Here is a 63,528-nt window from a genome sequence, read left to right on the forward strand (position 1 = left end):
CCGACTTCGTACCAGTATCGATTCTCGTTTCGTTTCTACTGCGTTGTGGTATCGGAAATGCTCTGCCGCCACGTGGCGTGAAAAGGAATTTTTAAGATTTTGACTCGCGTCTTGGGCAACGCGGTTAAGAGAAGCTTTTGCAACTGTGGCAATGGCAAAATATCGACCTGCGGACTCGTTAGATGCGGCTGTTGCTTGTCGTCACCTGTAAAATTATTAAATAACGATACATTTAGTCATGGAAATAATTTGTCTCGAAATAATCGAATCAGCCGTCTAATAATGAAACTGGCTCTACAAATTCGATACCTACCTTTTTGGTTCTCATTCTCATCCTCAACATCCGCGATTAATCTTAAACAGGGAACAGGTTTTAAAACGGGTATAGAATCGCCAGTAACCTGTTTACTCATGAGGTTGCACTGATCAACAAACAGTTCCGTAACCCTGAGCAGCTCGAGCGTGACGCCCCATATGAAGTGCGTCAAATTGTCCGACAATTCCGTGACACCTCCGAGCACCATGTTATTAGATGTCGCCGATTGGGATATGTAAGTCGGTATGATCAATAACCTTTTGATGTTTTTGCAATTAGCCAGACATTTGTCGAAACCATTCTTCACGTCAAAATTAACTAATTCCATTTGACTCAAGTTCTCCAATTTCGATACACCTTCGAGGATATCAAATGTACAACAAGAGCCTTGACCCTTTTCAAGTCTAAGGCGCTCCAATTTATTTAATTTGATTAAAACGGTAGTTCCAAACTTTTCAGGAAAATCGGAGCATTCGCCCAACTCTAACGTCTCCAAATTCGTCAACGCTTGTAGAACGTCAATTTTTTTCTTTCCAAGCTCTTTAACCGACGTCAAACTCTGTATACAAAAGAAAAGTAATACATCAAGCCATTGTCCAATATTGAGTAATCAAATAAAACAAATATCGTGATAAAAATTACATGCTCAAGGGATATAGATTCTTACCAACTGTGTTAAATGCTTCAATTCTTGCAAAGGCGTAAGATCTTGCTGTAATGACATCCCAGTTATTGCTTTGAGTCTGAGTTCTTGACATCGACTCAAGTTCCCGATCGACTCCAATGTGAGGGAGTCGCACTTGATCGACATTGCACTGAATACTTCCAACTGTGGACAGCTCTTAATGACCTCTTCCACCACCACAACGGGACATCTGCATAACTCGAGCTTCACGAGACTGGTCACTCGTGGTATGACAGTGAGGAATTTCCTCCAAATGTTGTCGGACTCGCCGGCAACTAACATTTTCCTTAAATCCAGATGCTGCGTACCACGTCTCTGTAACGTATCCGCCAAGCCGTCCCAATCGGTCACCTGACTGTTCTTCATTCGTACGGTCTTCCATAGAGATGGATGCGCAGCGAGATCACGCCACATTTTACAAACTCGCGCGGCTCGCAATAACTCTTGGACTTTAAGGTATTGGAAAATACGCAACAATGCATGATAACCGGCGCAAACTGAATTCATGAAAGTCTGCTGTTGATCTAATTCCTGCTGGTTCTGTTTCCTCCTGAAAATGTCGAAAGAAACACGCATTTTAAGAACCTGACGTCAATTACGTCTGTGGAAACACTTATCGTGTTGTATGTTCGAAAGGCAACTTATTTGTTAAAAATTGTAAAACAAAGACGAGAGTTTATTTTTTGAAAAGAGGCCTTTAAAGACGCGATGCGGTTAAAAATCATTTGTTACGTACTAGTGTCACATACTATACGCACATACTATGATTTTCGGTATAAAAAGCCTCTGATAAAAATAATCTCTGATCGAGAATTTATATGTTCCTATCAAGAAAGTAAAGATTTAACACAAAGAAATAAATATAGAAATAAAGAGGACATGTGATCGGAGGAAAAGGATTGTGAGAATTTATGGGAAAACGCACTAAGAGTTTTTGTTTCAGCTCGCACACATGTCTTTATATCTGCAAATATAAAAAGTAAAAATGAATTAGATTTTTCCCATTGAAGCACTTATCAGTAACTTTGTAATTGCAGCATGAATGTAAACATTGATATTCATACATAAATGTGCATTTTAACATCGAGTAAAACTAAACTGCTTGTAAAAATTAATTTACCTTGATACTACAATTACATAAAGTACCAACGTGATATAACCAACAGGTGCACCTCTTATTTATTTCTTACATTTGTCGTAAATTTGGCCGCATTTCTAAGAAGCTAAGGCAGTGTGCTTCGGTCGTAAGATAAAATCAAATTCATTTTTCAACGTTAGATTTTTATATTTCCAAATATAACAAGCATCAGTATATTGCATTTACAATTTACAATTGTACTTTATTTACAATATAAAATTGGTATTGAAATGTCTGTTGCCATATGTGTTGCCATATAAAATAAGACTCTAATGTATAACCTAAAATATTATACAATATAAAATCTAATGTACAGTCCAGCTTGTAAAAAATAAAAGAATATAACGTTGTCTATATAATTAGATGAAGCGTGGATTATTACAGAAAGAGTATCGTATTTATCGTACTTTGTACAAACGTGTCCGATACAGGTACACAAAGCAACTGCCAAAACCTCAAAAGAGAGTTGCCGTAACTTAAATTATTTTTAAAATAATATTCTAAATAAGAAATAAAACGAGAATGCCTATGTGTTTCAAGCATATACACTTACTTGCTAGTTTTAGTTTTTTTTACTGTACCCCCTTTACTTGGTAACGGCTGTTGCCCGTCTATCTTAATTGTCTCAGTTTCCACACTCGCTTCAACAGCACTTGTAACACTTGCTGCACATGCCGATATACATGTAGATTTACTTTCCGGCGATTTACAACTTGTATCCGACATCTTTCTCTCTGATACATAATTTACAGTGGCAGTAAAAGATTCGCTTTCTGGTATATCGTCAACAGGATTATCTCTTTTAGGAGTATTTTTACTATCCTCATCTTTATTATCGTACGTAAATGTTTCAGTCAATTCAGTGTTTATAGGAGATACAAGATCCGTCTGATGAATCGCATCTTTGGAAATTTCCTTATCAGGTGTAACGTTTATCTTTTCAGGTAAATCGGTGTTTAAAGATGGAGGTAAACACAAGTTTGTCGCAGGATTATCCGCAGTGTTCGGAATGTCGAGTAATGATCCGTCTTGAAGTATTGGCGGTTTATCGCCAATTTTGTCTGGTTTCACAGTTATTGCCGGTTGAACTGCCATCGCGTTATTTTTCGGTACTACAATGTACCTTTTGCCGCCCATTACAGCAATATTTTGCGCCGGTTTCGGCATGGTGCCATCGTGACTTTGCAGAAATTCATTCTCCGTCTGAGGAAACCAAGTGCTTTCCTTCTTGTCTACGGTTGAGGGCGAATTTGAGACCGAGGACGGTATTTTGGAAGAATTTTTCGCTTGCGCTTCCGCACCCTCGGACTTTGGAATTCTTTGCAATTTCGGAGGGGACGAATTAGTCTGATGCTTTGATTTTGCGTTTTGCGCGCCCAGCATACTAATTGGAATCAACGGAGGTGGTGTTAAAGACGGATTGTTTGGCATGTGAGATTCTTTAGTATCTGGCTGACAATTCTGCAACAGATTTATCTCATGTAATTATATATAATATTTTTTTAATGTTACAAAACTACAACATTTAAAAAACTACAATGAGATTATCGAAAGTACAGGATGAGAAAACGAGGTAACTGACTAGAATTGTTGAACCAATCTGTATTATAAGTTGTACTGTATTCTCATTCTGTACTTTCGATGATCTCATTGTAGTTCTTTTACTGAGGAAACCCGAGGAAGGGTCGAAACGTGTATGCTATTAAAGAGAAATTTTGATTCTATATTGTGAGAACCGAGTTCCGTTCATTTTGTGGCTCACATTGGCACTCTCTCCTTTCTACATATTTTCTTTTTGGGTGCCTTCACAACACTTCGGAATACGAATATATAAATAAAAAATTAACATATGAATGGATAAACATATGCAGTTACTTTCAGTGTTTTATTCATCAGTAGATTTTTACCATTTAAAATTCTACATGTGTAATTAATCCTTTGACTGCAAACCACTTGGAAATAAGACATTCGTGCACGGTCAAGCTAGTGTATAGAGCACTTTTGTGCATTACACAGATCTTTTATGCTCCATGTATAAACTCAGAAAGCCTCTAGCTTAATATTTTGCTAAGGTTGTGTATTGCTAAAATCATCTCCCAACAAAAAGAAACAAAAACAAGAGCCCGCAGGCGCCAACACAGCAGTCGAAGGATTAACAATTATTGAGATTCGAACTGTACCACACAGTAAACCTACCTTGCAGACATATTCATCATTGCCTGCAAATTCCATGCCGTCAACACATTCAGGATGATATAAACAGAGACAAACTCGACATTGTAAACTTGGTATTAATCCCATGCTGGTCGAACATCTTATGCTGCATGGCTCTTGAACTTTGGGCCTGTAAGATGTGCGTTGACGGGGAAGGGAATTCAGGAAAAAACACAAGAGTCCCATTAAGGATGTATGAAATAGGATCAAAGGGAAAAATAGTTATGAAAATTATAGACACAATAAACTCGCTCTCATCCAAAGTCAGCAACTTTTGTACATATATATAATTATATTGCATGAGTTGTAAAATTATACGCCATATAATTATCCGTGTACTTGAAAATTATGTATATGTTTGCGTATGCAATAAAATCTATGCACAAATTTTGCACTTTATGCAAAAGAAAATTTTGTTGATATACTATTATAACATTTATTAATCGTGCAAAACAATGTAAAATTTTGATATAGTGAAAAAGCTATCCAAAAAATTTATAAAATATAATATTTTTACACATGTGGACACTGCGTAATTCTATGTAAATTTCTGATCGCTTAACGTGTCAGAGTTTAATTTTGCTTTTTCTTTTATACGTAATGAAAATATTATTTCTCGTTTCAAATTAAAGAATATAACATGCCTAAAATTTTTATGTTCCATTTAATGGATATTTTGATATTCTATTTCCTTTACAAATTTCATTTTCCTAATTAAATCAATAATATCGAGTACAATGCATCAAATACCTATAATAAAAGTGTAATTAACTTGAAGTACTCACGTTAGCAATCTTTTGGTTTTGACTGGTATAATCTTCTCGGCCGCCTGTTGACTTCTTCTCGTATTTGCCGTACTCCGCTGAGGTGGAAGCATATCGCTTTCTTCGGCTGGTGTTTTTATTTCTGCTATGCAAATTTCAGAATATACTCGTGAGAATGGTGTAATAAAACTAAGAGTAAGAAAATCCGTTTAAATCATTATATCTGCTTAAAATTATAAGAGAAAGAAAGACTATAAAAATTTAATTTAGAAACTCATGTATTTCCCAATTATTAAGTATTAAGTTTCAAATTGAATAATACATATTTCTAATTTGTGTATTATACAAATTAAGAAAACTGAATCAGATGAAAAAGATGCAAAATAATATAACAAATGTAAGCGTAATATAATCAGAAATTTAATTTAGAAACTCGTATATTTTCAAATTATGTACAAGTCAAAGTGGGCCGTCGAATCAGATAGAGAACTGAAAAGAGCACAATACATATAATTAACAAACACAAGAACGTACTTATTTGTGGAGTTTTCTTTGTCGTTTTTGCTTTATATGCCGGAGACGCTGCTGCCTTTGTCGATTTAGCCGCTTTTGTCGGTACCGACACAGGCGCAGGAAGTTTTGAAGTTTCTGCAGGCGCAGGTGCAACAGTAGGTGGGTCTTGTACCAGCTGCTTCTTTGACGTACTAGGTTCCTGTAACGATTTTCTCGTTGCAGGTTCTGGTTTCTTTGCTACAGGTTCCTGTACTGTCTTTTTTATCGATACAGGTTTCTTATTATATTTCTTTGCCGAAGACCCACTCACAGATCCCTGTAATGTCCAAGATATTGAGTCTTTCTTTCAAGAATGCTTATAGGCTTAAGACTTGAAAGACAATTATTAAGTTACACACGACATTATTTTCATAATAATATTCATGGCAACGGTAAAACTTAAAGATATAAAGGCTGAAAACGTACTCGTGATCTTTTAGCGTCTCGAATGATCTCCTTTTCAGGATCGTTAAGTCCGAGAGGTTCTTTAAAGAACGTAAAATTGTCAATGGTCAACTCCTTCGAATTAACTGGAAAACAAAGATCGCAAGTTTAATATACACATCTATTACTGGCCCGATTACACTCTCTTTCTGCCCACTTACGAGATTCTGCGACTTCCCTAAAACTCCTGACTTTCTTCCCCTTTGGTGTGTAGTAGTATATATCGGCCATCTTTTTGAAGGAAGAGTCGTGACTAGCCCTAAATACTAATTCTCGCTTCCATCCATACTTAAACGGCTCCTTGTACAAAGGATTGGACATGTCAACGGGAGCCTTCTGCTTTCCCCCTGGACTGGCGCCGCCAGAAATGAGGCTACCTTTTGATCTTTGCGACGTTGCCGAGGGACTACTCGCGGCCGACGACGAATTCGCCGATCTAATGGAAGTTATATCGATTTTGTTTGGCTCGATTTCGGAATCTATGCTATTTGGTATATCAATAGAATCTGTTTCGGATTTATCCGACTCCTTCTCTTTTTTAATCTTCGTCATATCCAAATGCCCGAAACTATCGGTTTCGTAAACGTACGTTCTCATGTCATCAAAATCTTGGTTATCGTCTATCTTTTCTCTAGCATCGTAAGTCCTCGTTGAATATTTCACACGTTTCACAAGTTGCGCTTCCGCTATCTCCGCCTCGGCTGCAATAAGGTACGTCAAATTCATAATTGTCCAAGCTCTCCCGAAAGAGATCACGATTACTTTCGTACATTGAACGGATACGATTGCCACAGCAACGCGTAAAACGTAAAATACGTCCTTCCAAATTCTCTTCCAAATACTCATTGTAACGTAACAATTACATCCATTCCACTTTTGTTTCTTACTAACCGTACAATTTAACGATTTTGCAAGGCGTTGGAGATAATCGCCGTGCAATATACGGAAAAGTACACTCTAAAATTGACATTATATTAAATTCATAAATTCTGCACGTACAGATTTCAAACTTCTATCCGACTAATAAAACAACTCCTGTCTACGTCTTAATTACAGCTCTATCGCATCAAACAAAGAAATCTGGGAACAAATTAATCCTCGCTAACCATTTCGCACTCTCTCCCTCGACTTATCCAGCGGTTTCGCGAAAAAAATGTATAAATAGAAGCAACATCAGGATGCAATCGCCCCTGCTGTGGCAATAAAGAGCGTCGCGAGCGCAACAGAGCGTGTCCTACCGATGAGTTTGTTCAGTACGTGACTGCCCGGCTGCAATTCCAGTCCCTGCGGGTCGAAGCCGTTGAACTCCTCCGAGTCCTCGGAGCTCGCGTCCTCGTACTCGGAAAACTTGCGCTTGCGCCCCCTCGTCCCAGGCGCCTCCGCCGTGTCGCTCTCCATCGCGCCCGTAGAGTTGGCCTTGAACTTTCTAATCCTCCTGCGAGGCAGCGGCGTGCCGTGCTTCCTGGGCGAGCCCCTCAGCTCGCCGTTGACCTCCTGCGCGTCCGCGTTGCCGGTCGCGGCCAGCAGTTGCGCCTTCTCGCTCGAGTCCTGCGTGTCCATCGGCACGACCGCCGCACCTGAAGCAGCACCGCCGCCGCCGCCGCTTTCGAGGTTAGGATCCTCGCGCGGTACCGCGGCGTTCCCGCCATTCACGTTCGCGCCGTCCATCGCGGAATCAGAGCGGCCGCTCGATGACTCGCGAACCGCGCTACCTTCCGTGCCGATCGACGCCAGTCAAGACTCACAGCTACCGCCTCGCACCTCCGGCTCGAGCACTGTCAAATAAATCGACGATCACCGCACAAGCTCACTCTCGCTCTTCTTCCTCCTCCGCCCACCTCTCTCGCGCTCTCCCTCACTCTATCTCTCTCTCTCTCGCACCCGCGAGCGTCTCACAGCCCCCTCGCAACCCGCGCGTCTAGCTGGCGCGATCGCGCGCTCATCTGGCCCGCGGATGCGCAGCGGGCGTGCGCAGACGACCGCTACGCGCTATTTACACAACCGCGCTGCTCGTCGGACACGTCCGCGCGAGCCGAACGCGCATCACGCCGTCGCCGATGCTCCGCTCGCGGTGCTCGCGCGCGACGGGAACCGCCGGGCCCGTGGTCGCGCAACGCCCGCGGCCGACGACGCGCCAATTCCGTGCCGAAGCGGTCGGTGCTACGAGACTCGGAAACACTCGCGGAGCGTCTGTCCTGCGCGACGGGACACCGGAAATGGCCGCCGCGCCAGCGGGCTCATGCCGCGTTCTCACCGCCGCCCGCGCGCACGCGCCGCGCGCGCGGCTCGTCTCGGTGACTTTCGGAACGCGCGCCCGCGGCGGAGCGCGAGATTCGCTCCGCGAAAATCCAACCCTCTCGCGACTCCGAATTTTTTCTTTATTTCTTTCAAGCAGACCCTGATAGCACGAAATATCTTGAGAGATTCAATATACTTGTAAAGTATCTTAAAAAGATCTTTTCAATATTCTTTTCGAACTCTGTTGACAAATTTATAAAATATTTTGAAATAGCAATGTAATATTAAACTTTTTATGTTTTCACAGAAAATGTTTCATAAACATATTTTGCAACGTAGCAATATTATTTTTCTCTTGTTTCAAATGTTTTCCAACATCGCGGGAATATTTTAAGATATTCTGTTTCTGCGAAAATGTTCCAAAAATAATTTTGCAATACAACGAAAGATTTCGAAGGAAAACGTGATCGCAGTCCGCGATATGTAGAGTTTCAGAGACCGTCGCAGGACCGCGGGGGAAATAAAGTTTACACGTTTCCAACGCTACGTCCACAGGTACTCGGCGTAGGCGCCGACGGCGTTTCCTCCGCCCTGACCGCCCTCGCGGGGAGGGGGGGGACGCGTTCTCATGAAGCGACCGGCGGCGTCGCGCGCGATCCCGAATGCAAGGCGTACGCGAGCGTTCGTTTACCTCTGCGTGACGTGCGGGGCGTCGTTACGCGTTCGCGCGGACGGAAAATAGTTTAACGTTGTCCGACGCGGCCGTCGCGTCGCACGAAACGAAACGCGCCCTCCCCCCCCGACTCGGCCGCGAGCGATTTGCCCCCCCCCCCCTTCGACTCGCGGGACCGCGCTCGACAATGAGACAGTTTTGAGAGGCGCCGGGGACCCATGGACATTACTTACAAGAGGTGAGAAGGAGAGAGCGGGCAGGATGTTACGTACTCGGTGCATATACACGCACGCCGAGTTAAAGGCCCCGACGCAATCGCGATTTGTTTCGACTCCCCCTCCTCGCCGCGGCGATTGACGTATATCGCTCCGGCGATGGCACGTCCCCCCGTCGATGGGACGGGGACGCCTTTTCGGCGCCGCGTCGCACGCGCCTACTCGGCCCTCCCGTTCCGTCCCGTCCACGGCGAGGTCCGCCGTCCGCTCGGTTCCTGCCCCGAGGAATGGCACGCGCGCCCGCCGCGTCGCTCGTCCGCCCGGTCCGCCGCGGATCCGCGCCGTAGAAACGATACCTCGATCGGATGTGAACAGAGCGCAGCCTCTCGCGCTACGGAGTTCCGCGAATTCGTCGCCGCGCGATCGAGCGCGGAATGTGTGGGCCGTAGAGCCGTAGACTTTGAGAGCCGAGAGACCGCGAGTATTCGGACCCGCGTCGCCGCGCGCGGAGAGACGATATTGTGAAACGGATCGCTGGCCGGTCGCCATGTAAATCCGCGTATGCCGATACGCGCCGTCGACAGTCGCGCGGATTGTATCAATCGATGGGATCGGCCGATTAAAGTTCGCCCGTTGACGTTTTTTCTTTTGCAGCAAAAAACGCGTCCTTCAAATGGAGCGTGTTTTGAAAGCTGTACCGGCGGATTTAAGAGTAAAAATGGAGGCTCTTGTGCACGATTTGACTTTGGCACTGGAGGAGAGCAGCAATAGCGCGAATCTCAGACGCAGATGGGGCATCAGGAGGAGAGCCCGCTCCACGGGGAATATCCGTAAGCGTATGGGGTGGGGGGAAAAAAAAAAAGAGTGCGAGAGCTCGCGCGACACGACACAACCCGTTCGAAGGAAACGTAGCAGAGGACAATGGGCCATTTCTATCAATGCGGATCAGCTTTGATCTCGGCTTAACTTTCTTTTTGTCTCTTTCTAGCTCTGAGGCTCGGTTTCACCAAACGTCGTCTAACTTTAGGCCTGACGACAGAGGACAATCCGTAAAGGCATGCGTCCACGATGCTGGAACTTGGACCAGGCCTTAAGCGCTTAAGACTGTCTTTAGGGTCGTAGCCCGTGAGGCAAGGCAGAGAGAGACTTTCGCGACTTGAGTTTTCCTCTGCCTTGCCTCACGTCTACGGCTTAAGACAGTCTTAAGCCTTAGCTGGCACCGTGGGGTATCAAACGCCCCAGTTTAGCTCAAATTTAAGCCCCCTTGTAGTACAAAAATTGTACTTGTGGTGCCATATCTTGTTCCCAGTGTGCCAGCTAAGGATTAAGCGCATAAGGCCTGTGTCCGCGATGTCAGAACTTGATCCAAGCATCGTTGGGTTGGGGGGGCGGCCTGGTGTTATGCCATTCGATGATTCCGGATCGTCCCCCGCTTAACCTAGAGGTAGTACACCGCCAGGAGTTTTAGAGCAAGGGTGCAGAGTCCAACATATCCTCTTGGCCGCCCCGGGCCGAGGGGAATGCATGAGCATTTCTCCTGAGTCGTCCAAAAAAAAGTTCTAGCGTCGTAGACACAGACCTTAAGATTTGGAAAAAGATGGAGAGTAACTTAAACCGAGATTAAAGTTAAACTACATTGGTAGAAGTGGACACAACTCAAAGATTCCAATCGCACCTACGCACTGGTCAATTGCAGTTTACCCCCGCGAGGCGCACAGTTTTTCGGGGTTGCTGTCGAGATTACGTTTGTAGAGACCAGTGTCTGTGGCACAAACAAGTCACATGTTAATTGCACGACGTAATCTTGGAGAGTTAGAGTAACGCGCGACCATTCGAGTGCGCCGAATGATTAATATGCGAATGTCTTTGCAGCGGCTCTGAGCATGAACAAACATTCGGACGACAGTTCATCTTCTATCTGTGAAATTCGCATTTCGAAGACCGCCAACGTTTCCAAGTATCAGTCCGACAGCGACGACACGAATCAGACCAAGCGTTTCGCGCACTTCCCGAACTTGAATAACGTCAGTAACATCGAGAGCGACTCGGTGAACGAGAACTTTGTGCCGAGGGCGAACACCAGGCGCAAGAGGAAGTTCAAGAGAATGGCGATCGATTCTGACTCGAACGCGTCCACGTCTCAAGCGGTGGCGATCATGTCGACCTCGACGTTCGGCGGAAAGAAGCGCATCTTCCGGAGCGATTGTAAAAACAGATACGGCGCTATATGGTAAGGAGCGTTGTTTGTCTCTCGCTTTGTTTTTCGTCACCAGGAAACAACGAATGCATTTACATAATATTCCAGGTGCGGGAAACGTAAGAGATCCTGCCGAGAACGTTCGATAGACTGCGAGATGAGAGTGTCTAAACCGACGAAGAACGCCAAGCCGAAAAATCGGGACAAGATGCAAGGCGAGGACACCGTGGATTGTTCCCGTATATCCAGTTCCAGCATTTCGTCCAGCGACTCGGAGGCGGGTCTCATTACAAACGACGAGGACAGAGAAGGTGCGTCTAACTCTGATTGCAAATTCGGTTGCTTTTACTTAGTGCATACTAAACCTATTTTACAGTCAATTCTTTGAGGATCGTCCTAAGTATCTCCCGAACGAATCATTTTTCTGGCTAAACACTTGTTGAACGTTTGAGAGAGAGTTAAATACAAGAATTGACTATAAACAAGCCTCCACCAGTGCAAGCAAATTCGCTACAAGGCAACACCGAGTATTATCAAATCTGTTCTTTCTACCTGAACATGCAGCACTGGTTCAGGGAGTCAGTTTTGTATCTTACACTACAGTAAAATGCTAAAAGCTAATGGAACAGTTAGAAAGAGACAAAGCCGGTCATTTTCAGCATTTTCATTGTACTATAAGATACAGAATTGACGCCCAGAGTTTATCTTTCTCCTCCCAACGTGGAGAAAGAGAGAGATAAACTCTAGTACACCCAGTTTAGCTATAAAAAACGGACCTAAGATGTCACGCGCACGTGTTGAATCGTACAACCAATTCTCGCAGGTGACGACGAACAGTCGGATTGGATCGGAGAGTCGAGTTGGCGGGACGACGGAGAGAGCACCAGCGACGACAAGGCCACGACGGATTCGACCTTCCAGATGATACTGCACGGCGAGCACTCGGTTGCGGAGGCCAAGAAAAACTACAGACAGAGAATACAGCGCATTCGCGAGGGCCTGAGCGGCAGGGAGATCCGCGCCGGGCGGCGCCACGTCGACAACAAGCCCGGTTACTCCATCATCACGTCGGCCAACGAGAAGGTCTCGCGATTCCTGCAGGATCCCACGCAGAGCGAGCTGAAGCTCCACCCTATGCGGCAGCCCGAGCGCGAGAAGCTGCGCCGACTCGCCAATTTGTACAGTTTAAGCATGAAGGGCGACCAGGGCTGTCCGATTTTATACAAGACACGGCACACCACGCAGGCCGTGTGCGTAGACCAGGTGTCGTTGAACAGATTCTCGGACTACAAGAGGCTGCGTAAAACACCGCCGAACTCGCCCAACTCGGACTCGATGCAGACCGAGGAGCCTCAGATTTCCAGCACGAGCTTCGGCCCGCAGATCGTCAATCAGGCGCCGAGCAATCTGAGCTCCGTACAGGCGAGCGTCCAAACGTTGTCCTCGTTCGAGTGGGAGAGCGAGAGTATGGACGTTGAAGTACAAGGAAAGCCAAAGTTTTCTGATTTTGGACATTCCAAATCTAGTTAGATATACATGCATATATATATATATATATATATATATATATACATATTTATTGTTTTCTCTGACGAATGTGCATCATATATGTATATATGTATATGTGCAAGTTTTTGTATAAATTCTCATGTTATTAGAATTGGAGATGTTCGTAATATTCATAACAGTCGCACATGACGCACAGAAATTCGACAGTTGTATAAGTATTTGTACCGTAGCGTTTACCCGATTAAGCTATTATTATTATATATATATAAAGTGACGTTGTAAAAATTGTAATATTTATATGCAATGTTATGAAACTGGGATAAATTATAATGCATCTAAGACTAATGTGGTTCAGAGTCAAATTCACTCTTGTATTAATATTATTAAAAAAGATAGAAGTTTACTTATATATATATAACGTGTACATAAACTCCGTCGCTTCCATAATTTACATCGTTCAACGTTTTATATCACAATACATTATAGTACATAAGTCATTGTACAATCAATGTTTTCTAATTCCAAAATAAAACCGTTTTTAAGTCTTGGACAAACTATTAGAGATCGAGTGGATTGGACTGCCGGAGAGATACTCAAGAAGTGCTGTTTATTGCGAACTTACGCGATATCGCGATGTAACAAGCTTTGGACAGGGGCGACAAGATCATTTCGTCTACGGTTTCACTGGCGGGACTAAATTGCCTGACCTTGATTCTTGGCCGCCAGGACATTTTCATTGGCGGTTATCTGAAACTCCTGGAAACGCTGGGACACCCTCTGATTCATCTTCAGGTACTTTTCCATGCAGTTAAGGGCGCACTTGGCCTCCTTGGGCCTGACCTCTCGCGTCGTGAAGTCGGTTACGCAGTCGACGAAGCAAATCTCGGAGAGTTTGTTATACGAGGTCAAGAAGTCTCGGAACTGTGAAAGATAAATTGCGTTCGGGTTACAGTGCACGGGTTCATCTACGTCATTTCGTTCGAGGCGTAGCGGGACGCTCGCGCTTGTCGCGCGGCGAGGACGCCGCTGCAACGCCGGAAATACATACGGATTTGATCTGGTCGGCATCCACGTCGGTCGGGACCTGCATCGCCATCGCCAGGAATTAATGTTCACGCCAGGTATCTCCGTTAACTTTTACCACGCGCCTGTGAATGTCGCATCGGATCCTGACGGGGCGATCGCTAAGGTTAGGGACGAGCACGTGCGCACGATATATGTGTACAGTCGCGACTCAGGGATTTTAGGAACGCCGAAAAACCACAAAGGCCCGAACACACGAAAAAACCTTGAGCAGCAAAACTTAAGACTTAAGGGAAACGACCAATGGCTGTCGAGAACGTGAGCGGCCATTTTGAAACTTAAGCGATGCCGAAAATTCCGATTGGTTGAAATTCTTAAGTTTTAAGTCTCGCCGTTTAAAGGCCTTCACACATAAAATTCCGTAAGGACGTAAAACGTAAGCATAAGAAAATCGACCAATCACAGTCGAGAACGTAAGGCAATGACGCAAGCAGTAGCAAATCCAACCTGTTGATTTTCTTACGCTTACGTTTTACGTCCTTACGGAATTTTATGTGTGAAGGCCTCAAGTTCCTTCGTGTGTTTCCAACTTAACCCCTGGTCCACAATGTTGCTTTAAATAAGCTGTAAGCTTTAAGCCGTAAGAAATTAACCAATCACAAACATTTATTCCCCTCACTCTCACCTGTGATTGGTTTAAGCTTAAAGCAAGATTGTGGACCAGGGGCTAGGCCCGGTTTCACCAACGTCGTTCTTTTCAACTATTACTTTAGAAAGAGACAAACATAAAACAAACTAATAGCGAATTCGGCAGCTTGCCTAATGCGCACTGAGTGCACACTAATAGCGTTTTCGATTTTCTGACTCGGAGTCGGGTCGAGTCAGCAAATCGAAAATGCTATAAGGCTTGTTTACCGTCAATTCATTAAGAATCGTCTTAAACTTCTCTTGAAATATTTCGTAGCCAGTAAAATTATCTGTATCGCGTCCATACGAATCACCTTTTGGCTAAGTACTCTTTAAACGTGTATCTGAGACAAAGTTAAATAAAAATACAATAATAAAAATGAACTATAACCAGGCTTTAGTGCGCACTCACTGCGCACCGGTGCAAGCAATCGAATTCGCTGTAAAATTAAAGTTAAGCGACGTTTGGTGAAACCGGACCTAAGCGGTGTAGCCGACGGTGCAGCTAGTGTAGCACCCGATGGCGCTAGCCAGTCAGAGTTTGCACCACTGCGCCCGGGGACGGTTCCAATCTTCGAGGTTGGCTGCGCCGATCGTTTGAATAAAACGTTAAACCGCCGTCGGGACGCTCGTCCGGCAAACTGGTGCGATTCCCTCGACGTTATTCGTATGTATCGTATGTACATAATATACAGCATCGCTCCAGAATTCGGGGCTTTATAACGCGCGTACCGGAAACGCCGTCCCGTCGCGCGTTCGAGCGTCCCGTCTCTCGGACCTGCCGCTCGAAAGAGCGAGAGAGACAGAGAGGCTGCGAGGAAGCGAGAACGATACACACGGGGCAACTGGCCGCGCGCGAGTTTCGAGATCCAGCTGCCGCCGAGACGCAGCTGCATTTAAAAGGTGAGTCCGCGCGGAGAAACTTTTCGGGCGGAAACCGCGAGTACGCGCGGCGAAAGCCAAACGGGGCGCCGATCGGCGTTTCTGGGGGGAAATCGACGACGCCGGCGAGCGACGTCCCCGCGGCGAGGGGGGGGGGGCGGGGGAGCGGCGGCAGATGCGCCGTATCGACGCCCGGGATCGAGGCGCGAAAAGGGCCCCGCGTTGCGCCCGCCCCGTGTCCTTCGCGCGCCATGTTGTTCCCGAGACGACGGACGAGAGGAGAGCGAGAGAGAGTTTCGCGCCAAATGAAAAGAGACAACGTAGGCTGAGATCGACAGGGATCAATCACCCATTTCCGACATCGCTTCGACGAATCCATTTCTCACTAGATCACGTTCCAAAATCTTCCTCTCTGAGAAATACTTGACTCGACGGCCGAAACCATTTCAAACGCTTCCGGTCTTCTCTCTGTTTCTCGCGTGAAATATTTTCCTCGGAGAAATCGCTTCGGAACGAATACCCGAATCTAACTGCGCGTTCCTAAACTCATATAAAAATTAAGTGTCCCAGCCATTCTGTCCATTACTGTTGGATTCCGTTCGGAATTGTTCAATCACTTTCTAAGACTTCCGTTGTGTTTTCCAGGGGAAACGGAATAATTCCCGATAGATACCAAGGGCGACTCTCCACCCTCGATCCTTCCCGACGATCCTCGCTGCGAGATTCACGTCGATAGCGGAAAATCGGGGGCGCCGTATCGAACGCGGCCGCGCCGCTCACTTCAGCCCGCAGGATTCCCGTGGCGTTCGTTCCGCACGACCGTTTCCCCGTAAACGTCCACGTCTCCGTTACGGTAGCGCGAGCCCGGGACAGCTGACGAGCCTGACGAGCCTTCGGAACCCGCCGTGCGTACGCGCCTAAGTTTCCCGGAGTCCGTGCACGCCCGTGCAACGCCCGAGCCTCGAGCGAGCAAACGGCAAGTCGCCGCTCTCGCGGAATCCCACGCGATAATTAAACGGAGCTTCGTTCTTGTTCCCTTCTTTTTTTCCCCGAATATCGCGGCCGCGGGAGAGAGATGATGTATCGCGCGATTGTTTAGCGCGCTAATCCGCGCCGCGACGCCTAGCCGCAGATTTATAACATCTTCCCTCCTCCCTCCCCTCGTTGTTAATACGTCGCTGCTGATGCCGCGTCGCCGACATGATTGTAAGTTATGGCGACTCACCGCCGATTCGAGTTTGATTTCTTCCTTTCTTTTTAACGCGATTTTTATGTCCTTCGTCAAGGAGGCGTATCGGCATATATGTATATACACATTTCCAGCGGAAAATGACTCGTCGATCGACGCCGTCAAATTCATGTCGAATTGACATCGTTTCGACGAAATATTTCTCGCTGGGTTACACCCGGTATCATAAATGTGCGATAAGTTTTGGAAATTCATATTTGAGATTTATAACGCAATTCCGTACGATTCATCATTTCCTTAAGGCCTGTTTCCACGATGCTAGAACTTGGTCCCAGTTCTAGTTCCGAGAAATGTGCGGCCAATCAAGCTTTTATGGAACAGCTGCGAGTTGACTGGCTACACATTTCTCGAAACTAGAACTTGGACCAAGTTCTAGCATCGTGGACACAGGCCTTGACATTTCTTTTTTAACTGCTGACCGAAGGTCAGTTGATTCTCTGCCTCTTCTTAAATAATAAGATGGAAAAAGATAGGGAGTCGATTGAACCCTAGTTAACAGTTAATCCGATGTTTACTCGACAAGTAAAATCGAATTAAAACGCTTCACGGCACACGATACTATTTTGCCCATTGCATTTCTCGCAAGAGCCCAATAACGACGCAGAGTTTTAGATCAGGCTGACTTATGCTCGTTTCTACCACTGCAGATTAACTTTAATCTCGACTTGGATTACTTCTCATCTTTTTCTAATTTTTAAAACTGGGAAAAGATATAAAGCGAGTTCAACTGGGATCAAAGCTGAGTCTGCGTTGGTAGAAACGGGCATCGAGGCTAAATTCTGATTGGCTGTCGCGAGCAATCCAGTGGACAAAACAGTATTGTGTGCCGCTGGCTTTAAGCTGTTTGTCATCGCGCCGGTGCAATTACACGCCGATTTATCTCTGCCTTTCGCTTCGACTTCTCAGGGAGCTAAACACCGCGATCGTGGAAGACCCGCCGTGTCCACGAGAAACGTTTCTTCCGAGCGACGCGCCAGGCCCACGCCCGGCGGAAAAAAGCCCGTGTCCGCGGGAACGTCGCCGCGAAAGACGCGCTCGCCGAAGGACGGGGACGTAAAAAGCTGCGCGACCAAGCCGCGAGGTCCCCGCGAGCGGCGACTTCTCTCGCGGTGGAGAGACAAGATGGTGCGCGACGACGTGGGACACGACAAGGTCCGCCCGTCCGACGAGGCCGGCGTCGCCGGCGCGGGCAGCGACGATCCGATTTACATTTTACGGAAGGAGATACGCGACTGGAGGATATCCGGCCAGCTAACGGACGGACTCGAGCGCGACTCTCGCCTTACCGAGGACGAGAGGAGCTTTGCTCGAGGTAAAAGAAACTAATGACAACGAAATGTAATAACGCGTTAAAACAGCAAACCGCCAAAGTCTAATATGTATCTTTAAATTAATAAATATCCTCGTCGTTTGTCCCTAGAGTGAATGTAAAATCGTAAAACGCAACAGGGTTGTTTGAATTAAACTGTAGAAACAAAGTTAGACCAGGACCGTTGTAAATCAAACAAGAAACGAGAAGCCCGTTGGGTCCCAGTGAGACGCAGGTGGCCCAGTAATTTTAACATGCGGAGGCTTCTCGTTTCTTGTTTTAAAGAGTAGAGTTTTCTCTTAAGGACCTCAACGTTTGTCCCACGACATCGACCCTCTCGTGGCCGAATTACTTTTGTTTTAGGGCCGATTGTTCCAACGTCTTCGTAGCTAACTAGTAGTTAAATCATACAGGAAGGTTCTCTATTATGAGGTTTTCAATGTCCAACGATTACACGATCTAACAATCAATTTTTCGCTCAACAGATTTCGCGACAAGGGCAATAAGTTCATGGTGGAGCCAACAGGTGATGCCTACGAATTTAGCAGAAACTCCGCTGTCTCATATTAGGGGCCTACCTCGTAATAGGGGACTTTCCTCTACACGTGTCTTTGTTTTACCTTCAAATTAGATAAAGATAGACATACACAAAAATTTTTCGTATCTTTCATATGTTGGAGATGTTTGCATGGATCATTTAAAATGAGACACTCTGTGTAATTTAACTAGTTAATTTGCCAAAAGGTTGGAGAAACCGGCCCTTAATTTTCTTTGTTTTCACGTGTTTTCGGTGACAAGATGCACGCTAAATCGTTGGCTCTTTTTAAAAAATATCAGTGGGGCCTACGCATTTGCATTGCTCGTAACGGTTAAGGAAATCCGCGCTTAACGATAAATCTTCATGATTTTCAGAGAACCGCGATCAGACGGCCGTCAAAGACCCACCAGATGTTGCCCACGAATTGCCGAGTTCCACCGCCATCGATCATTTAACGCGGCGAACGTGAGTACATTTAACTTTCTTATCGGGGGAACGCGGTCTTCGTATCCATTGAAATTTCGCGCGCGTACGCGCTTATGCGAAGACGCGCGTTTCGCAGAAACAAACTGTCGTCCTGTATTACGTGTCGAGATAATCGTTTATTAAGGATGCGAGCGATTATACTTTGCGATACGTCGCAAGAAGTAGGAGATGGCGATCGCAGTACTCGGCTCTTGGTTGAGTAATAAGATTTTTTCGTCCCGAACGATCGACGAGTATCCGCGCGCGTCCGCCGGTATCGCCGGCGCGTAATTCAATCGGCGGTTTCATCTTGTATCCGATTTTTCTCGCGCGGCGACAGTCGCGCGGACGGCTTTTTCTCGCAGGAGCGGGCCGCGTCCGCTCGCTCGCGCGAGAGTTATCGCGGCGCGCGGGCTATTTTCTCTCGCCGTGACTTACAACGAGCGGTCTCTGCCCGGTGCGGTTCACCGGCGCGTCGTTACCCGCCAGTGATTTCTCGCCAGTGTCCTAGGTAGAGCAACGAGGCTCACGAGAGAGAAAGAGAAACGAGGTAAGTGAGCAACATTTCCGCTTGTGGTGCACGTGGCGCGATGCGCGCGACGCGCCTCCGTTTTCCTACACGCACGTTTTCCACACGCACGAATCCGCCGTCGATCGCGCGAGCCGAATCGGCCTCGAGCAGATCGAGAGAAAGAGAGAGAAAGAGACGGGGAGGCCTCGCTTCTCTCGTTACGTAAGTAACTGTAAATAAAGAATGAGAGAAGCACGGCCGTGCGTCTTCGCCCGCTGCGCTCGCACACCCGCCGAGAGCAGGACTACGTCATTCTGGAATTTTCGAAAGTTTCGTCCAACCGGTTTCCGCGATCGCGCGCGCGCGTGCGCGCACCCAGGGGGACCCGTTCGTGACTCGCCGCCGATATGCCCCCGCTGCGGTAGGATGCACACCGCGTACCGTTCGCTGGAAGCCCGATCCGTCGTCGTTCGCCGATCTCCCGGCGTTCCCGCGCGAGCGAGAAATCTTCCGTGATCGCGCGTACCCGCGCGGAATTCTCGCCTTTTATTCGCGTTTACGTCGACGCCGAGTACCAACGTTTCGTCTCGCTGACTGACTAAAATTGCTCGTCTCAGGTCCTCGACGTACACCGCGGCGGAGGCCGCGGGAGGGCAAGGGAAGTCATTTGCCACCGCTGGTTAATGAGCAAAAAATTAAACATTCGCACTTCCTTTGACAAAGAGAAGATATTTGTATACCAAAAGGTGCACGGAGAGAAGTTTCTTTCAAAATGTACCCTGGAAATCGTATAATCGTGGGACAACATGGCATTTTCAACAACTTTATGAGTTTTTTTATGACTTAGTCCCAGTCTACAATAGACGATTTAAGCCCCGAGCTTTAAGAAATTGACCACGGTCAAGTATGGGTAGAATACGCGACTGCGATTAGTCAGCTTCTTAAGGCTTAGGGTTTAAATCTCTATTGTAGATGGGCACTTACTGTCCCAAGTACTGGGCCGCAAAATCCTGTATGGGTATTTTAACTTTGGAAATATGATCTATGTCCCCCCTCCCTGGAAAGACTCCTGCAGATTGGGGGACCCTGTAATCAGAGACTGGCCATAAGAGTTCGTCAAACTCCTGCGAGTGAGATAGCCTATGTTTCCCCTCTCACTCGCAGGAATTTGACGAACTCTTAAGCCCGTATCAGACTACGGATTGAGATTGGGATTAGATTGAAATTTGACCAATCGCAGTAAAGTTTACTAATCTTACGTTTAGTGACCTTCACTCTAATTGGTCAAATTTCAATCTAATCTCACACTCAATCCGTAGTCTGATACGGGCTTTATGGCCAGTCTCTGATTACAGGGTCACGACTGCAGATGCGTTGCGTGTGTCGCGCGTAATGCGGGATTCACACCGAGTTGGTTCCCCATTGGATCTAAAAGTATAAACCAATCGTATTGGATGTCGGACGTCGGATATCGGATCCAGTGTGAATCCTGCGTAAGGCGATTATTTACATTCGCGAGGATCGCCGTCGGACGCGACGGACACGTGCGAGGAACGACGCGGACCAGGGCGCGCGACGAGAATCAAGAATTCTCGCGTCGCGAGCGGCGACTCCGCTCGCCACGGTCGAGGACGAATTCGGCGATTCCACGGCGCGCGCTCTCTCTCGTCATTCGAGACACGACACGCGGCGCCCGAAAATATATTTTTACTACGCGAGAGCACGCGAGCCGCATGCGTGCCGGCTCATTAAGCACGCGCGCTGGCTATTGTTCTCACTAACCTACAGCACTGCGCGTCTCATTATCGTCTTTCATTCGTGACGCCACTGTTAAAGAGCCGGAGGTGGCCGAGGCACCCTGTTCTCTTGTCCTCTCGCGAAAACCGCTCCCGTCCAACGGGACGAGTTGAAGCTGGAAACGCACGAGAAAATTCAAGCGGCAAGACCCGAGACTTAAGAATCTCAACCAATCGAAATTAATTTCGGCGTCGCTTAAGTTTCAAGCTGACTTCTTACGTTCTCGGCAGTCAAGGCCCGAACACACGAAAAAACTCAAGACTTAAGGGAAATGACCAATGACTGTCGAGAACGTAAGCAGCCATCTTGAAACTTAAGAAATGCTGAAAATTCCGATTGGTTGAAATTCTTAAGTCGTAAGTTTTACCGCTTAAGTTTTTTGTGTGTTCGAGCCTTCACAGCCTCTACCAGTTCAGGATTGTTTTTCGGAAACTTCTTCCTCCTCTCTCCATCCCGATTTGATAACGCGAAGTCACTGCCGGTAGCGCGCGAGGCTCCTCGCGATTGAATCAGTCTAGACGATCGCGATACATTTTGTCGAGGCTTCGAACCCTCATGCTTATTCGCTAGAAATGTCGCCGGTAACCGCGAAAGTATCGAGCCGACGTTTTAATGAATGATTTAACTTAATCGAGGTGGGCCGGGAAGGTCGTAGGTCGGACGTGTAAGACTTGAAAGATTAAATTCGATAATAGACTTCCTGCAAAAAAAAAGCAGAAGGGAAAAATTAAGTCCCCGGTAGCCGAAAGGACTTGATTTCAATTCCGCGCGTCGAATCCCGCATCGCCGTTCCTTTCAATTTACATTTTCGTTTTTCCCTTTCACGAGCCAACGCGAAAGCGTTCTCAAGCTTAATCTACAATGGACGCAAGACGCTAGGCCGCAACGCAAGAAATCGACCAATCACAGTCAAATATGGGAAGAATGATCGGCTTAAGGCCAGTTTCACCAAACGTCGCTTAACTTCAATCTTTAGTTTAATCATAGTATAACTAGTACGCCCACACTCTCCATCGGTCCTTTGATCTTTTCGGTTTCGATCACGCGGTATTCCGTCATGGTTTTGGTATAAAGTTCTGTCACACTGATTTCACCATTGACATAATATATCTAGACCGAGCGTTTGCCTTTATTTGAGCAGTGGGGGTAGAGGAGGTTCACGTAGAACTCCGTTTTGTGCTATTTCGTTCTCTTTTGTTCACATACGAACGAGAGAGAACGAGAGAGAACAGAGTTTGTCCTTTTCTACCCGCACTGCTCAATGTTCGGCCTAGATATGTTACGTCTATGGATTTCGCACTACCACATATAAAACATCCGTCTCATTGGCTCTACCAAAATAATGGCGGATGCGTAGAAAGGATCGACGCAAAACGAAACAAATGACAGAGTGGGCGTACTAGCTATACTATTTAATTCGCGTTTGTCTCTTTCTAAAGTAACAGCTGGAAAGAGACAAAGGCCGAAATAAGCTAAGCTTAAAGTTAAACAACGTTGGCGAAACCGGACCCTGGCGTCTTGCGTTTCGCGCGCGTCCATTGTGGAATAAAAGCTTCACGAAAATGCAGCCTCGCGGGCGCGTTACTTTCGCAGTCGCTCCTATCGATTTTCGCCGCGATAAATATTCACGCGCTCGCCAATTTAAAATCGTATACCCGGCGACAAAGTGAACGCGAATTCGCAAACAATGCAGGCGGGGTTTAAAATTAGATCGCGCCGGGCGCGATTTCCGAGGCTCGAGAGCCGCTGGATCCTTCCCTCGAATATTCCGCCCGCGTGTCAGCGCTAAAGAGACAGTTTCGCGGGGCTCGGCTCGGCTCGGCTCGGCCCGGCTCGGCTCTACTCGGAGCGCGGTCAGCCTCTCGTCCGGATAATGATGTAGGTTAGGTTCCCAAGCGGTATATATCGCAAAAATCAACATTCTTCGCGGAGGCCGCCGCGCGAGGCTCGCAAAAAGCGTAAACCGGTTTGCCGTCGTAAATGGCACACGGGCGTGCGAACGGGAGACACGGCGACGCGCGCGCGCGCGCGCACACGCGGCGCATAAAGGAGCACGGAGGAGATGGCTCCGGGTGCACCTTCGTGCTTTTCTCGGATCTCAGCCGCTTTCGCGCGAGCGTCCGCGTAAATCACGCCGGCCGGCGACGATTTCCTCGTGGCGCGGGTCGCGGGGGAAGGGAAGCGCTCGCAGTCTCGTTTAATCTCCGTTTCGCGCGATGAGGATGAGCCCGAACGTCTCCCCCAGTGAGAAATGATTCGTCGATCGACGGGTCATTTCTCGCTGGGTCTCGGTTGCCGGACGCTCTCGGAGCCGCGCGTCGCGTCCGAACGCTCGTCGGCCCCGCCTGAGACTCGCTCCCGCGAGTGAACGTCGAAACGGGGCCGGAGAGCGGGTCCCGTTTCGAAAAAAATCTCGCAGCCTTGGCGCGGATTCAAGAGACCCTCGCCGGACTTCGGACGCGCGCGCGCGCGCGCGCCGGAATTCTTTCGGCAAAAGGATCGTTACTCTATTTATATTCGGAACCGGTTTGTCATTTGCCCCAGTTTGCACCGGTACACTTAGCTCGCGTCCACGGCGGAGGATCGTAGGCTCGATTTTCCCGATCTCGTATCTCCGTCACGCTTCCGCGGGATAACGCTCTTTATTTTCATTAATTGCTCGCGGGGGAGGTGGAGGGGGCAAGCACGAATGTAGACTCAATCAGCCGCGACGAGAGTTCTCTCCCTTCTCCTCTCGTACCCCCAGAGGAAACGCAAAAACCCCCCGTGCGATCCGAACCGCGTCCGAGCGCGTCCTGTTAGCCCGGTTTTACGGCCCGATAAGACCGATAATGCCGGGGCCCGTGTGGTCTCCGTAAAGGCCCGAGCGCATGAAAATACTTAAGCAGTGAACCTTAAGACTACTGTCGAGAACGTGAGCAGCCATTTTGACACCTGAGCAATGCTGAAAATTCCGATTGGTTGAAATTCTTGAGTTTTAAGTCTCACCGCTTAAGTTTCTTCGTGTGTTTCCAGTTTTTTAAGTTGAGTTTAACTTCGTCTTCAATACACGGTGAAAAAGTATTAACTAAAAAAAACAATTATCCGTACGAATGCTTTACAGATCATTTTACTGGCTGAGAAATGTTTCAAGAGATATCGAAGACGAGCCTTTAATATAAGAATTGATTGTAAACAAGCCTTAATGTGCACTCAGTGCGCCCTAGTGCAAGCAACCGAATTCGCTACAAGTTTCTTCGTGTGTTCGGGCCTTCAAGCTGATTCTGCAATGGACGCGAAACGCAAGACGCTACGCCGCAGCGCAAGAAATCGGCCAATGGCAGTCGATCATTCCCCTCATATTTGACTGTGATTGGTCGATTTCTTGCGTTACGGCCGAACGAAAACGCGGCGGAAAAGAAACGGGGGAGACGAAGGAGGGGGAGGGAGAAACGAGAACTCTCCTAGGCCGGTATTCATAGATTCTTATTTTAAAATCATCCTAAGTGTTGTCTTAAGAAGCTAATGCTCTGTGATTGGTTGAAAACACATTGAAAGTATACTTAAGATGATCTTAAATATAAGAACGGACTATGAATACCCGGCCCTAGAGCCCCGGTTCTCTCTCGCGACTCGCGGCAGACGACGAATTTCCGGTTTCGTCGTACGTTGACCCTGCCGCGCTCCAGGGACCGTTCTATGTAGGTTATGTTTGTCTATGCTTTCTCTCCGACGTCGAGAGAACTCACGTCCGCCGACAAAACCGACCGAACGACCGGCGGCTGACGTCACGGAGTCTCGCTCGCGCGCGCGCGCGCAACGTCGTCGTTGCGAAAAGAAGAGAAAAAGGGAGCGAGAAAAGGAAAAAATATCGCGGCTGACCACCGCCGTCGCCGTCGCCGCTGCCTCCCCGTAGAGACCGCCATTCGCACGGCGCATTTAGCGCTCTAAATATGGCTATCCGATTCTCAGCCGCGTGTTTACGCTACACGCGCCTTCTTTTTTTTTCCTTTTTTCGCGCTACGCAGTTAAGCGAGGCGGGCGACGCTAAACAAAGACCGCGAGAAGGGATCTCCGGAGCTTAACGCCGCGTCTCGCGTTTACCGCTAATCGCGGCCATCCGATCGTCGCGATAACGTCGTACGTGATCTACGCGCCGGAGCGAGTCAACCTTGGTGTCGCCCGACGGTACATTTGACGCCGAACGCGGAGTGGAATTGCGAGACCGCCGGGTATCGGGTACGGCGACTTCGCCCCGACTGAGAGCGGAATTTAAAGACCGGCGAGAAATGGCGCGCGGGGCATATTCGCCGGGGACGTCTCCCGTTATCGAGAGGCTGACATAATATCGGCCGCGGAGGAGCGCGACGCGGCCGCGTAAGAATGCCGCTTATGCGAACGCGTGCGCGTCGCCGCGCGACGCCACGCTACGCTACGCAACGCGACGCAACGCGGCGACACGCTCCACCGAGTGGAGTTCGCCAGCCAGCCAGCCAGCCAGCCAGCCAGCCGCACGTTTTTTACGTAACGCTACGCGTAACGCTGACGCGCGTGACGTCAGCTCGCTCGGCGTTGCGCCAGCCGACCGCAGCCGACCGCTGCGCCGCGCCGCCGGCGACGGCCAAGGGAGGGACGGGGCGAGGGGGGGAGCGGCACGGCCACTCGGAATTCTTGCGAAGAAAGCACGCACCGGGCATAGCCGAGCGCAACCGACCGACCGAGCGAGCGAACGAACGAACATCGTGTTCCTCCGCGCCTTCGCGCCTCACTTCACGCCGCGGCATACTTGCACGAGGCGGCAACGTCGCGAGCGTCTGTTAGGTTCAAGGGTACGGAGCGGAGGTTGGCTTCGTCTCGCCGCCGCCCCGTCGCGTCGCGTCGCGTCGGTGGCGGCGGCGGCGGCGGCCGCGACCAGCGCATTGGGCCGTTGCGTTGCTGCGCGCGCGACGTGCGACTCCGCTTCGTCCAACGGGAAACTCCTTGGGACGACGTCCCGCGCTTTGCCGAAGACGTGGATGTTCTTTGTAGTCGGGCGAACGGACGAAACCGGCGGCACGGATGAATGAAGGGATCCGCGCGTATCGGACGCGATGGCGCGATTACTTTATGGGTTGCATCGCCTCTCGGCCATTTAATAAGTTTTTCATATCCATTTTGTTGGGCGTTTCTACGCGTTTCTATGTTTTCACAGGGCAGGTCAAAACGCTTTAAAAAACTCGTCGACAACGTACGATTCATCAGCTTGCACACATTTTTCAAACGTATTTATCGGCTACAGAGTAGAATGTTTCTGGACGCAAAGAGCACATTGTAGATTAGGCTGCAGCGAAGACGAGTCTAAAGACTTCGCGAACGCTCGTGAGAACTGAATTGCGCAAACTCTGTCTCGCTTTATCTGCGCGATATCTCTCGATTGTTTTTTTTATCTTTGTTATTAACGTAGCGCGCTGTCAAAGCCTCCGGAGATTTAACACCTGACGATTTAATACGTCATGGCGAGCGGCGGCAGTAACGTAAATAAAATGACGGTTCAAAATGGTAGCTTTCAGGCACGTGCATTTTCAGACACAGACACGCGCCGCTACGCTCCCGTGTGTCGTACGAGAGCGCGGACGAGACAATACACGTTTCGTTGCGGTTAAAGGGGCATCCGGTCTTTTAATTGGATTCCCTGAATTTTCAAGCAACGAGAATATTGCGCCGCACAAGTCCGACAGATTCACGAAGGATGTATTGGAGACAAAGCACGCCTGATATTTTGTGCACGCTCGGTTACGGCGAAATGAAATTGACCAATAGATATGACAACTCAATCTGCCCGAAGGGGTTATTTATTGAAACAGAAAAGCGCTCTGCGACAAAATTTTTCGTACATTGTTTACCGCTGTTCACTTGTAATCTAATTGACGTCGAAGGGACGTAAACAGAACTCCTCCCCGAATTTTAAAAATTACCCCGAACAAGTTCCAGTAACAAAAAGTTGATTGATTACTGGATTAAAGTATTCCTTTTTTTTTTGTTTAGAGATTGAAACCGGAAAAGCGTACTTTTTCATCCAATTTTCCTTGAATTTTTCAACACTTACAAACACGATTAAAACACGAACACTGAGTCTGAAAATATTTCATGAGCTTTATTAAATTAAACTTATGACTTTACGAATTCAATTTTCCATTTTCGATATTTTACATCTCTCGATTTAAACACTAGGAATTATTAATTCCGCGGATGCCTCGGTAATGAAATCTTAATGAATTTTAATGATATATTACATTAAATCGATACACGCCTACGACTGGCAAATGCATTTCGTTAATCAGCCACGCCGGGAGAAATATAGCTAAAATATTTACTGACGCCAACATAAAACCAAAAAATATATATATAAAATAAAAACGAGTTTCGGACGCGCGTAGAGGAAAAGGATTGATAAGGTATCTCTTTATCAGCGGCGGTAACGTACGAGGCGAAGATGCAAAAATTCTCAGGCACCCTAGAAAAATTGTGCCCTTTGTCCGCGATTCATATTATACATTGCGCATTCATTGAATAACATCTGCTTAAATAGCACAATGGTCTTACGCGTTCCGTTGAGTCCCTTTTATTGCGTCTCAAAGAGCCACGCCGGTCCCCGAAAAGGGTCGCCCCTTCGAAATCTTTAAGACGGCCGCGACATCTGTCCTCTTCGACCGGCAGAAGTAGGGAAAGGGCGTCCGCACGTGTCTCTCTCTCACCTCCCCCCCCCTTTCCCCCTTGTACCCCCGAGGAACCCGAAAACGTGGCTCATTGTGTACAGCCCGCGCGAAACGGGAAGTGGCAACTGACATCTGCTTTGCGTCACGCGTGATTTGTGGGTCGAATTATTTCGGGAGGCACCACGAGGCCCATCGTCGCCGCAGCCGCCCTTTAAAAATGTACGATCCGATGCCGTATAGGCGCGACGCGACGCGAGGAAGAGCGGAACGTTGCGTACCGCGGAATTAAACCGTAACGCCCGTGTATCGCGACTATTGACATTGACACGCCGTAATTAACATACGTGATGCGTGTGCATTAATCACGGGCTCGGTTTCGGCGGGATTCGAAGCGGCACGGGTATCTGTGGAGTATCAACTGCCGGCTAAGAGTGAAAAACGTCGGCCTCTTTAGCTCAGTGGCAGAGCACTGGTCTCGTAAACCAGGGGTCGTGAGTTCAAACCTCACAGGAGGCAGATTATTTTTGTTCGAACATTTTGCATTTTTTGCACGACGTTTTGATCTCTGTTCGCCGCGTTTGATTTTCTTTTGTCGCCCTTGTACCGCGGCAGGCTGTTTAATTTTCGTTAATTAATTTTAAACGAAAAGTACAGAAGCGCCCTTGGAAACGTATCGCGATTGGACTCCAACGATATTATATTTTCAGTCTAATTTATTGCAGCTCGAGAGAGAGAGAGAGGATTAATTGTTCCTCGTATTTATTTAACGAAGGGCTTAATGAAGAAGCCGTTAACAGATCAACAGCCACTCTGCTCCGGCGAGGAATGTGTCTTCGTTAAAGCGTAAGGGGGCGAGAGAAGTACCGCTCGGGTATCGAACGGATCGGCTGGGTCCGCGATAAAGGGGCGATTTAGGGGTGCGAAGGACAAGATAGATTCCGGCAATTAAAACGAATCGCGAGCCAAGGAGCTCGGCGGCGGAGGGGGGAGGAGAGGCGAATCGGCATTCGGCCCGCATCCGCGGTCTCGGGCCCGAATGCAACTCACGTACGGCCGAGGGAGGGGAAGGCACCCGGTCCGGTTCTCGATATTCAGGAGTGTTACCTCGAACGGCGTGCAGTGCCGTTTCCGTAAAACGTTCGCAAAGCGAGAAAACCACGGGGGAAAGAAAGAGATAGAGAGAGAGAGAGAGAGAGAAAGATCGGAGAGGCGCGGATAAGTACACGTAGAGGGTTCGACGGGGGTTATACGAGCGGAATCGCGGGGGGTGGAGGGGGGGGGAGCGTTCCTGGGAACGTTCGCCTCCTCGGCGTCCCCCTCGCCCCCTACCCCCGTTTTCGCAGCACCCGCTGCTGCCCGCCGCGACGCCGGCAGCGGAATACTAATTTTTACGTCGGAGACACGAAGAAACGCGCGCGCGATCGATCCGCCGGTGCCACCGCCACCGACACTTCCGCCGAGGGTTGCACAGCGCATCGGGGGTGCATGACCGAGTGCTGCGGCGGTTAGGGGTTAACAGCGCGCTCTCTCTCTCTCTGTCTGTGTATGCGTGTGTGTGTATGCCTCTCTCTGTCTCCGTCTCTCTTCTTCTCGACGACGTGGAATGTCGTTAACCCTTTGCGCTCCGCGTCGCGTATCTTATGACACCCAGCGACGTGCATTCGCCAGCATATCGGCGCCTCATCGACGAGCGGGAGCGAGCGACTATTGAATAAAAAATTCTCCATCGTGCGCGCGCTTCGGGAAAGCTCACCGCTGGGCTCGGGACAAATGCATGTGTAAAGCGGATGGTGATACGCGGAAACGAGTCGCCGCGCCGGGTAACGAAAGTCGTAAATTAATAACGTCGAACTTTCAATTTGACCGTCGTCTAATCGCCGGTGTAAAGGACAAAAGGGATCTCATCGGGGCCGCGAGATATAATTGTTGCACCTTATCTTCTGCATTTGTACGTTAATTTGTCGGTCTTTTAATTGATCAATTCAAGGGCACGCGGAGATTTGGCGATTCATTTGGTCATATCGCGCGCAGATCTCAGAATTCGTTACACTATTCTCGCGCGCACTCGCGTCCCGTATTTTCTTAGCTAATATTATCTCAGCCGTACGCGAAAGTAAACTCGAATCACAGCAGCTTAGATTTCCGTCGCGTAAACAGATGTAAGTACAAATAGTTCCGCGGAGCGATCTTCCTCCGCGCGGGGAAGATCGCGATCCGATGAAGATTTACCAATTATTTGCGAATCGTTCCCCCCGTTCCCTTTTCGCCGAACCGACGGGGAGACGTGCGAAGGGTCGATCGGCGATTCCCGTCACGTTCCAGGAGCAGTTTAATTCGTCGGGGAATATCGTCGCGGTCTCCTCTCCGGATCGTGAAATCCGGCCGCGCGGCGGGTATAGTTACAGCACTGGTCGCGATCGCAAAACCGGTTTTACCCGATCGGGAGGACTTTAGGCGATTGTGTTCGCGACGTGGGCGAGGTAATGGTTCGCCGAAGTGAGGCGAAAACGTCCAAGTAGCTCGGCAAAGGCGAGGGCGAGATTCGGCAGCCGCGAAATTTACGCACGGCGGCCGCGCAAGATCAAGGACCACCTTCTTCTCCGAGTCGCGCGCGGCATTTACATGCACGCCCGCCTTTTGACGTAACGTTTTCTTCCCCGCGTGCTCTTCCCCGGCGTTACGTGTCGCTTTTTTCATTAGATTCCGCGCGCGCGTTAATATGCATACGGAATAACAGTGCCCTCGGCGCTTATCGCGCGGGAGATTCACGCTCCTCCGAGGCCCGACCTGTCTCGCCGAGAAAATGCAAATCCGCCGTTCCCGATGCGGCGCGCATTTCACCGGATACTCCTTCTCGCGTACGCGAGAACGGCGATTCGCAGCCGCAGTTTCGCCGATACCCGGCGCACGTCATATTTCACGTTTATCGCGGCATTAGACACGTTTCGCGGCAACGCGAACCGCTGGGAAAGGACTACTCTCTTCCGTCGCCCGTACCGCGCTCGCGGAACCCGCTGTGACATCAGACGCGGATTCGCTGCGTTTAACGTGCGAATAAATATACAGACGACGCGGACAACACGACGCGTCGGTGTTAATTCACGTCGTTAGGCGACACCGCGACACCTTCGCGCGCGGGCACCGAAAATTCCGCGCCTTGTCGTAGTCGTGGTTCGCGCGCGGTTATCCGCTCGCGTTGCGGGTATGCGCCGCGCATTCTCGCTGCTATAGTATTCTAGTATTCCGCGGCGTGCTCGGGGCACCCTCGGAACTACGAGGCCTACGTGACCGGCATCGAGCACCGCCGCGCGCGATGCTTCTATCGCGAAAGAGAGCCGCCTCTTCCACACAGTCCACGGAATCGCTAAGTATTCCGTAATTACGGAAGCGTCAGCCGCGCGCGGTGATTAAAAATAACGTTGCCGCTCGCGACCCGACCCGCCTCTCATTTCGGACCCGGGTATGCGTTTGAAAATTATTCGCCTTCGTCAACTTGTGCCCGGCGTGGGGGGACGCGACGCGGCGGCGTCGCGGCGAACGCGAGAAGACAAAGAACCCGCGGCGTTTTGTGTACCGTATAAATTCTCTTCGGAACAAATTCGCGCGCGGCTGCGAGATTTACCCGCGAGTTTTTCGCGCTTGCCAATCGCGAAGACGCGTCGCGTCGAATTTTCGAAAGTCACGTTTAATCGGCGATGTTTAAAGACATATCAATTCCTCAAGTGTATCTCGCGAATTAAATCTCGTCTCAGATGAACTTTCTTTCGATGCATAATAGAGATCTCCAATTCCATCGTGTCGCGCGAAATATTCCGGGCGATGCATAAACTATTTAATCCGCGTTTTCAAGACATTTAGAACTGTCGGAGTAAATCTCGGGACGAGAACCGCGATAATATATTCATAACAGTAGTCAATCGTGGGAAACGGAAAGGAATCGACCCCGATTTGAGAAAGGGTCGGGACTCGCTGGAGGAAAATCGCGAAACAATGGCGAGCGCCTCGTACGTGTGCACCATGGCACACATAAAATTGCGCTTTGTTCGGCGCACTTTAACGATCGTGGGCAACGAGTGGGAGAGTCCTCCACCGCGGAGGATCGAAGGGCTTATCGCCGACGTTCGTCAGCCTTACCGATCCGAGGCGGCGGCCCGAGGCTCGCCGCGAGATCGATGTCATCGCGCCGGCCATTGGTAGCGCGCACAGACATAGTAAATATAGAGTGAGCGTCCCATTGAATAAGCCGAGGCTTGCGATGAGAGAGACCGAGGAGATTTAAGAAGACTTCCTTTCTCTGTCTCACCATCGTGACAAGGGAGAATCACGCCTGTGCAGTACTGCGCAGGCACGATTCCTTTCTTTTACGATGGTGTAAGGCAGAGAAAGAAAGTCTTCTTAAATCCTCTCTCTCTCGCTCCACAAGCTCCAGCTTATTCAATGGGACGCTCAGGCCGGTATTCATAGTCCGTTCTTATATTTAAGATCGTAACCTTTACTTATTCGATGAAAAGCTAAAGTGCAGGCATAATTTTGTAAAGTATTTATAGCACTGGTCGAACTGCGCTCTAATTCGCCGAGAGTAAGCGTCAGAGCTAAGCAGGAGTAAGAAATGGAAACGATTCGTTTCTTTACTTCTACTCTGACTTCTTACGCCAGGCTTGGCCTCATCTATTGTAGACGATCCTTAAGGCAACGCTCAAGATGATTTTGAAATAAAAATCGACCATGAATACCGGCGTCAGTCTACATTTATTATACTATGTCTGTGGTAGCACGCGTCGTCCGCGTCGACGACACCTCCGTGTCGCCGTGTCTTTATTCGCGCGGGGCCCGGTCCGCGCGCGAGGGGCGCCGCGTATCTCGGCGCGGCGATAAGCGCGTTATCGACGCACCGGCTACGACGGAGCGTCGCTCGCTCCGACGCCGAGGGCGCGGTATCGGTATCGACACGCGAGGACAACGTGACCCTCCCCGCGCGCCTCGCCGAGCGGAGCCGAGCCGAGCCGGGCCGGCGCGGCGTGGCGCGGCGGACGTCGATCGATAGAAAAGTTTCGCGTGCACGAGCTTCTCGCTCTCTCACGCGAGCCGTACCCCCCCCCTCCCCCCTCCCCCCCGCGCGCGCCGTCCGCTCCGCGCCGTGCAGTCGCGAGCGCGTGCACGCGAATGTGTGCGAAATTTGTCTGACGTAGCGGGACAAAAATGCTCTACCTGGTTGCGCACGAGTGTTCCATGCATTTCTCTCGCCTCCTAAAATTATTCAGCGCGGATACGCCGAATTGAGGTTTCGGCTCGACAAACGCGTTTCGCAAGATAAAATGTATATGCATTTGTATAAAAAGTTTCGGGCGCGGAAGGAAGCGCGTTCTTTTCTACAATGTAATGTTTCACCGGCCCGAAGTAACGACAGAGCTCTGATAATAGCCTTTTTAACAGTTGCACCGTAATTTGCCGATCTCCCTAACAATTAAATAAATTCGTTGAAATTATATAAAAATAGTTTCATCAATTTATAGCTTATCAAGGGGTAATTCACGTAACTAGAGTACAAATCACCTGAAGCACCATCATCCAATGAGGTATCTGACTGATTATATGCACTATAATCGAAGGCACGATGGAATGTGACCACGCACCTTCGGAAAAGATTTCTGTTACCGAGGCAAAAAATATTCTTGACGCATTTCTATTTCTCACAACCTCATTTAGTATAAAAATAAGACAGCGTCAAAATAAAATCAAGAATTCTTATTCTCCTCTATCGAGTTATATCGAGACAAGAGTAACTTAGACGGTACGCACCATCATTTTATTCTAGATTTTAAAGTTTTTCATTTAAGATCAAAATATTCCGTTCTCTATAATAAACATGATTGGCGCTATGTCGATCCTATTTTATGATACCTTCAAGTGTAATAGCATTGGATCCGGAAATTTTTTCCGTGGGTGCGCAACTGACCAGCCCATCTACAATACTTTTCGGACGTGCGTACATTACAAGTGATTATCCAATGTGCATACAATTCCGCTGTGACGACTTAGACATTGTGACTAATCGTTTTTCAAAATTTTAGACAAATTGTATACACTTAATATCGCATTGCTGAAGTGGGTCGCATTCGTAGATGGAAACATTCAAATTATATCACGATGTTACCACACTGAAAAAAATTTCTGGTTGAATATGGACGAATCAGATAATTCCTTTAGGGTTTACCAGAATTCCTTTAGGATTTACCAGAATTTCTGTAGGATTACAGGAATTCTGGTAAATCCTAAAGGAATTATCTGATTCGTCCATATTCAACCAGAAATTTTTTTCAGTGCAGTCTTATAATATATTTTATACTAGAACTTATTCATACGACTTATCACCCTCGTTTAGGTGACGGCTCGCGCATTGCCCCTATTACTTATTCTTTGACTATTTTAATTATTAACATCAATTTCAATTTTATCTTTGAATTATTCCCCGAATCTTAGAAATCGCCACGGTTCAAGAGTTAAATATTTACCAGAGCTTTCTTAATTTTTGCACACACGAGAATAAAGATAAACGTCACATAAATATGAATCCACTCGGGACAGCTTGGATTTTTTTAAATATATTTTTAATGCAGAACGCAGAATACACGCGGGAGGAGCATTCGTTAATTGTCGAGGCTGCGCGTCTCCGTGAAAAGTATAAGGGAGGAAAACGATACGATCTCCCGTACGAATGTTCCGCGACGATATAAATATTTATTCACGTGGCGTGGAACCTCTCGCGTATTTCACGCGCGAAATAATCGCCGTCGCCTGCATCACGCTTCGCCTATATCAGCGATAAAACGTCGGCGCGAGGACGTGTCGCGGGTAGCGCCGTAGTACTAGCGCGATACTGTATCGCCGAATTGGCAAATAACTTGACCCCTCGCAGCCGCTCTCGAGTACCTTTACAATATACGTAACGTCGTTACTACGTAGCTGAAAATCGTCTCTCGCGCTACCCGTCCGCGCAGCTGGTCGCCTTCCGAAATCCAGATCGAGAGAACGGTCCGTTTCACCGAGGGGACATCGCGCGCCGTACGTACATCCTCGCGAGCCTCTCGTTCTTCCGACATCATAATACGAGCATTCTCACGCGCGAATTTACCTTGGGACTCGCAAGGATCGGCCGTATCGCTCTCGCGAATCGTTCTTAAATATTCAAACGGACGCAGCCTTGGAGGCTTCCTTAGTAACCATTTCAAGAATCGCGCGCGATCTGAAAAGTCTACGTACGAGCGCGCGTATGCGCGTGCACGCGTGTACGGGGCGGGAAATAGCTGCGACGCTGAAATTCTCAGTCAACAATGCGCCCTGTCAAAGAGGGCACTGTAATAATATGCGTAATAAGAGACGGGGCTCCGACGTGCGCCCGCGGAAAGACGCGTATAATGCCGGCACAGTGCGCGAGTTGCAGCGGTGCAGAAGAACACGCTGACCTTGAATCCTTCCTTTTCGTCGTGGCCGCTGAGGACGAACGGCGAGAATCGGCGCGGTGAGAGGAGAGAAAGAGAGAGAGAGAGAGAGAGAGAGACTCGCTCGGGCACAATGTGAGCTCCCTTCGCGTATTAAAACGAGAGTCCGTCCGCAGGAACGCGCGCAGCAGAGCACGGGCAGAACTGCCGTGTCGTCGGAATTAAATTGATGTTATTGTAGCAGCTCGCGAAGCGAGCGCGATATTGTCCGCCGAGGTCGTTGGATGGAAAAATGTTCCCTTTTCCAGTTAAAAATACCCAGGCTTCATCAATTATTTTACATCGGCTCTTTTCGTTTCGTTTAGGAATTCATTTCCCTCTCTCTCTCTCTCTTTTTTCGGAGCGCCGAATGTCTCCGCTGCCACGTCAAATGTCACTGTCGGAAGAGAGAATTTAGCTTTCCGCGCGCTTTACATATGTGGCCAGACGAAATTTAACTGCGGCGATACGCCGCGCTTTTATGGACTGTTAGCCGCGGCACGGAAGATGAATCATTTATGCAATAAATTCGCAGCAAACCAGCGCGTTGAAATCGCGACGAACTGGTGCAAGGTACTTTTATCTCGATCTCCCTCGCTCGTTTTAAGTGGAGCAGAATGGCAAATTACTGCTATAAGCGCGCATTACATAAGTCCCATTAGAAATAAACACGCTGGTTAATGCAAGAATCCGTTTCACCTCGTGATATTTCTATCTCGCTTTTTGCATCTCACAATGTTGTGTGTCCCGCATTAAGAAACATTCCATAAATAAAGTGACCTTGCGAGATATAATTGAATTTCTCGCATAATGACAGAGCTGCGCGTTAGATTATGCAAAGCACACGTCGTGAAATGCACGACTGTTTACGGCCACACTGTCTTCTCGGGTTGTAAATTTATTCCTTTCCTCCCTCTCTCTCTCTCTCTCTCTCCCGCCTGCAAGACGATCTTCCTTGGTAAAAGCTTCGGAAATAGAAACAATTATCCGCGAGATCATGGTCCTCGGTGGGCAGTCGCTGATACGACCGGTTTTTGGATATTGATCGGCGTGCATCTCCCGCACGTGCGCGAACGCCGAAAGGTGGCCCGATGATTTTTCGGAACAGCTGGATCGTCCGGCGACGCGAGAGAGGAACGGCTGAGCCCCGGCCGAAACGAGGCGCGGCTATGATTTGAGAAACGATAGCATCGCACTCGGAAACATATTTTACTTTCGTCTAATCAGACGCGGACGAAGTGCCGGCAGCTGCTCGTAGCATCAGTCCGGGCGTTCCGCTCGTGCGCGGGGACATTCGTTCTCGGCGGCATCAATTCGTCGCGATTTATGCCCGCGCCGGCTATCAACCTGGGCAATTCTCGAGAGCGTCGAGAGGCGATTTTCCGTGACAAACTTTATTTCCACCCCTATTCGCTCGCGTGGCGAGAGTTCCGATAGGCATTCTAGAATTTTGCACATTTTACAACGCTGTCTCACGAGACGCGTCCTTACGTCGCGTCGATGAGATTATTGTTCTACGGTTTGAAATGCACTATCGCGCGAACATAATGCGTCTGCAATAATTGCCGTTTAACTCGTCGCTGCACTCTGGACAAATTGCATTGAAAGAAATTCACTTGGACGAATATGAAGAAGTTACCAAACAAAGGGGCCGAACACTAGATATTACGTGAGCAAATATACTAATGCGTGCTATCGTAAACCGCGATTGAATTGTCAATTTTCCAAACGCACGCCCTCAGAAAGGATTTCTGTTACCGGGACAAAAAATATTCCTGGCGCATTTATATCTCGCAACCCCATGTGATACAAAAATGAGACAATATCAAAATCAATAATTCTTATACTCCTCTGTCGAATTAAAAAAGATTGATTTACTATATCGAGACAAGAGGAACTTGTCGTTGTTCCTGCGTTTAGAATAAATTTCCCCTCCATCTTACAACGCACAAAGTTGGCAACCACGGTATTCGACAAGAGACGATTCTAGATTTGAGAATTTTTCATTTACGACTAAAATAGCTTCTCTGCAATAAACGTGATTGGCGCTATATCGATCCTATTTTATGGCACATTCAAGTGCAGTAGCATTGGATCCGGCAATTTTTTTTCCGTGGGTGCAGCATCCGCGCCCGCGGTGGCCAAACCTCGTTCGGGGACAGTCGACGGATGATGATAACGCGCCGTCCGTTGACGCCCGGTTTCATTCTGCGATTATGCCGTGGTTCTTTAAATAGGTACGTTTAATAAAATTACCATACGCAGGAAACCCGCTACCTCGCCGCGCTGACTCGTGCACCAAGCTAGAAATGACGACGTAGCGCGAATGCATAATCGCGTCACGTTTTCCCATTCTTACACGTGACTGCACATACGGCTCCGGCTCTTACGTACACGCATATACGGACTCGTTCGCATGCATGCGCCGCATGCTTCACGCCACGTGTCCGTGAAACGAAAAGAACGAAGAAAAAGAAAAGAAGACACGCTCGTTACGCTCCTTCCTCTCGGAGACGCGCGGAAACGCTCGCTGAAGGACGTTCGAGCGGGCTCTCTCGTCGGCGGCGGGAATCCTCCATCTCGGATTGGCGAGCCGAGGATTTAAATCCTCGGCCTCTCGGCGGTCCGCCGCGCAGTCGAGATATCACGAGACCCGGCCGTTAAACCGTCCCACGTATTGCCGAGATGCGCGAAAAATTCGTCGCCGAGGTGCGGGGAAATGGAAACGTCTCGCGATTACGCGCGGTTCCACTCGCACGCCGATTTCCTCTCGGGAGTTCTCGCGCGAGCGTGCCCGCCGCCCACGGGCTCCCCGAACAAGTGTTGTACGTCGAGATATCTAACGCGGATCAAAATCTCCGAGCCGTTTTTCTTTTCGGCGAGCGTCGCCGGGTGAAACCGCGCGAAAGTAATTGGCGAATTACGGACGCGCGCGAGCGCAAGCTCGTTCTACCGTCGGGCGTTAGTCATAGCTAGTAACCCACATTTATGATAGACCGCTTTTATAACGCTTTCTCGAGTAAAGGCGCCCATCTGTTGGAGCACCTGACTCGATTCACCTGCCACAGGTATGTACTTACGTACGACGCGGGCTGCCTGGCTGGCTGGCTGGCTGGCTGGCTGGCTGCTTGCTGCCAGCCTGACCAGACGACCGCCTGGCGACGTCAGGTGTTTCAGCAGCGAGCCGCTTAACGGCACAACGCGACTGGGAACAAAGAATCGGCATTCCGCGTCGTTCCGGAACGGAGAAATACTCGACAATTTCGACGCGAGGCGATGACTAATTGCTAGTCTCGCCTACCACAACGGACTAACGATCGCGATAACGTGACGGTCTCCTATTTCAAAGTGTATTATAACTAAAGCCGAAACCGCTAACGCGCGCGAGACTCGCGGAGGATTTAAAGTCCTCGCGGCTAAATATAGCTGCGTATCGACGGGCGGGATTGAATTAACGAAATAAGAAACTGAATGGCGACGCGGCGCCGTAATGATCGAAATTATTTGTAGCCGGCGAGGCGTGGATAATGTATTTCTGTAATTTCACACGAAGACGGGGGGGGGGGAGAGGGGACGGCGCAGTTAATACCCCGAGAGAATTCAAACGCCGAGTAAAACGAGAGAAAATCTTGGCGGCGAGCACGCAGTTACCCGCCGTCTTGATGGACTTTCCGACAGCGCATCCGCTATTGGCTTCGCCCGACGTGCAAAGAATGACCGTGTCATTATGCAGCACTTTCCCACGCAACAGGAGAACATGTCGACGTACGCTATCAAAGTTCTCAGCCGAAGGGAGATACGCGAGACTGCGCAAGGTGGTGCGCCGGGCTGGGAACTCACGGCCCTTTTCGCCTAAGAAGCTTTGCCTTTCGACTTTGGGACCAGTGTATATTGCATATGTACACTTATAGAGGAAAGTCCCCTATTGCGAGACAAGCTCCTAATATGAAATAGCGGGGTTTCCGTTAGATTAACAGGCACCATTTATCGGTTCCATCGTGAATTTGTTGCTCTTGAAGTGAGATCTGTAGAAAATTCTTTGTTAGATCGTGAAATCGATCGCGAAAAAAAAAGGATTTGCCATTGAACTTGGACGCTGAAAACCTGCTGTCTCACATTAGAGGCCTATCTTAGAATAGGGGACTTTCCTCTATATCGCGATGCTAGCTCACTGGCACTAGGGAAAGAGACGGGGGCCTAGGAAGGTCTAATAATATCCTACAGCTTTCTTGGGCAGATAAGATTGCACGTCGTAAAATTAAAAAGCAAATTGTACCCGGTTTGAAATCTCCGGGGTATCGCGAGATAATATCTATCGCAAGGTGTTCCGAAACTATCGCTATTACTTTAATGACAGCCCATTTGAGTCACTAGGAATCGATTCTTCTGGGTCCGCTGGCGGAGCCGATAATCTAGCAGCGTTTCTATTCCAACGTGTGCGCACAAGTTGGAAATTTCTTCGGATTTTTATCCAGAAATTATTTACGCGATGCCGAAATGGTCGAAACGGGTTTTTTTTTCATTTCGCTCTTCCCGTAGCTGCCCCACTAAAATATTGAAGCTTGAAATAAAAATACACAGGAAAATCTAGGGGTCAATAAAGGGGAATTAAATATCGGATGAGATAGCCGTAAAAATAAGAACTTTACAGCGGGACGCTAAATAAATCGCAACCGTCTCGACGTTACGCTGCGCGCCGAAGACGATCGGGGATTGCGATCTCCCGTTACGATCTTGCATCGTAAGCGCCTCGCGACGAGCGAGGACGGGGCGACTCGCGCGGTGTCGAGTGCGCAACGAGCGAAGAAATTAAAAGTGCAAGTGAGAGGCGAGCTCGCGAGAGAGGCCCGTTCGTGCGGCGAGACATTTTCGGACCGGGGTCCAAGGCTCGCGTGTAATATCCGCGACACACGCGACCGCGAAACGCACGGCGCGGGACACGCGACATCGCGTTCCCGCCCCGGCTTTCGTTTCGTTTCGTTTCGTTTCGTTCCGTCCGCCACCCCGCGCTCCCGCGAGCCGTCACGCCATCCCGCCATTAAGGCGGACCGGTGCAATATGCACTTTAGGACGTCGGTCTCGAGGCGCGAGCCCGGCCGGTCGATCGGACTCGACCCGAAAGGCAACCGGCGAAAATAAGAGAAAACGAGTGCAACGTCCACCTTGAGCGGCCGCCCGCTTTCGCCGCTTTTTGAGAGTCGCGCGGTGCCGCGAGGCTCGACGTGCGCTCGTCGACGAATGCGATTAGATTAGGGCCGAGCCTCCCTTACGTTTAAGGCGCGGATGTTCTACCTGACGCTGTTCTCGAGTGGAATATACACAGTTGAAAAATTTCAAAGAAGTAATTGTATGCGCAACGGCAACTTAAAATAGAAAGTAATTTACCACTCACTGATACGATTTGAGATTTGCATTTAATATGTGTTAAAATATTAATAGTGTAATCATTTAACATATCCATATTATGTTAAATTTAACACAAACTTTTCAACTGTGTATAAGATTTCAAACCTTTGCACGATATTTTTATGTACGTTTGCAGATGTTCGCAATTTTCCGACGATTGACATTTTGAAATTATCGTAACGATGGATCGACGATAAACAACTGGAATAAAATTCGCGTTTAGAATAAATGTCATTCATATTATAACTAAGCGTTTTCGTTAAGTAAATCACGGCGTAGTACGATACGATCGCGACTTATATTTGCGACGTATTATGCATACGTTAAAACTCTCTAATCGTTTGAACTCTCCGCCCATCTATGTAAATCTATTTAAAATATTATAAATTTTATTTAAAAATACTCGAGGGAAAAATAGACGCACTTCCATGCCATTGATTTTTCTCGTCATGTTTTAAACATGCTACTTTATTATTACACGAGTTGCGTCCAGTTGCAAAATACGACTATATCCAAATTAGCAGCGCCCCAAGTGATTAGTACTTAAAAAAAAAATCGTTCCAGGCACCATATAATTGCGAACAACAAATGGAAAATAGGAATTGAATTGATTGTTCGGCCGGCACCCGATATCTCCTCCCTTCAAAGTCCTTTGTCGCGCTCGCGCAAAACTCATTCACGAGAACGCGATCGAACGCGACTCTCCTGACATAAATCGTTGTAGCGAAAAGTCAATAGCAGAAAAATGTGATCGCACAAGAAGGCCGAGATCCACTTGTCGCGATGTTTCGCGAATGAGCGAGGACGAGCTTTTCGAATGGTAGAAATTGTCGATAGAAATTTCCGTCGCATACGGACGTTGGGGGGAATTTAACAATTAAGAAGTACATACAACATTTAATTGCGACTGTATTTATCGATTAAATGCCTCGTGATGTCTGTTTGATATCCGCGATATTTTGTTAATAATCGAAAGATACGAAAATTGCGCGTGCAGTTTTACCCCGACGCGACGCGCGATTAATGGAATCAAATTAACGGTTAATTAAAACGCGAGAGGCTATCCGAAATCCGGTATTACACGCACGTGCGTGATGCATTTTCGACAATAAATAAATTTCGCGGAATTCACGTATTATTGATGAATTCGTCGCGGCTTCGCTTTCCATTATTTGAAATGCGATCGGTAACTCGCGCACGCCACGCGCACTCGATTGCACAAAGAATGCTTAGGCAAATTAGATTGAAATCGATGAAAAATTCGTAATGTGAGATACAGGTCGTGTTGGGGGTAAATTGCATAAATAATTATCGATCGCGAGTGCGCAATAATTTACAATTCCCGTCCTCCTCGAGTCTTGTTGAAAATGAGAATAGACCGCGCGAGGTATCGTCTTCGACGAGTCGTCGTCTCGCTTATGAATCGTTAATTGGGATTTAATTAATCGAGCGAGGTAAAGCGGGGACGTTTTCTCTTGGTGCTCGTCGCTATCGCGTTTCGAGCAGCAATAATGCGACGACACGGAGCGCTCGCTACACCTTGAAGCCTCGCGGATGACACATGATGACTGTGTCCGGAACGCTGGTCAGTTCGCGGAAACATTGAATGGACGCTAGAAGATAAACATACGACTAATGTGTCGCGTCCTTGACATTTTTATTGTTCCTTAAATCAATTTCGATGAATTGGTTATTAGTTAAATTAAAGCATTGCTTTAATTTAAGTATAAATAATTTGAAGTAAATCTATTTACTTGGTTTCACAAATTTCTCACGTTAGTGTCCACCTTTCGATACTTAATTTCTTACGTTACGTTAGCGCTTGTCCCGTTATTGAAAAATCTTTAATGAATAATTGAAAGGAGAGGGAATAAATTAACAGTACTCGTCGTAGGCACTAACCGTCTGTGTTCAATAATGAAATTCACTCGTCGTCAACTCGTGCCGGTCGGCGACGGAGCTTGCACGTCCGTGCCAGTCCGTGTCAGTCCGTGTCAGTCCGCGGCGAATTGCCACAAAGGGGCTTTCCGCCTAGCGGCGGTACCGATGTCAGTAACGTCCGTTCCGTGAACCGGCGCAGTTCATGTGGTTCGTACCGGCGCGTTCAAGGAGCTTGGTAACTTGTGTAACAAAATAACAGAAATCACATGTAATCTTTTATGAAATGTTATTGCCATAGAATTTGACCGTTTGAGTTGCAAGTGATTTTTTGCGCGGCTTAGCGTTTTGCGTCCATTGTAGAATAAGCTTTAACAGTGTTTAGCGCAATCCGCGTGGAACCGGCGCGCGTTTTAACGAGCTGCAGCGAAGGGATCGAAAAAACAAAACAAAAATTGGAAAATTGCGTAGATTTGTCTCCGATGGATGACGAGATGCTCATCGAGTGCGTGCGACAGCACGTAGAGCTGTACGACATTTCTGACAAGAGATACGTCGGCGGGGCTCACAAGCAACGCATTTGGAAAGAGATATCGCAGTACCTCGGGCACTCAGGTAAAATCGATTACGCTTTGTGCTCTCGCGTCAGAACGCGTTACACGCCGGTAGCGTAGTTAGACTCTGGAGTAACAAGTTATGCGCCACTTAATTTCGAATGTTAACAGCAGCTAACTTTCCACCATTCGTTTATGTAGAATTAGCCGGGGACTCATTCCGATGTAGATTGAGGCGAGGCGTAAGCGCGCGTTTAATTGAGAGATTTACGAGCGAAATTGCCGCGCGAGGCGGGGATCGAAAGAGGCAGATCCTCGAGATAGACGTGTTACGCATATAATAACCCGCGAATACTTTGTTGTTACTTGATTCAGCGATAACGTGCAAGACGCGATGGAACAACATCAGGGACAACTACCGGAAGTCCCTGAAGAAACGAGTCGCGAGAAGCGGACTGACTGGACAGCCCAAGAACATGAGATACAGATACGAGAACCAGTTAACCTTCCTGCTGCCATTCATAAAGGAGAGAGACCCCAATCACTCGGGTCCTATTAGGGAAGGCGATGAGGTTCCGCCGACGGCGGAAGAGACGCCGCCGGTGAGGCGCGATGACGATCGCGATTTGCAGACGAGGCCGGCCGGCAATCCCGAGGTGACCGAGGACGCGGCGAACAGGTCGTACGGCGAGGAACTGACGGCGAGGAACGAGCAGCCGAAACGGGAGGTCCTAATCGAGGATGACTCATTGTTTATCCCCGAATTAACGAGCACGAATGATCCCGCGGAGAGCAACGATCTCGGGCTGCAAATCGCGTCGTCCCTGTCCCACTCGGTGGACGCTTTCCTGGCCGGCATCGCGCCGACTCTCAAGTCACTGAGCCCCTACTACCTCAACATCACCAAGACCAAGATATTCTCGATCGTGCAGGAGGTAGAAATGATCCAGATCGTGAAGCGGCAGAAGCGGTACCAGGCGAGAAAGAGGCGGGCGAGCAGCAGCCCGAACGAGTCCGGCGCGAGTCCGTTCTCCAGTTCGATGTACGTGCCGTCCATGTCGCCGCAATAGACACCGACTTCTCACCTGTTTGCCGGATCGGCCGCGCAAATTGGTCGCGACGGGTTCCGCGGCCTCCGGCTTGAGCGCGGCCCAGCCGGCACCCAGTCACTTGTAGCTCGCGATTCGTACGAGATTCGCGAATAGCGAATGGACAGGCAGACGACCCCGTCCACGTTCGCGTCCGTTGTTGACCATTCGTGCTGACTCGCCAGTGGAGCGGTTTTTCGACAAAATCGAAGGGCGCAAATCGCGACGAATCAACAACGTGTCAATGTTAGCATACATGTACAAACTATGAACCTCGAATCGCAAACAACGCGAGAGGATCTGAGCGACCAATCTCTGCGAGTCTACTGTGGAATCGTGCATAACGCTAGCTCGATACAAAATCTAGCAATGGGTCAGCGATAAAAGACTTTTTTTTACACTTTACAGAAATATATTTTTAGAGGAAAGTCTCCTATTATGACGTTGGCTCCTAATATGGGATAGCGGGGTTTCTATTAAATTAACAAACACCGTCAGTTGATTCCACCGTGAATTTATTGCCCTTGGAGCGAAATCTGTTTAGTGGAAAATTCATTGTTAGATCGTGTAATCGTTGCGGGAAAAGATTTGCCATTAAATTTGGGTGTTAAAAACGTATCTCATGATAGAGAACTTTCCTCTAACAACTTCGTGCGTATAATTTTATTGTCTCGGTAATAAAGTGTTGCACTCTAGAACGATATTGCGATAGATTCTTTCCAAACGATAATTTCAAGATTCGAAAGTAAAATTCGGAAAATTCTATGTTCCTGTATAAGTCTTAACCTCGCGAAGAGGTCATTCATTTCTCTCGACATCCGCCGTGAAGAAAGGCTTCACTTTATAACTCATACGCGATATCGTTAAAGCCAACACAGCCGGGTCGGGAATTTGAAGGCTGGCCTGAATTTGGTCTCGGAGAAATCGAGGGACAGTGCACCGGTGAACCGTGGAAAGTGCATCAATGCCAATTGATGAAATGCAGACGTGCAGAAGAGAGACGCATGACGCGCATACCACGTGGCGAATGATCGGTACACATGACAGTTCTCTCGGTGCAGACCCCGGCGGCGGAAAAGAGGATGGAAAAAAAAAACTTATGGGAACAAAGTCCGCACACAGCATGGAAGACTGGCTGTGAGAAACGTCGGCGAATCGTCACGATCTCGTTTGCGAAATGCCTCACGAGTTCGTAAAAGCCGAGCACGAGCGGCGAACGAATTGTTAAGCAATAACGGTTATAGACAATTATATTGCGATAGATACGGGTATGATACGCGCGATGCAACATTGAAGTGTGACTCAGAAATGTTTCTGAGTCACCTTATTACGCAGCGGATGAGGATGTGTGTTTTCGCCGAGGGGGAAACCGCTGACCAAAATCTTGTACACCAAGGCCCACTAGTGCCCAGTGGGCATTGCTTTACCTCATTATCTCATTTTATCTATATAATGTCCCAGCAATTAAAAGTTGTCCAAGTTAACACGAACGAAACGACAAATACCAAATTACGAATGACAAACTGCGGATCACGAATTGCGCACAGCGTGGCGCTAGGTTTCATTCATTGACGTTTAACGCCAAATTGAGAGACTCGTGCGGCCGCAACTTAACGCTGGACGCGCACCGCGTCTCGTTCATGTTATAGAATCCGGAGGCGCTGTCGGACCGTCCGATATTCCCAAAATTCGCCGGCGGCGACGGCCACACACGGACGGCGTCATCGCGTGCGTAGGTAACAGGCTTGCGTGCGTGCCTGACGCACCGTTCCGCGTACGGGGTGTCCCAGAGGCGCCGCGCGCTCCTGCAGCCGCAACGGAGACGAGTTTTGGCAGGTCGTTTTGCTCGCGATAAAAATTCGAGACCGGTCACTGCGTTCTCGTTTCGCGGGGCAGGTATCTCGGATACAAGTTGACCGAGAAACGAGATCTCGTCATCGATTTACGCGAGCTCCAAGTAAATCGCGAGCCCTCGAGCGAGTCTCCCTTCGTTGAATTCCTTAATTTTTCCAAATTTCTCAAAAGGAATTTACTCTGAAATTTTTGAATATCTCGCCGATAACCGTTTACGCAGTCTCCCTTCGAATTCCTCGTCGAAACTCGGTTTACCGATCGACGCGATACTCTGGACACCCGGTATAGCGCGTGTCACCCCTCCCTCCGTTCCCCTCCCGCGCTCGGTTTTAACGTGGCCTCTCTCTTTCTCTCTCTCTCTCTCTCTTCCCCCCCCCCCCTCTCTCTCTTCCGCAGCTCAAGTTGCAGCGCGTGACGTCACGACCGCGTACGAGAAAACGAGAGAGCGACGCAACCGTGGCTCGACAAAGCCAGGTTACACGAGGAAGGAACGCACGCGAGACGTCTGCGCAGATCCAGCTCGCAGTGCTGGAGACACGTGGGAGCCGGCCGTTCAATCGCAAACGTTTCTGCTCGGTCTCCTCCGTTACGATCGTCATTACGACAAAAGTGCCCCTTCGGTGCCGTCATTAGCGGCTTTGCGGTGCCGCGGCTCGCGCAAAAATATTCAATATCGCCGATTGCATTTGCAACGCGACACACGGAATACATGGTACGACACGTATCGGGTGTCCTGTAACGTTACAAATATTTGCAACGTGAAAATTCGCTCCCTGGAAAGCCGCGCAGAGCGGGCCGCGGACGGCCTTTCTCTGTGAACAAAGCGTCATCGGTTCACCTCGCCGAATCGAACGCGACAATGCAATCTACAATTAACGCAAAGAACGCCGTTACAGCCTCGTCGTTATCCGGCATCGAGTCCGACAGTGCCCATTGTTATTAGCAGCCTTTCGGCAGGTGCACAGGGGAGTCGTCTCGGCAAATAAAGGGCCCGCGTCCGAACCCGGTCCTGCCGAAAGGCTCCTCTCTCCCCCTCCCCCCCCCTCTCTCTCTCTCTCTCTCTTTCTCTTGGTCGCCGCACGGCCTGTTTACAAACACGCGTAAACTCGGCCGAGTATATGACATCACCGCGCAAGCTCGCGCAGAGCGTCGTCGGCGACCGGAAGAAGGGCGACGGCGACGACGTTGGCGACGAGAGAGAACCGCGGCCGCTATCGATCTGCGAGAGAGAGCGACCCCGGCCACCGTACTTTCGTTTTCTCACGTTTCTCGCGCTTCTCCGCGACGAACACGCGACCTGCGCGCGCGCGTGCGCGGCGCCCGATCCGGGAGACTAAAATATCGCGGCCGGCTGCGCGGAAATATTCCGCAGTTCCCTCTCGAGATAATTTAATTCGCGCGCATTAATTTTCGTCTCTCTTCTCCTCGCGTCGGAAAAAGCACGCCGCTCTCCCCCACATTCCAGCGTCTCGCGCGCAAAGCGCGAGACAAAAAGCGCGCGCGCGCGCGAGGGAGCGCTACCGGGAGTAAAATTGAGAGAGAGAGAAAGAAAAGGTATCCTCGATATACCGCTCGCGAGTCACGTGTCCCCGGCACCGCGGGCGGTGCGCGTTGCCGCGCGCGGATCGGCGTTGTGACCCCGCGTCGCGGCCGCATGAATTTATTACGCGAACGCGAGATAAGGTCCCCGCGCGGCTGCGACCGCCGACAGCCCCCGACAGGCTTCGCGGCGGCGATTAAAGACGTCAAACGTCGCCGGGTCGAATTTGTGTCACGAGAGCGGCGACGGCGGGTTTAACATTAACGCGTAACACACGTAGTACGCGATGCTAGTACTATTATCGTCACGCTCGTCACCGCGCTCGTCACGTACTACGGTCCGTGACTAGTAACGAGTAGAGCACGCTGCGTGACGTCACCGTTATCAGCGGCCCGGTCGAATTAGGTCGAGCGCCCGGGCTCCCCTCCCCTCCCCTCCCCTCCCCCCCCCCGTGGCGGTTCCGTCTCTCTCTTTATTTTTCTTCCTCTCCTTTTTTCCGATCGCGCCGGACCGTTCGACGGGTCGATTTAAATTTTAAAGGATGCGCGCACACCCGGACGTGCCGGGGAGCGATCGCGCCCGTCACGCCGCTCGGCCATTACCATGACAATGGGCCGTGTACGGCGCCGTTTTCGTCGGCCAAATTCGAAAATTGCCCGGCGCGAATTCGCGCGCGCGCGGTCTTTGTGCCGCGCGGCGACGTGTCTGTTAACGAGGTGACGGCTAAAGGGCGAATCGCGCGCCGACAGTCTGCGGCTTGATTAATCCTGGTTAGCGACCCATTGCTCTTCCCTTTATAGCCGCGACGTGGGCGGAGGGGAGAGGGGGGGGGGGGAAAGGGACGACGCGCGGCGCGCACGTACCGCCGCTGTGTTCGCGGGATAAAGATGCAGAGGAAAGTCCCCTGTGTTATAGGATTCTAATGCGAGACAGCAGGTTTTCGACGTCCAAGTTCAATCGATTTGTTGCCGCAACGATTACGCGAGCCAACGATCGATTTTCCACTAAACACCGACTTCGCTCCAAGGGCAATGAATTCACGGTGGAATCGGCTAATGGCGTCTGTTAATTTAACGGAAACCCCGCTATCCCATATTAGGAGCCTATCTCGTAATAGGGGGGGGGGGGGACTTTGCTCTAAAAATATATTTCTTTAAAGTGCAAAAGAGATTACGCGATTGTCAGAGAAAATCCCAACCGCGTAGACAAACGGACGTTCGGAGGGAACGTTCGGTTAATTAACGCTCGCTCGAGCGCAATTGTAAGAGGTTTCTTTCAGGGGGATGTACTGGAATCGAAGCTTCCTCGAAGTGTCTGTCGTACCATTGTGCAAAGTCCACCGCGTAGCTGGTCGGGTTTTTAGGTAGCGGAGCGTCGTTATTGCACACGGCGTGAAGATTTTAAACGTCTGACTTAGACGCCGACCTTAACAATAGCTTAAACGGCTGATAAACAGTTAGGTCTTTTTCGTTACCCGGAAACAGGCACGGTGAGGATTTACGAGCTTTAACTCGTACAATCGCGCAGCGATTTCATGCACGTGCGCCTTTCGTTTCGCGTTTTTCATTCAGCACGTTCGAAAGAGGAGTCGGGATCTTAAGTCTCTCTATATTTTTACCGCCTTGTGCTTAAACGCGAACCTTATTCTTAAATCATTAAAAGGAATGCTGTTTTCCGCTCAGGTAACGCTACGACGAAATGGGCAGTGTCGTTTAAAGGCGGGAAACTGACGGGACACACTTGCTAGGAATCGTTTTGCCGCGTCTCGCAGGTAGCAGAATTTCTGAAGGGTTTAACCGTTTAAAAAGCATCGAACGCCGAGTGAGGGGTCGCTTTCTAAACTGCGTATTCTCAAGCACAGGTACACACGTGCACACTTCATCCATTACTAATCGTACAACTAGCGTGAAGTAGTAAAAGTTGAAGCGCTGGAAAACACTACAGTTATCTATTTCAAGTCCAACGTGCAATTACGGGGCGTGAATACTGTATCTTACAGTACAGCGAAAAGCGTGCGGGTTTGTCGCTTTCTAAAGGGACAGTTAGAAAGAGACGGAGCTACTCGCTGTCGGCACTTTCGCAATAGCGCAAGATACAGAATTGACCCCCAGATCGCTTGGAATGCTTTGACAGTTCTTCGCTGACAGTTAAGCTTAGAACATTACGCGATAAGTTGGTCAAGAATTCCTTTTCAGCCGCGAATCCCGATATACCGCGTCGGCGGTTGCACAAGCCGGCGATTGAAATTAAGAGCGACAATGTAATTAAAATCGACGGCCGACGCCGGAGAGGAAATCGATCTTGACAGTAGTTTCTCGCCGCTCTTTCCGTACCTCGCCAGTCTCCGTGTCGGCTATCGAGTCCCCCGTTACGAAGGTATATGCAAATCTATACCTGAAAAGATCCCCGGAAACTCTTACGAGGCGTTTTCAAAACTGGATCGCATTTCTGGCCAGGTCCAAACAGTAGAGCCCCGACTATGTATCTGAAGACGGAGGAATGTATTCCCAAAGGAATATAGTCCCACTATTAGTGGGACTTGCGACTCGTTTGTTACAGCGAGTTCGACTGCTTGCTCTGGTGCGCACTGTGTGCACACTAAGGCCCGTTTATAGTCAATTTTTATATTCAACCTCGTCTTAAGTACACATTCAAAGAATATTTAGCCAGAAAGTGATCCGCATGGACGGCTACACAGATCATTTTACTCGCTAGGAAATATCTCAAGAGACATGTAAGACGATCCTTAAATATAAGAATTGACTGTAGGCAAGCCTTAGTGCGCGCTCGGCGCGCACTAGTGCACAGCAACCGAATTCGCGATTGGACAAAATAAGAGAATACTGACGCGAGACAGAGAGAGAGAGAGAGCGTGACGCAACGACACAGCGGGGGTACAGAAAAATTGGGAATATCAGCGAGAGGGGCGCGAGGGCGCGCAGGTGTGCGCGAGCCTTAAATCCGCGAGCGGGAAACGTCGGGAAAGGGAGAGAAAGAGACGCGGCTGCGTAAGGCCGCGCGCGACGGCTTCTATTTCGGAGCCGGCCGTTACTCCGCGGATTTCGCAAACGCGCGAGCGAGCGAGCGAGGCGAGCGAGGCGAGCGAACGGGCGCGCAACCGTGGCGGGCGTGAACGAACGGAACGGATGAACGAACGAACGAGCGAACGAGCGAGCGAGCGGGGCACAATACGCGCGCGATATCCCTCGCGAACCGATACGGGGCCAAGGACACGGTCGAAGGCCAATATTCATGAAATGACACGCTGTCGGCGCGGATCAGCGCGCGTCGCCCTCCCCCATCCCTTCCCTCCCGCCCTCTATCGCGCGGGACGCGGGGGGAGGGCGAGGGAGAATTCGAAAGCCCGAGAGAGGCGAGAAACGAAGGGGGGAGGGGCGGGGGGAAATAGCGCGAGGGAAAAAAAAATAAGGGAAACGAGAAACCGGGGGCGTTCGCGGAAAAGCCGAGCGTTCTACCTGAAAAAAAAAAGGTACGTACGCGAACCCCTTCTCCCGTTCTTCCCTCGTCCGCGCTCCCGTCCCTCGCTCCTCCTCTCCCCCCCCCCCCCCGACAGAAATAACCTAACGCAACCTCGGGTCAATATCGCAACGGACCCTCGGCGGGCGTACGTTTTCCGCGCGGTTAGTAGCGGGCCCGCCGCCGCGCCGCTTTTCCGCGGAAAAGTTAGTAGCGTTCCGCGCGGAGCGGATTGATTTTCTCTCCCGACCGACCGACCGGCGCGGCGCGGCGCGGCGGCGGGACCGTGTGACGTGACAGAACGATATTATCCGCTTCCCCGAGCTACCTCTGCGGCCCGCCGCTTTTCCACAATCGGCGGAAGAGGCTGCTGGCGTCGTCCCCGCGGGGTCTCTTACGCGAGCGAGCGTAAAGCCCGATTCAGACGGCGGTCTTTCTCTCTCTCTCTTCTTTTTCTCGCGCGTTTCCTCGCTCCCGCGCTCCGCCGAGTCCGCGCGGCCGAATCGATTCGGCGTATCGCGATCGTATTTATAGTCCGGTATGACTGCTCCGGCTATCGGGGCGCCGCGACCATAATATCGTCTTCCGACGCGGCAATCAATTTTCGATCCGCTCGATTAATCCTCGTCGAGTCGTCGCCGCGCGCGCGCGCGCGGAGTTCTTTGAAATGAATATTGTTTCCGAAGCAAAGACCCTCGTGTATTCCACGCAAACCGGAAATCTAATTGAACGGAGAAAGAATTTAGCCTCCCGATGCGCAAGAGATTAATTGATCTCGAGAGCCCACGCGTCGACTCGCGTTGCGAGAGACGGCGCGACGACTGGAGGGTTCATTTTGAGCCAAGCACGCCCGTCCCGCGTGGTTTATAATTCGGATAATCCGGCGAGGTCTCTCGTGTTTTGGACGCGCGTTACCGTCAATATACAACGACGTACACGCGACGCGACGGCTCGAGAGCTGGAGTAAATTGATACACGTATTACATCTCGTCGGGCCGCGGATACGGGCCAAGGTACCGGCCCCTCGGGCGGGCGTTTTCGCCAAGCCGAATCGCCCGGGTCAGGCCGGAGTCTCCGGTTCTCAGGTGACGACGCCGGCGCGCGCGATGGCGCGACGAGGCGCGTTTCAGCGTAAAAATCATTTATCGTTGAGCCGCGCGGCTTAAATTTCTTGACGTTACGTCGCGGCCGTATCGGGTACGTGGAATACGCGTGGAATTCACGCTCGTCATCGTGCGTGCGTGCGTGCGTGCGTGCGCGCGTGAGTGCGTGCGTGCGTGCGCGCCCGCGTACGTGCGTGCACGCGTGCGTGACGGAAGGAATGCCGGCGGAAATCACGACGGCGCGGGTCCAGAAGAAACCAGACGTCCCGAATTTCCGGCGAGAGAGAGAGAGAGAGAGAGAGAGGGGGGGAGAGAGAGAGAGAGAAAAAATCCAGCATACATACGCGCGCGCTCCCCGTTCGCGCGAGCCGGCAACGTCGCACGTCGCTCGTCGGCTCGCGCGGCGTTGCCAGACCCCGCCGAGATGACGTCACGAGACATACGACTCTGGGGCGAGCACGTAAAGCGGCGAGCTGGCCGAAGCCTGAGTTACACCCGAGAAAGTACAACGATCCCTTTGTTGCGGGACGACGAGAGAGGCGCCGGCGAAATTGCGCGCGGCAGAGTTCGACGGGATGAAACGAACGAGAACGAGCGACTCGGTTGTCGTTTGTCGTACTTTCGGCGCGCATTTTGTCCCTTTTTCTAATTCCTCGCGCGCCTCCTGGCGGAAGAAATCGAGAAAACACTCTTCCGCTCTTCTCTCCCGAATATGTATATTTTTACTTTTTTTTTTCGTAGGGATACAATTTAAGTCACGGTCTCCGCGAGTAGTTTGTTGAAATTGATCGCGTTATCGTCGAGATATAAATACCGTTGTTTTGCACGCTGTGTCTTCAGAGACTGAGTCGGGCATCTTATCCTCGAGCGCGCGTTCGTAAAAGGTGACAATTTTTATTAACGAATGCTGACTTCGTTATTGAAATTTTTCACCTCTCACGAGTTCACGCTAGAGGGAAAAGATTCACGGTCGAGCCTCGGGGGCTTTTTTCTGTCGTAAAAAGTGAATAAATTTTCACGAGTTCACGCTAGAGGAAAAGATTCACGATGCGCGCACGCCTCCTCCTCCCCCCCCTCCTCCCTGGCCGAGCGACGTAATTTCCATCGCGCACGTTTGAGCCTCGCGCGAACGACGGACGCGTGCAGGCAATAATACAGCAATCTCGGCTGCTCCGCGAGTAACGCAAGAGGCGGTTTTCTGACATCTTATCGGTCATGCGACGCTCACGCGTTCGCGTCTCAACCCGCGGCGGCGTCGGGGTTTCCATCGATTTAAAGAGCTCACTCGCAAGCACGCTCTCGATACGAGATATTTCTTACGTCACGCGTGCCCGTCGATAACGCGCCGGCCGTTTTTCTCGAGCGCGATCGAGCCCCGCCGTCCTATCTCACCTCCCGTTACTGCTTGCGCACATAGTATAACTATGGTAGGTCCACTCTCTGTCGGCCCCTTTGATCTTTGCGCTCCCGATCACGTGGTATTCCGCCGCGCACCCGGGCAGGATCCAGCGATGTGTGCGTACGTACTCGTCAAAGCCGCACTACCATTCACGTCAAAGTGAACACACGACTTTTCTCTCATTGGTCGGCCCAGAACAATGTCGGATGCGCAGAAGGGACCGACGCGAAACGAAACAAATGACGGAGTGGACCTGCTAGTTATACTATGGGGTATGGAATGGTAAACTCTCCGCCGGTCCTCTGATCTTTTCGGTTTCGATCACGTGTGGTATTCCGCCATGTTTTCGGTACAAAATCCTGTCACGCTGATTTCCCGCATACCGCATATGCAACATCCGTCTCATTGGCTCCACCGAAATAATGGCGGATGCGCAGACCCAGTGAGAAATGATTCGTCGATCGATGTCGAAACGATGTCGAATTGACGTCAATTTGACGGTATCGATGTCAATTCGACATCGTTTTGACATCGATCGACGAATCGTTTCTCACTGAGGAGAGGATCGACGCAAAACAAAACAGATGACAGAGTGGGCGTGCTAGTTATACTATGGTTATACTCTGGTTTGCGACATCACAGCAGGAGATTTTATCACTTGAAACTTGACATCGTCGTTTATCCAAGTACTCGGTCGCTCTCCTATCGTTCGTCGATACCGAGAATTGCAAGGAGCGTTCCATTGTCGTAACGGAGAACAAAGAAACGTACAGGCGAGATAACGATAATGATTCGACCGTTCTTTCCATCGCGACGTAGCGGTAAACTTCTATCTACGCCATTCGTCGCGGACGGGACATCCGTCAGAGTCCGTCCCGTGAATTGATACACCTGCGTAATTACGGAAAACGCTCGTCGGGGCGCCGACACGGGACGAGGACCGCCGTCGGTTGGCCGTGAGAGCGTCGGGGAGCCAGCGGGCGAGCGCGCGATTACGTAATAATCACGTGGGTTTCGATCGGCCGGCCGGATACGACGGTCGCTTCGCGAATTCAAGGTGTCGAATCGATTCGCCCCGTCGGCGGAAATTCTCACCGCGTCCGATTCCCGCGTAAGCGGATCGATCTGAGCGAGGGCGACACGCGATTCACGTTCGCGTCGCGGCCGCCCTGCCTCACGCTCGGCTCTCGCCTATCGGCGAGAGATCTGCCGCCGGCAGATCACGGGCAGATCCTTGTCGAAGCCGGCTGTGATAACGGTGGAGAAAGAGAGAGACGCACAGTTTTTACTTCGAGAATAGGCTCGAGATAAGATAATCGCGGCCGAGCCGTTACGTCCCGCCCGTATCGCAACGCGGTAGAACGATACGCACGGATATCACGCGTCTCTGACGCGTGCTCTTTTTAAATAACGCCTCGAACCCTGATAAGACCGAGGGCAGGAGATACTTCTGTTTTCATGGCTGTCCCGCGCACGCCGGATTACGTGCATTCGCGCAGCACTTCCGAACGTTGCGCGTCGCGGCAAAGGCCGATGTATCCCGCGAGCTCTTATCTGTCTCTTATCGTTCAGTCGCGTAATCTCTCGTTCACGGCTCAGATTCTATATTTAACAACTATTATGAAAGTAATATCTCGCTCTTTCCCTCCGTGATGCAATCCAACGGAGTTGCATCACAAAGAGAGAGAGAGAGAGAGAAAATCAGAATCATTATTTATTACACACAGCTGGAAAATTGGTGTTTTCTCGTTAAAGAAAATGCCGGTTAAAATTTTTGTGTTAAATAAAAAAAATAATTTTAAAAATATTACCTCAGCCAGAGTTTCGCAATAAATTTCTTTAATTAGAATTTGCCAGCCATTGGTCGTCGTGTAATTTTTCTACATTGTTTAATCACTTACTGGCGTTAAATAATTCTTTACGATATTATGTTAAACCAACACAATAATCTGTGTGGACCGTTTGGGACATGTGATATCTGTTAAATTTAACACAAATTTTTCAACTGTGCACGCGCCGGGTCAAGTCCCCTGAAGCGTGAGAGCAAAAATTACAAGAAAGTAGAACCGTGAGTGAGAACGCGTATGGGAAATATCTATAAATGTGAAAGTAATGAGTAAGATGGAATCAAAATATATAGTATATGTGAAATTGAACTAGAGACGCGCCGCGAGCCGTAGGTTCGCCGTCTGCGCCTCGCGACGCGAGTCGTCGGGTTGGAGATTCGTTGACGAAATTTTAATGCCGTCGCGAATAACACGCGGGCGAGATCCCGCGCGCTCGATTCATTGCCGTGTCTGCCGCGCAATAAAATTAGAAGCCAGACGGCTTGTTCGATTTACTGCTGCACTCGTCGAACGCTGGGACGGCCGCAGTGACTCTCATCAGCGAGTCCCCGGCCGAATGTTGTTTCTTTTTTTTATCCAGCGCGACGCTAAATCGCTCGGTCTGCCGAGCGATCCGAGAGAGAATAATGATCCGTCGACGTGACGAACGCGGGGAAGATTCATTGCTGCGCGACGCAACGCGGGACGGAGGATTTTGCGTCGCGCGACGCCGTTCTTGTTGCAAAAAGAGCGAAGGATTACTTTGGATAGGCGACGGTATTGAAAATGCAGTGTGAAGTTACGCGCCGAGACCATGTCACGCTATCTAATCTAAGAGCGTGGCAGATTCATCTCAACTAACACAGATCCACGCTTTCTTGATATTCCTCTTTTTCGCTCCTTCTCTTCCTACACAACTGAAAAAGACCTTTGACCTTTCCGCGAAAGTTACCCCCGACTTGAGTCATATAAAAATAGAGGAAAAGCACGACGAGAGAGAGAGAGAGAGGGGGGGGGAGGGAGGAAGGAGAGATCGACGATACTCCTCCGGTGCGATTTTTGCAAATGACGACGAAGGCGGGGGAACGAGATGGAAATGTATGTAGAGGAAAGTCCCTCATCATGAGACAGGCTTCTAATATGAGACATTTTTGTGTTAAACATTTAACACAAAAATTTTAACCGGCATTTTTTTAACAAACAAACACAATTTTCCAACTGTATATGTACAGTTGGCTTTGGCAGAAATGCCTAGCTATCTCATATTAGGAGCATATCTCATAATAAGGGACTTTACGTCTTCGTATCCGGTCAACGTCGAATTTCTTGGAATCCGAGTGCGAGGGCTCTCTCTCTCTCTCTCTCTCTCTCTCTCTCTCTCTCTCTCTCTCTCTCTCTCTCTCTTGTCCGGTTTACGTGGAAGACGCACGATAATGTTCACTGGGTCGCGGTGTTGCGCCGCGAATGTTTTATTATTACGCGGATGCTGATTCGCGGCGGGGCGGTGGGCCGCCCCGGTCAATCGGCGAGCTGTCTCTCCGTTATCTCCGTCGGCGCGGTATGTATTCTCGGGTCCCGATAAATAATGTTTGGCGCATTACGCCCCGCGCCGTAATATACAGGCGGCACGTGGCCGAGTTATCCAGAGGTCAGGCCAAATTTACCAATCGCCCCGGCGTGTCCGTTCGATCTGCCGCGCGTTTGCGGTTACCCCGCGACTGCGGGAGCCCTCGATTCGGCCTTCGGCAGCCTCGCCGTCGGTCGCCCCCTGCCCCCCCCTCCCCCCCGCGCGGCGGGAAGATGAGATCGAGTGCACGGGCGTCGCGCGATATCGACGCGGATTTAACGCTATCGATAACCGGCCCCGGACGGATCCGCGTTCGCTTATTATCGCGCGGGCGCGAGTATTGCCCGCTTTTTTTTCTCCGCGAGCGACAGAACCTTGTTATCCGCGCGCCAGCTCGCTCGCAATTTACGAGCGTTATCTCCTATCTGCGTTACGTAACGCGTGCGTTATCAGTTATCAGTTGGCCGCTACATCTCGGCGGGCGCTCGGCGGTTTTCCTCGATCGCCGATTTCCTCGATCTGAAACCCGCGAGCTCTCCTCGAGAGGGAGATTACGCGTGTGCGCGCGCGTATGTACGTACATACATCCAGGCGGAGAGGGCAAGAAGCGTTTGTTTACCCGGATCCCGGGGCGGAGATGGCGACGAATGGGCACTGATAAGCCGACTCGTCTAATTATACCCTCTCTTTGCCCCCGCCCATGGTCGAGGTTAGGAGCTCGCCCCCTCGCTCTTCCGAGAGGAGGGTTCACGTTACGATCTCGTGCTGTACGCTATGATGTCAGATTGATGTCATTCGGCTCGACTTTGGCACGAAGGAGAGAAAGAGAGAGGGAGAGAGAGAGAGAGAGAGAGAGAGGGAGGGAGGGAGGAGAGAGAGCGCAGGCTGCACGCAGCAGCCGCGACAGTCAATGTTCACGAAATTGCCCGTGACGTCAGTTAAGACTATGCTCGTTTCTTTCTTCTTCTCGCCTCTTTTTTTCTTTCCCTCTCGCCTCACGCTATACCGGCAGATCAACACGATCGACGGTCTCCACCGCCTCAATCGTCGTCTCGTTAGCGAACGCTCGCGGGGTCTCGCTCGCGCGAGCGTCATTAATGAGCGTGTAATAATTCGAGATATGATGCAAACTACCGCGCGCGTTATCGCCGGGTGTTATGTAAACAGCCGAGATATAAACATAACTCGCATCATTCATTCGGGGCTTACTTCAGCGCGATTTTTCGCCGCGTTCTTTTCAGCCGCGGCGGCTGCGGCGATTACGAAATCGCCGCGGCCGGTTATATAAATCGTTATCGGCTTCTCCCAGCCAGATATCCCGGCCCGACGACGAAAACATTCGAAGGAAAGTGACGACGCTCCCCCCCCCCCCGAGCTTCTTCGATCCCCGTCGTGTCACCCCTCCGTTTCATTGTCTCGTTTAACATAGATCGATTATCGATTATCGATGTAAATTCAATTATTGACGCTCGACACGCTATAATTAATGTCGCGCCGTTGGAGACGCGGCCGACATGCGGTTTCTCTTGGCCGTCAAAAATTTATACCCGCAGCAATTCAACTCGCTACCGAATCGCGAAAGGATGACGCGCGCAGCGCGCGTGTGTCGCCTCGTCTCGATAACACCGGCGATAATGCACCTACACACCTCGGCATTACTATCGACCGGTTATCACCGGCCGCGTTATCGCTGAGAAAGAGCGATAAAATAACGCGCCATTCGTGCCGACTCAGCGGCTGCGGGCGATAGTGATGATCATTGTTTGTGCCACGGAGATTAGAGGCAAGAAGCGCAAGTTCTCCCGCCGGGTCTTTCCACGTGACACGAGTTCTTTTCTCTAACGTGTATCCCGCGAGCTGAATTCAAAGTCACGATTGGCTCATGGAACTTAACCCTTTCTTCGTCGCGCTGGTCGATCGACGTAAGAACAATCGACGTTTCACATCGAGAATCCAAACGTTTTCTACGTTTAAGGGGATGCTGGAGTGATTCTGCACTCTTGGCACCTTTTGCTCCTGGCACTGTCACTTCGTGAAAACATTTGTGTAATATACAAATGATGGAGCTTTCGTGCACAGACCGACAGTGTTCCGCTATTCAGATAAAGTGAAAGAACAGCGTGGTATCATTGAAATTAAGTTTAGGAGCTCAACAAGAAGTCTATTCACTCGAATAAGTTATAGGTTAGGTAACCTAGATTTTTCGTTAGGCTTCTAAACTCAATTTCAGTGATACCATACTGTTCTCTGATTTAGTCCGAATAGTGGAACACTGTCGGTTCGTACGCAAAAGCCACATAATTTGTATATTACACAAATGTATTCACGAATTGGCAGTTCTAGAAGCAAAAGGTGCCAAAAGTGCAGAAACACTCAAGCATCCCCTTTCGTCGATCGACGAAAGAACAATCGATGCTTCACATCGAAAATCCGAACGTTTTCTACGTTCACTCGGGTCCTCGGACACACGTGCAGAGTATAAAAAGAAAAGGAAAACGACCGAGTTGACAGCATAATTGCAACGCGTGCGAATCTCTGAAGAGACGCGACGACGATCGAGTCATTGTCGCACAAAGCCTCGACGGAGACACACAGACACTCGAGACGTATATCCTCGGTATCTTGAAAATCGACATCGCGCGTCTATCGATCCGCGCAGAACAGCCGGCACGTCTCGTATCGCGCTAGCGATATTCGCCGGTCGCTTAAATTATTGAAAAAAAAAACGTGACTCGACGTGTTTTATTATAAATAGGTAATCGCAGGATCTCTGCGCGCGTGCAGCGTCACGTCAGCGCTGATAGCAATCCTTCATTCTCGGCGGCCGAGATACCTTGATAAGAATAATCGCTAATACGGCGAGCGGGAGACGCCGTTCGACTCTCGCGCTTCTCGCGGCTGTGTGAAACCGGCTGTTCATTGCGAAGAGTGGGCGCCGGGTTGTGATGCGCGAGCGAGAGCGAGAGCGAGAAAGAGAGAGAGAGGGAGGGAGATAAGGAGCGCGCGCGTGCACACAGCATGCAGCCTCCCAGCGTCCCCCCCCGACCCCGCGCGTAGCTCTCGCGCTCCGGCGGATCCCGGTCGCCTGCCTACGTGTCCCCCTAGGGCACTGCGCGGCGCGCCTGCGCAGCCTAGCGATTATGACGTCATGCACCATGACGCCACAACGTCCGATTGGCGGAGCGCGTCGTCGTCGTCGTCGTCGCCGCTGCTGCCGCCGCCGCCGCCGCCGTCGTCGTCGTCCGCCGTGTCGTCGTAGCTGTTTTTTAGGGACGACGGCGTTGCGGGACGGGGAGGGTGGATTGGCAATGGCTCTTGGCGAGCGGGGCCGGGAGGGGGGCGCGCGCGCGCGAGAGGGAAAAGGAGAGAGAGAGAGAAAGAGAGCGTACGGCGATCCGTCGAGCGGGGGGGAGCGGGGTCGGGCGAGCGGCGCCGAGCGTGGCCGAACAAATGCGAGCGCTGCGCGCGCGAAGGAGCGAGCGAGAGGCGGACGCGAGTTGGAGCGAGACGGGGCTAGGTCGGGAGGGGGGAACGCGACGGCCTAGCTCTCGGCTTTGCCGCCGCATTCTCGAGCGTTCGTCTCTTCGTACGGCAGCCGGACGGGCGATCGCACGTATGTACTCGGTCGCGTCGCGGTATCCGCGTCAATTTTCGCGCGTTCGCCTCGTGTTTTTCTTGCCGTGAGAGAAAGAGATAGAGAGAGAGAGAGAGAGAGTGGGAGGAGAATATAATATTACGCGACGGCGGTTGTCGTGATCGCGTGTGCTCGCGCTTCCTTTCCCGGTGCGTGCAGGGCAGTGCGATATATAGAGTAGCGGAGGATTCTCGCGTGCACACGCGGAGGAGCGCATCTCTCGAGCCCGGAGACGAGGGCGCGCGCGCGCGCGCGAAAGAGAGAGAGAGAGAGAGAGTGACGCCGCTTGAATTCCCGCCGTCGTTTTCTCGGCGCCATCGCGGAGAACGCGCGCCCCTTGGTGATCTCCGGTACGCTCCGGTCGTTCGCTCCGGCCCGGGGTTGTGCGTCGCGCGGCGGAGCTCGCGAGCAGTCGTCGTCGTCGGGGCGTCGCTACGCGTCCTCTCGCGGCTCATGTGCCCGCGAGCCGCGGCGACGGAGCGCGCGCGAAACGGGAGGTGGTTGACGTTATCCTCGTTATTTCGAGCGGCGGTTGTTTCTCGGACGAGTGGTGCGGTGGAGGCTCGGAATCAATTCTCGTTTCGCGGAGCGGAGTGAAAGAGAGAGAGCGAGAGGGAGAGAGAGAGAGAGAGGGAAGTAGTAGACAAAGCAGACGATTAAACCGGGCGACGAGATAAGAGGGAGATAAACAGTGCGCGAGACAAACAGTGGATGGTGAAGTGACAAGTCAGCGAGCGCCGACACAGTGGACGATTGGAGCACCCCGCCCCCACCCCCCGTCCTCCTCCTCCCCCCCGCCCCCGCCCGCGCCACCGGCGGCGTCGTTATTAAACAGCAGGAGTCCCTCGGCGCCGACACGACGTTCCTCGCCGGCAAGATGATGGGCAAACGGACGCAGTGCTACCTGTGCGACCTGCCCAGGATGCCGTGGGCGATGATCATGGACTTCTCGGAGCCGGTTTGCCGCGGCTGCGTAAACTACGAGGGCGCCGACCGCATCGACCTCGTCCTCGAGTCGGCGAAGCAGCTAAAGAAGGCGCACGGCTTCCAGGACGCGCGGCCGTCCGCGAGCAAGACCTACCGCACCAGCGCCGGGCACACCGAGCACAACGGCGGCACGAACCTCGACGTGCTGCCGATCCAGAACACACCGCAGGCCGGGCACACGCGCCACCACAACATGCCCAGCTACTCGCAGCTGCACCACCGTAGCTCCATCACCGAGTTCACGCCGGGGACGGCGGCGGCCGCGGCCGCCGCCCGGCAGCAGCAGGTCAGCCGCCAGCACGGCGACGAGAGTCACGAGATCGCGAACAGTATCCGCAGCAACCCGCCGCGCCTGTCCAACGCCCACCTGGCCGCGGTCGCCGCGCACCAGATGACCCTGCACAACCGCAGCATCACCCAGCTCAAGCGCGGCATCTCGGCGATCGACGAGGACGAGCACGCCGAGAAGCGGCTCTCGCTCGAGGAGCAGCACCCGGTCAGGCCGCCGCTCACCCGCGGCGACTCGCTGCCGGCGGTCAGCCTCGCCGTCAGCTACGTGCAGGACCGCAACAAGGAGAAGCACCCGGTACGGGCGCCCAGCTTCGAGACGGCGACCACCTTCAAGGCCAACGGTGAGTTTTCCCCACGGGTTTTTGGGTCGCGCCCGCGCCCGCACCCATCCATCGATCGGGGGTGGCGGCGTCGACTTCGCCCCCGGATCCACGATTCTCGCCCTCGTGTTCCTCTCGCCACGCTCCGCAGATTTCACGATGCCCTCTCGTTCCGATCTACGCGAGCGTAAATTTCGCGACGGAGTGTGCGTCTCGATCAGAGACTCGGGCGTAAACTCGTGGAAAGTCAACATTTTCATTCACCAACGTTGACGAAATTCGTTAATGAAACGTTTCGCTTTCCACGGGTTCGCGCCAGAGAGATGGATTCGCGATCGAGCCCCGGTCCAAGTCTTCGCGCAAATCGGCGTTGCGATTAGACACGCGACGCGTAACTCATTCACTGGCTCTCCATTCACGACGCAGCCGCCGAAGACCGAGATTTCTTTCGAAAAGGACCGCGCGATTGAAAAGAGTCGACGTATCCGCGACTGCGACTCAATGCCCGGCGGAAGTGGAGGCCGCCGAGAGCGTCTGGAGATTGTTGTCGCGGCCCTTGGAACAGATGCCTCTCGCCTGTTTCTTTCTTCTTAAAGAACAAACCGTCGGGTCAAGGAATCAAAGGTATCCGACGCAACCGTCGACCTGCCCCGGCGTCGAATATAAATACGCGCGGTGTGTTTCTCAAGACGAGAGAGAGAGAGAGAGCGCCCCGTGCCGGCGACTGTCATCTTCGCTGCCATATAAGAATAAACGGATGCCGGGCAAAAAGTGTCTCCCCGGCCATCGCGGCCTTTGCGCGCGCGCTAGCTCGGCACGATTTTTTAGCGGGCGGTGTTCTGGCGTTTTTATCGGCCCCTACTATAAATAGCCGTGGAGAGGAGAGGGCTGTGTTCGCCGTACGCAGTCGCTCGTTCGCGGCCATCTGGCGCGAGGAGGCAGCGCGCGACGCACGCACACGCACGTGCACGATACGCGCCGACGAGGACGCGCGACGCAGGGAGGCCGCGTTAAAAGGAAGCAACGTCCTCGCTTCTCTCTCTCTC

General features: G+C 50.4%; 5 protein-coding genes and 1 non-coding gene across 8 annotated transcripts in view; 4 read left to right on the top strand and 2 right to left on the bottom strand.

Moving 5' to 3' along the window:
* LOC105569705 overlaps positions 1 to 8,349 on the bottom strand; it is a 9,503-nt gene extending 1,154 nt beyond the window's left edge. Inside the window, exons 1-10 of one of the 2 annotated variants that reach the window (XM_012026378.1) lie at positions 7,352 to 8,349; positions 6,275 to 6,814; positions 6,096 to 6,199; positions 5,652 to 5,946; positions 5,139 to 5,259; positions 4,336 to 4,483; positions 2,693 to 3,600; positions 984 to 1,551; positions 314 to 875; positions 1 to 205 (exon numbers count right to left, since the gene is read on the bottom strand). The exon at positions 1 to 205 is cut by the window's left edge and continues 1,154 nt beyond it. In XM_012026378.1, the coding sequence (XP_011881768.1) occupies positions 36 to 205; positions 314 to 875; positions 984 to 1,551; positions 2,693 to 3,600; positions 4,336 to 4,483; positions 5,139 to 5,259; positions 5,652 to 5,946; positions 6,096 to 6,199; positions 6,275 to 6,814; positions 7,352 to 7,781 (3,846 nt within the window). In that variant the 5' untranslated portion in view covers positions 7,782 to 8,349 and the 3' untranslated portion in view covers positions 1 to 35. Of the gene's footprint in view, positions 206 to 313; positions 876 to 983; positions 1,552 to 2,692; positions 3,601 to 4,335; positions 4,484 to 5,138; positions 5,263 to 5,651; positions 5,947 to 6,095; positions 6,200 to 6,274; positions 6,815 to 7,351 lie in introns of both variants that reach the window. The other variant, XM_012026377.1, reaches the window with a different exon arrangement.
* An 835-nt stretch (positions 8,350 to 9,184) lies between these two features.
* LOC105569707 (G patch domain-containing protein 2-like) lies at positions 9,185 to 13,499 on the top strand. Its single transcript, XM_012026380.1, has 5 exons — positions 9,185 to 9,262; positions 9,894 to 10,069; positions 11,112 to 11,469; positions 11,545 to 11,747; positions 12,260 to 13,499. Exons 1-5 carry the CDS (start codon positions 9,243 to 9,245, stop codon positions 12,964 to 12,966), a joined length of 1,464 nt encoding a protein of 487 aa, XP_011881770.1. The 5' UTR covers positions 9,185 to 9,242; the 3' UTR covers positions 12,967 to 13,499.
* Positions 13,500 to 13,535: 36 nt separating this feature from the next.
* LOC105569708 (mitochondrial import inner membrane translocase subunit Tim9) lies at positions 13,536 to 14,206 on the bottom strand. Its single transcript, XM_012026381.1, has 2 exons — positions 13,994 to 14,206; positions 13,536 to 13,866 (listed from the first exon to the last, which is right to left on the bottom strand). The coding sequence occupies exons 1-2, from the start codon at positions 14,039 to 14,041 to the stop codon at positions 13,639 to 13,641; spliced, it is 276 nt and encodes a 91-aa protein (XP_011881771.1). The 5' UTR covers positions 14,042 to 14,206; the 3' UTR covers positions 13,536 to 13,638.
* Positions 14,207 to 28,524: 14,318 nt separating this feature from the next.
* On the top strand, positions 28,525 to 28,596 carry Trnat-cgu. The gene has a single exon. It is a non-coding gene; the product is annotated as a tRNA-Thr (tRNA).
* A 14,419-nt stretch (positions 28,597 to 43,015) lies between these two features.
* Positions 43,016 to 44,917, top strand: LOC105569709. 2 transcript variants are annotated; one of them, XM_012026383.1, is made up of 3 exons: positions 43,016 to 43,080; positions 43,314 to 43,457; positions 43,772 to 44,917. In XM_012026383.1, exons 2-3 carry the CDS (start codon positions 43,325 to 43,327, stop codon positions 44,464 to 44,466), a joined length of 828 nt encoding a protein of 275 aa, XP_011881773.1. In that variant the 5' UTR covers positions 43,016 to 43,080; positions 43,314 to 43,324; the 3' UTR covers positions 44,467 to 44,917. The 2 variants fall into 2 exon arrangements, with proteins under 2 accessions (XP_011881773.1, XP_011881772.1); XM_012026382.1 differs by having other exon boundaries at positions 43,022 to 43,457.
* Positions 44,918 to 61,761: 16,844 nt separating this feature from the next.
* The window catches only part of LOC105569710 (interferon regulatory factor 2-binding protein 1), a 22,479-nt gene continuing 20,712 nt past the window's right edge, over positions 61,762 to 63,528 (top strand). The window contains exon 1 of the mRNA XM_012026384.1: positions 61,762 to 62,503. Within this exon, the coding sequence (XP_011881774.1) occupies positions 61,762 to 62,503 (742 nt within the window). The remainder of the gene's footprint in view (positions 62,504 to 63,528) is intronic.

This window comes from Vollenhovia emeryi, unplaced genomic scaffold, assembly GCF_000949405.1.
Source record: "Vollenhovia emeryi isolate VEMERY1.0 unplaced genomic scaffold, V.emery_V1.0 DF939123.1, whole genome shotgun sequence".
Lineage (NCBI taxonomy): Eukaryota > Metazoa > Arthropoda > Insecta > Hymenoptera > Formicidae > Vollenhovia > Vollenhovia emeryi.

Bases quoted from the DNA above. Each gene is read 5' to 3' on its own strand.
- LOC105569707 (XM_012026380.1), top strand. From the start codon at position 9,243: ATGGACATTACTTACAAGAG. The intron at 10,070-11,111 runs GTAAGCGTATGG...ATGTCTTTGCAG, and splicing joins CCGCTCCACGGGGAATATCC to CGGCTCTGAGCATGAACAAA. The intron at 11,748-12,259 runs GTGCGTCTAACT...CAATTCTCGCAG, and splicing joins AAACGACGAGGACAGAGAAG to GTGACGACGAACAGTCGGAT.
- LOC105569708 (XM_012026381.1), bottom strand. From the start codon at position 14,041: ATGGCGATGCAGGTCCCGACCGACGTGGATGCCGACCAGATCAAATCC. The intron at 13,867-13,993 runs GTATGTATTTCC...TATCTTTCACAG, and splicing joins ATGCCGACCAGATCAAATCC to TTCCGAGACTTCTTGACCTC.
- LOC105569709 (XM_012026383.1), top strand. From the start codon at position 43,325: ATGGATGACGAGATGCTCATCGAGTGCGTGCGACAGCACGTAGAGCTG. The intron at 43,458-43,771 runs GTAAAATCGATT...TACTTGATTCAG, and splicing joins GCAGTACCTCGGGCACTCAG to CGATAACGTGCAAGACGCGA.